The sequence below is a fragment of the Parasteatoda tepidariorum genome, chromosome 5, assembly GCF_982258835.1.
Source record: "Parasteatoda tepidariorum strain Cologne lab strain chromosome 5, Ptep-v5.0, whole genome shotgun sequence".
In the NCBI taxonomy this organism is placed as follows: domain Eukaryota; kingdom Metazoa; phylum Arthropoda; class Arachnida; order Araneae; family Theridiidae; genus Parasteatoda; species Parasteatoda tepidariorum.
In genome coordinates this window covers 20,648,528-20,720,616 of record NC_141759.1, presented here as the reverse complement: position 1 = coordinate 20,720,616, position 72,089 = coordinate 20,648,528, and the positions used below count along the sequence as shown (strand labels likewise).

The window sequence follows — 72,089 nt, the reverse complement described above, 5'->3', positions numbered from 1 at the left end:
AGGATGTCAGTGTGAAAACTGTGACACATTCAATTTTCAACAGGATCACCATGCGACAGATTCTTGTCTGAACAGGATCTTTGTGCGAGACGATATCCCCATCTCAAATATGTCACTGAGACTGTTGCATTTTTGTTGCAACCTAGTAACGGTGCTACCTGAGTATGAGCTATGAATAAAAATTTTGTAGTTGTGAAATATAATGTTTGCATTGATATGAGTTACAGTTTTTAAAATACGTCAACAAGTTCTAATTTCCCAAAGGAACCTCAAAATATTAAGATTCAAGACATAAAAAGTTGTAAATTTCTCTAAATTTGTTTTCATACTCTAACAACTTTAAAAAAATAATCTTACCTCTTCTGGTACCTTATCTAAGCATCCATCAAACTCATCAAGTGCGACTTGATCTGCAATTAAATTGTTTTCAGTTAAGGAAAGAAAATGTCATTTTTAAAAATGAGCCACTTTCCAGTGTTCAATATTATATGGAATAAAAAAAAGACTTACAAAAGATTAAGATATTCGTTGCTAAAATTGATATTTAAATAAGAGTTTGTTCCTTTGGTTAGGTTTATTAGAAAGAAATTCAGGTGATAACTAACTAAAGTTTAGCTAAAGTTCAGGTGACTTAGCTAAACTTTTGGCAGTTACAGAACTGCATTGGCTAAACTATTCATTCTTTTTTTATTTTTTTAACTTGTAATCGAAGAAATTATACAAGAATCAGAACAATCAGAATTGAAGTAGAATCAGAAAGAAGGTTTTCTTGAGGACGGTTGGTGAGTAAATAGAATATCACTTTTATTTTCATTAGAAGTGGACACGAGTAAATTTAAAAAAGTCCGTATACTGTAACTGTAGTTCATTACATTTTTAAATTCAGCAATATTACTTTCCCTCTTTTTGGGGAAAAGAGAAAAAATAACATTAATGTAAATGTCGAAATAATCTTTAGTTTTTAAACCTAATTATTTTTTTCCAAAAAGATTCAAACAAAAATAACTAGTCTTTTATAATTTAATAATTTTTTATTTCCTATGCATATAATAAAAAAAATCTAACTACATCAAAAGTTTAATTTGTGATTAAACGAAATTAGTGGATGCGCCCCAATTTGTTTTGGCGAAACTCTTTTCATGCACATGCAAACATAATCTACGCAGGAGAAAGTAAAACCGGGTAAGAAATATATATATTAATAGTAAAAAATATTTAAATATATATATATATATATATATATATATATATATATATATATATATATATATATATATATATATATATATATATATATATATATATATATATATATATATATATATATATATATATATATATATATATATATATATATATATATATATATATATATATAAGAGTTCAAAATATAGAGAAAACATGGGAAAAATTACAGAAGAATGAAAAAATAAAAGGGAAATTTTTTTTTTACAGAAATCCGGAAAATAAAAGATATAATTTTTTCATGAGCTCACACGATCATATCCGCGAAAAAGAGTGCTTTCTAATATTTTGTAAATATAATCAACGCGAAATATATCAATACAATAGTGTGAGGGGCACTCAAAAAATTTTACAAAAAAATTGCAACAAATAAAATAGAACACAATAAGTAAAAATATCACGTAAAAGCAGAAAATAAAATATAACGAAAAAATAAAATAAAACATGAAATGAACTCTATAAAGCGAGTAGCGAATTCAAATGAACTTACATGAACGGGAAATTTTTCAAGAAAGATTTAAAATATTGTCGTAACAAGATTGCCAGATTGCAAAAAATGAAAACAAAAGCGCAAATTGAGCTAAAAGCGTAACTAGAGGAGTTTTGTATTAAAGTGCGTTCTTACTGCAGAACAGAAGCGCGTTTGATTTGTTAGTTACCAAGGATGGGTCTGAAAATGGATGCGCACAGGTAATATTATGCAAGATAAATTAAAGAAGTTGACAGTTAATAATTTCAGAAAATTAATATTTATTTAGAAAAAAAATAAAATAGAAAAGAGAGAAAAATGAATTTCCTGTTTTGCTAATCTAAGTTTTTTTTTCTTTTTAAAAAAAAATATATATAATTTTATATCTTTTTTTTAAACATTTTTCATTAAAAGTACTGATAGTAACTCCTGCAGTAACTGTTACAAAACTTTTTTCTTTATTTGCGTGTATTGAAAAATTCTGAAGTGAAAATAAACGAGTTATACTTAGTTTTCTTTCGCATTTCATAAGTATTTTATTTTTAAAAACGTCATTTAAATGTGGGAACGAAAGTGCATCAAGATATATCTAACAATAATATGCCGGAAACAAATAAAAGCCATGATCTACTTAAAGCTCAAAATATCTCATTCATAAGATAATGAGGTATTTGAAGCAAATATAAGCACTAATAATGACACGGAAAGCATAAAAGTTTTGTATTGCTATAAAAGGATGAAAAAAAGTCTTATGTCAAATATGATATTGATTTATAGTGCTTTAGTTTAACATTAACTGAACATTACACAACATGTTCCTAAAACAAACTTAATGACACTTCAGATGAAATGCGAAATGTTTTTGCAAATTTAATAATGCAAATTTTTTTTAACATTTATTCACAAAATAATGTTGGTTAAATGGCTTTTTAATTAAAATTTATATTATTGTGAAGTTTTCTCCTTAAATTCATTTAAAAATTGTTTTTTTTTTTTCATACTGGATTACTTCTAGCTTATTATTTAACGCGTTTAAATTTTTACTTGTTACTTTTCAAAACAGCATTCCCATGCTTGTTGATATGTATAATCAAACATAGCATATTTTTTAAGCATAATATTACAAGCTATTATTCAAAAGTGAAATACTAATTAGCTAATAATTTTAAAATATATATTTTCATAGAAATTGATAAAATAAAGTAGTTTTTATTTTATTTTATAACCGTAGTTAAACAGCCGGCCCTATTTTGGGTTCACGACTACTTATGCTCCTTAGCGTTTTTTGGGTTCACGACTATTATTACTCCTTAGCGTTGTAATTTTGAACTCTATCCAGAAGACAAGAGAACTCCTGGATTAAGTAATGGGAAAAATTTGTCTTCATTTTGAACTTTTTGATGGAACTATCTCGCATTTGCGTAAAATGGAAAGGAAAAACAACGAAAGCCTTCCACGGTTAGTCTGACGGTAAGGGATCTCTAACCCATTATCTGTCTACCACTGAGAATATTTTACGACGGCCCTATGGTCGGTGCGAGTCGGGTGCGGAATTCGCATCGGTCAGCCATCGTTGAGACTTGAACCTGGTTCACCAAATTGAAAGATGAACGCTCTATCCCCTGAGCCTAATCTGTGTCTTTTTAAAGCAATCAATCTTTCCTAGGAAGACGAAGATGATGAAAGCAGTTGGCGAACCAATAAGGGAGCACTTTGGTGTTTACATCCAATTTGTGTCCACTAGCTTGAGAAGACATGACAAGAGAAGAACAGAAATGTGTTCCCGAATATAATCCTATTGCATTTTGATAATTAAGTTAGGAAATTTCAGAAAAAATTGAGAAACATTTAACTTGCTGAAAGTTATAAAGGAAGGAAATTTCATTAAATCTATTTATGTACTTCTTAATGAATAGTTACTTAGGAAAATAGAAAATCCTGAAATGAAAATCTGAAAATCCCTTATACTGAAAAGCTGAAATAATTACAGTTGTTAATTAAATACAGTTGTAATTAAAGGTACAATAATAATTGCGTTTAAGATTTAAACTCAAAAAGATTCTTACCCTGTCCACTGCATTTAATCCATCTATGACAAGGTGGGAAGTGTTCTGACTCATACATGTCGTCTGACCTTGCTCCATTTACAATACTCAAAACAACAACAGTTAATATTAAATTAATTTTCATCTTAACAACAATGATTATTTACTGCCTTATTTTAATATCGATACTCAGCTATTAATACTCAACTCAGATGAAGTAGCTTTAAATATGTATAAATTAGCTGTTTAAATAATAAAACGTGATCAGAATACATTTTGTGGGTTGAATAGGTAGGTTTTGTTAAAAACAATTGAAAATTCGTTGTATGCGGATCTCTATTTCCCTATTCTTTGTTTTGAACTTTGGATTTCAATGAAAAAATTGAAAAAGTAGCTATATTAGTACTGAGATATCTTTTTGATTACAACTGAAACAAAATCTATTATAATTTATTTTGATATTACAAGTTTCATTACATATAAAGATATATTTTTTTAATTTATTTCATTCTTTACAATTCATTACAATACAACACATACATTCATTTTCAAGCTTTTTTTTCACGGAAACAATATTGTTCTTTGTACATGCATTGCTAAGTATTTTTTCTATTGTGGTTTTTATCCTGTTTTCCTTTTTTTCTGTTTAAGGGACGAATAGATTGTTACGCTTTTGTTACGTTTATTTTTTTTTCGTATTGAAAATAAAAATAATTGTGGAAGGAAAAGAAAATTATAATGTAATGAAACTTGAATATATTTGCTGAGTTTCATTCGTTTTTATTAATTTGTGAAAAAAAAAACTAGTTGAGTTGACAAAAGTGGCAAGATCAAGTTTAAAAAAATTCGTCATACCTCATTTATAAAATTAATAAATTTTCGTATGAGTTTTCATAATAATTTACAGCGATCGAACAGCATTTCAAATTGTTGATGAAGCGGCAATATATATTGTAGTATACATACCAAAGTCAAACTTTTTGATGGTTTTCTATTGATGGACCAACATAAGTAACCATCACTCCAATGCAGGAATTCGTTCTGATTTATGATGGGCCAACATAAGAAAAAAATCAAATGGTTCTGATGGTATATTTCTACTAAATCAACAAGAATTTCTATTAAGCCATCATGGAAATGGACCAATGTACCATTATGGATCATCAAGAATTTCCATAGTATAGTAGTAATGAAATGCTGGAATGATCATGAACAACCATCATTCCAATGTAGGACTTTGGACTGATTCATGTTGGTGCAAATTCCTGAGCACCAGCAAGAATTCTCCTTAAACCACCATGGAAAAGTATAGTTGGCACCATCATGGACTATTACGGATCATCATGGATTGTTGGTTCATGAGAATCAAACTTCTCTTGGTGGTCAACCATCATAGCATTAAAGAAGCATTTTCCATGGGGAATAGAAATTAAGATGCTATTGAAAATTCATCCATACCCGTGTGGTTGCGATCCCCTTCGTAATAACAGGAGAGAAATACCTGATTGAGGTATATTAATCAAGTATTGAAGTAAAATGTTTTAATACAAAACCTTTCCAGTAAGAGGAAGAGCGTACATAGCTATACATACGACTATATATATAGTGATAAATCTACTATAACTATATTACTATTTGTTGTTTAGTGATAAACTGGAAGATGTCAAATAAAGCACTATTGCACTGAAACATCTTTCTTTAACGCGTTCACGCTGGGAAAAGTGAAAATACTGGTACGGGAAAAGAGAAAATACTGGTAGAAGAACTATTTCAATATTAGATAATATTCGGGAGGAGTTAATCTATTCTCAACAATAACAATTCACTGCAAAGAAATTGATCACTTACTTACTTACTTTATTTAAAAACAGCTGGGCACCTGGGCCGCGCAGCGGCCCCTATCCCATTCATCATGAAACTACAAAAATGAGTTAAAAACATTTTGAATATAAGCAGTCGTTGTGGTAGCTTTACAATAATATTACCATGATTAGAGAAAATACAAACTTGAACAGAGATATTCACAGTAATTGCCATGAAAAAATGTACAGAAAATATAACCTTGATTAGAAAACATTACAACTTGAACAGAGATATTTACATTAATTGCCATAAATATGAACAGAAAATTGAATATGAGCATGAATAAATGATGATTATATATATACAAAAGTCGTGATTCATAGGTGTGAAGGTTTTACATAAATTTTGTCAAGCCCTAGTGGCGCCATCTAGTATGATCAACTTTAATTTGAAAGGGCAGTATGCAGTATTTATTTTAATAATCTGTATGGAAAATTAGAGCTCTGAATAATAATAAGAGTTCAAATAGAAGTTCAAATCAAGTAAAAAAAGATGTTACTGTGCAAGAGTGGCTTCCCCCATAATCCTCTGAAGCAGTTGAAGCACTTCTTGATTTTTTAAAAGTTCTCGCAATTCTTTAATTATTGTAACCAATCTTTGAGCAAGTCCTGTTGTTGGTGGTGGTATGGCACGTGTTCCCCTCCTGCGGGGACGGGCTCTGCACCCCGTGTAGTTGGCTGTATGAGAGTCTCCGCAGTTACTGCACTTAGGTGGTGTATTTTCATCTTTTTGGCACTCGTATGATCGGTGTTTGGCGGCGCACTTAACACATCTTGATGGTGAATTACATGATCTTTGACTGTGCCCAAATTCTTGGCAGTTGTAACACTGGATTGGATTTTGTCCGCCTCGGAACCTTTCAATACTGACCGGGATACTTTGTATATTGGTGATAGAGAAAATTTGTCGATTAGCATCTGTTTCTGTGAGAATTGTGAGAAAAAGTGGGAGGAGCATGTAGGTCCCGCCCACTTTTCTCTTAAACTGAATTACCTTTTGCGTTATGATGTCTGACTTTGCCAGTTCCTGGGAGATATGATCAGTATAGAATCCAACTGGAAGACCACGAATAAGAACTTTTATATGCTTAATTGGTTGAACTTTTGCTCGAGATGTGGGTGGATCTACAGTTGAACTGGAATCCTCCTTGGGTGGAGCTAAGTCAGTATCAGATATAGATTCAGATGGTTGTAAGGAGGTGGCGGTATCTATCGGTGAAAAATGTTTACTATTTGTGGTCATGATTAGATTTGCTTCAGCTTTTTTGACATTATTTTTCTTTTTCTTCTTCTTCAAAGGGGGTTCTGTAATATTTTTGGTTGAGCTTTCTGAATCTCTGGTTGACTTATTCCCCGTCTGCTCCAAAAGTTGGCCGCCTTCATAAGTTTCCATATCAATGACATCAATTGGTGTTGTCGGTATTTCGGGCCTATTTGGCACAGGCATGAGAGACTGCTCCAAATGATTTAGTTTCTCAAGTAGATCTTTATTTTTCCTTTCATCTTCTTTAATTCTCCTTCCCATGTCTGCTAACTTTTCAGTCATTTTGGTTTCAAAATCCGAGCATTCCTCATCCGTCGTTGAACCATGTGCACGTCTTTCGGTCAGCCGCTTTCCGCCACGTCCGTGTTGGTGATACGTAGCCATTGTTGCGTGATTGCGAATATTAACTTCAGCAGTGATGTTAACGTAAATTGAAAGCTACTATATCGGGCAGAATCATTTAACTTAACTTGCATCTACTTATACTCTTAAGTTAATTCAGAATTAGAAAAACATACATGATTGCAAGAGTATGAAATAGGTATTACTCACTCAAAAGACACCAATGAAAATCCGAAAGTTCTACGACCTCCTCGCGTCTCCCAAATGTTCTACTAATTCTTTTTTCGTCAGAAATTGATCACGGCGAAGAAGCAATTCAATATAAAAATTGCATCCGTTAAAAACAATTGGTAGTTATGGATTTTCATTATTCCCGGAAAAAAATAAAAAATAAAATTTATTGTTACTAGTTTTTACTCCGGTACGCTGCCAAAATGAGATAAAAACATTTAAACATTCGTAATCGTAATTTAATCGTAAAAAACATTTTGAAAGTTGTTATTAAGACAATTAAAATCTTAAACCCTCGAATGCAAGCATATCTTCTTGAAGATGGGAGTCACCGGGGAAAACGAAGTATCGGGACGAAGACTCGGACGTTGCAACAACCTCGATGTTTGCTTGCTTTATTTAGAAAAACTGGGCATCTGGGCTGCGCAGTATATATATATATATATATATATATATATATATATATATATATATATATATATATATATATATATATATATATATATATATATATATATATATATATATATATATATATATATATATATATATATATATATATATATATATATACAGGAAAAGTTTTCGGTACACTACAAATGCTTGATTATCCTTTTTTTTTTGTTTGTCGAAAAGTAGTTGCCTCTATTGACTGTCCTTGCATTATGCTGACAATATTAAAATGATTCGAATTAGGCTTGATGGAATAGAAGTGGATGGAAGTTAAGATTCTGTGCAAAATTCTTCCTGTCACATACTGTTGCGACACCCCCCCCCCCCTCATAATAGCCGGAGAGAGGCATCTGGGTAGGGCATAGGGGCTACTCTAAGATTGTTTCGATTGCAAACCAAAAATCACTTATAAATTCTGCCATTACTATAATTGCAACTTGACAGTATATCGTGTAAAAATTGACCCTTCTTTTCTTATATGGATAGACAGCGCATGCTCGAGTACTCAAAACTGCGAAATGACAACAACAACAAAAAAAGAAAGAAAGAAACTTTCTTAATTTTAGTTATATCAATTTAAACAGTAGATATTGATGCTTATAGATGATCATTCAACAAACTAACAAATTCCAAACTTTTTCCTTTTTCACAAAAATATTCATTCCAAGCATATACATTCATTTCATTCTTTTCAAGAACTTTCACACAGTTATAAGTTAAATGTTTTATAACTAAACCTTTCTGAAAAAAGGAAGAGCTTAGATAGATCTTCCTTTCTCTAGATGTTTTATTGCTGATAAACAATTGGCATGATATCGGTGATAAATAACCTCAAAGTCAGTTAAATTTCAATTATTTCGAGATTTAAAATCATGTATTCAAAAAGCAAGAAATATATTTATAAACTCTTGTTGTAAAAGTGACACTGATTTTAATTTTTAACTCATACATGTTTGCATATTCAGGTTTTAGGTATTTTGGGGCATTGTTGAAAATTTTACAGAGATAAGTATCGAGGGGTATTTTTTTTAATCCTGAAATCATAATATGTTTAGAGCAACATATGCCAACATTGTAAATTTAAAAAAAAAATGCTTTTATAACTTATGTTTGTCTGCGTATTTGTTTCTATATCACACGCATTTACTAGAGAACATAAATTATAAGCTTAGTAAGCTTTAAGTTAGTATTGGATTTCCCCCATAATTTTGTCTGCCTCTTTTATCTGCTAAATTAAAAAAAAGAACAATTTGTTACGAAACTGTTTTGATGGCAACACACTTCGAAATAATGAGAGATAAAATTTTTTTTTCAATATTGCATGTGAATAATTTAACGTAGAGGAAGGAAATATGTTATAAAATGGTACAAAATTATTTGCCATCGGTAAGAAAAAATGAGAGATCGTGGGTTCGAACCCTGTCGGCCGAATACTCTCCGCTTAATAAATAGTGACTGATGCACGTTAAATCTGTCGAGTCGCAAAATCCTCCATGTTCCCATAACAAATCAATACCTCTGGGGGTTCTGGATTGGAGATTGATCGTTCTCTGATTCACTTCAAAATTACGATCTCTGCATGAATAAATGGTTGTATGAATGAGTCGGCATCATAAAGGGGTGTGACGTATGGTGTGGCAGAAGTTGAGTTCTTGGCCATAGATGGCGCCACTGAAAAAAAAGAACAATCCAATCGCACCCCTCAGCCTAAACAGGTTTACAAAAGCAAGCAAGTGCGAGTGGAATGCAGAAATGGATTAAAGCAATAGATTTTCGTCTTTTCAATAATACCAGAGAACTACTCGGCCTATTGCTAATACACGAACTATTAATAATTTCAAACTGCAGAAAAAAGCATTATAAATAGGGGTGTTTTCTTTCTGGAGTTTCCAAATAGCATTCTGACAAGCGGACAGATTTTTCACTTTTATATAAAAAGAAATCATTAATATCTTAAACTAAAGTAAGATTATAAAGCAAGATTTTATTTTATAACAAAGCTGACCCAATTGTGAGTTTACGACTATCAATGTTCAACTCCGTAGCCAAATTAAATAAAAATTATTATTATTTTTTGTTGTTGTTGTTAATTTTGAATTATGGTCAAAATGACCGCAATGGTGTTTCTAAGAAGGTTTTATTACATAATTTTTAATTAAAACTTTTATAAAATAACTAATATAATTAAAGGTTTATAATATAATTAAAGGTTAAATAAAGGTATAAAAGTAATACAATTAAAGGTTTTATTTCGGTTCTACCTCAATTGTTTTTAGACAATGCTTGCTTTAAAAATGAAAAAATTTTACGATTTTACTTGCATACTCTGAATTAAAAATGCTAAAAGATTTAACCAATTTTCAAAATGTAAATTACACGCAGTTGTATAGTTTTCAAAATCAAAATCTACACGTAATTTTAAGCACTATGTATTCCTCGTGTTTCATCAATGTAATTTAATGTACTTTCGCAAGACCAACTTGAAATTTTGATAAATTTATGAATTTGCATTTTTAAGAGCCAAAGGTAAGTTTTTTTTGTTAAGAAGTCTCTTTTAGTTAAGAAAACTAAGAGAGAAAACCCACAGAAAAAATGTATAGAAAGTTAAAATTGTTCAGCTTCACAATTGAAAAAAAAAACATAATACTATGATAAAAGAGTACTTTGCCAAGAAAAATAAGTATCTAAAAAGCATCATAAATACTCATTTTAACTTCAAAACAAATTATTTTACAATATTTAAAAAAAATTAAATTGCATGTTTTACGAGAGAAAGCTTGAAGTCAATTTCCCAAAAACCATCTTTTGAAAAGAATCTGCATAAATATATGCATGAAGTGAAACATATTTTCCTATCATTAATTCCTAGTTATAGATTACAAAGGATTAAAAAACATTTTCAAGTATTGTCTTGATTTATCACGCAGTTCCTAACAATGATAGCAGCTATTTAAACAGTGCGCCGTGCTTTTATTATAAAAGATTTAATACAATTGAAAAGAAGAAACATTATTATTTTTCCATTAAAAATTTTTTTTAGGAAACAAACATCACTGATATAACTTTTTAAATAGCTCAAAGGACAAAGCGTCTGCAATTGTAACCGTGCCTAATGCTAAATCTATTAGAAGAATTCATTTTTAAACGTCTGTACAAAATAGAATTAGATAAACGTTTTGAACAATTTTTGGGATTTGTGGCTAAAGTTGCCCTTTGCACCAACTGCTCAAATTTCAGAACTTTAACATTCTTGAGCTAGAAGAGAGGCACACAGACGCACACAAAAATTCTTTTTTTTATTTTTAATTAAGACATTTTTTTAGACAACTGCTTAAACAGTAGTGTTTGAAAAACTTTTCTCTTAGAACAAGGAGCACTTAACTTCAATAAGTTGATTGCAAATATTTTGAACTGAAAGTCATTTTTTCAATTAAATTTAAGAGTACTTAAATTAAATTTAAAAGTTTCATAAATTACGCCAGACCACTCTTCGCTAAATAAAAGTTTAGAATCAGAACAGGGTATGCCTCTTACACGTCCTACTAAGAAATCTATTTTTAAAAAAAATTTGATTTAACTATTCTCTGTATGAGTATTTACTCTAGTATACTCAAAATAGCAGTTTATCCAATATTTTTAAATTCATTTATATTTTTTACATCATAAATAATAAAGATTTATTTTAATATCAAATAAACTTTGCATTGTTCATTTTCGGACACTTACTTTTGCAATAATGAATTATTAAAAGTCAGAATAAAAACAATATTTTTATTCTGATATGATTTATTGATTCATCAAAGTGGCTTGGCACAGATATTACTTTAATTATGAGAAATTAATTATTTTTACAGAAAAGAAACCAGTTTGAATGGTAGAGGAGGAGACTGCATTTCAGATAAAAAAAGAAAAAAGAAAGGTTTTCGGTCTTCTTTGAAAAACCTTTTTTGTTCCTGTTGCGGAAGGAAATAGATTTGAATGAATCGAAATGTATGTAAAGTTGTTGCTGAAAGATGATAAAGATTATGAGATACTTGAATGACAAAGAAGAAAACTTTACGGCAGAAAAAAATAGTCCTGTAGTTAAAAAAAAATTATGTCAACGAAGGGATATTCATGATTAATGAATAAAAAAAATAAGTCAATTAATGAAAATGACTTAGATAAGAAAAGAAAAAGAAAGGGTTTTGCTCTTCTATGAAAAACCTATTTAGTTCATGTCACGGAAGGAAATATATTTGAAAGAATCGAAATGTATGCAAAGTTATTTTACTGAAAGGATTATAAAGATTGTGAGATACTTGAAATACAAAGAAGATAACTTTATTTCAGAAAAAAAAACAGTCCTGTAGTTAAAAAAAATTTTTTGTCAACGAAGGGATATTCATGATTAACGAATAAAAAAATTAAGTCAATTAATGCAAACATGCTTGGTACACATTTATTGACCCACTGAAGGGATGAAAGGCAGAATCAACCTTGCACGGTCCGAGGATCAAACCCAGTACCTGTGGCACCACTCAGCCACCGGGTGTCAGTTATAGCTCTATCATTAGAAAAAATTTCGTAAAAAAGTGCATGCTTTGGCAGATAAGAAGTATGATAGTCTGATCAACGAAATGTCAACTATCAACGAACAAGCATTTTTTTACTAAATTAATTATTTACTTGATCAAATAATTTTATGTATAATGATGTGTATATATAATGACCTCTGCATGCAATATGTATATATTGCTTTTTCTGCATGTGTATATATAATGATGCATGCAACCTCTGAAAAATTCGATAAACAATTTTAATATTTATAAAATTATAAGTTTTCATTAAAGAAAGATAGTTAAATTTCCAAGCTAAAAAAAAAAGAATGTTTGCGTGACAGATTTGATTTTCAAAAAACAGGAGGACAGCAACAAGATCCAAAATTCTGCATGTAATTGGAACGGATACAGGAAGAGGTGAAAAGATTTTGTCTTACAGATCAACAATTAAAATTCAGCTTTACTTGCTAATTTTAAAAAAGGGAAAAAAATCCTTCAGCTAGGTAAAATATGAAAGTTCACCCGGAACGAACTAATTTTAACAATTGAAGAAGAAGGGGCCGGGATAGCCTGGTTAGTAAGGCACTGGGACCATGATCTAAAGGGCGTGGGCTCGATCACCGTCCGCCGCAAACTTACCGTGTAGTAAATGGTGACTGATGTGCGTTAAATCTGTCAAGTCACAAAGTCCTCCATATTCCCCTTACAAATCATACGTCTGGGAATACAGATCGAAGAGTTTCCTTGTATTCTGGATTGCTTCAAAATTACAAGACTACGGAGTTGAACATTAGTAGTCGAAAATCCAAAATTGGGTCGGCTGTTCGACAACGATTATAAAATATAGCCGAAGAATGAAGAAGAAGAGAGTCACGATGGCTCAGGGGATAGAGCCAACCATTCAGGTGAACTGGGTTCGAATCCCAGTCGATTCGAATTCTGCATCCGGCTTGCACCGACCACAGTGCTGACTTGAAATATCCTCAGTGGTAGACGGATCATGGATTAGAGGCCCCTTACCGTCAGGCTAACCGTGGTAGGTTCTCGTGGTCTTCCTCTAAAAGTAACGCAAATGCAGGTTAGTTCCATCAAAAAGTCCGCCACGAAGACTTGATCGAGGAGTTCCCTTGTCTTCTAGATTGGGTTCAAAATTACAAGGCTACGTAGTTGAATATTAGTAGTCGTGAACCCAAAAAATGGGTGGGCTGTACAACAACGGTTATAAAATAATACAAAACTGAAGAAGAAGCAGAAGAAGATTCCCCTAAGTTATGAGATCCTCTTTCAGCCATATGACTTCAAGAGACTTCAGTTTTATCGAACCAGATCGCCATTTAATTTGATAACGTGAGGTATCCTAAAAAAAATAGCTCATATCTGAAACAGCAATGAGAAGGTAAAGTGCATTAGCTTTGTCCGAAGGGCAAAAAGATTTCAATACACAAAAGAAGATGATTACTGGAAAAAGATAGAAGATATCTAGTGCGAAAAAAATGCCCCAGCTGTTTTTACTATCTGTTTTCTTAGACTTCCTAAATTTCATTTAAAGAAATTAACTAAGTAACATTATGATATGAGTAAATAATAAGTAATATATAACAGAGTTTATGCGTTATTATTTATTTCTAATGGTATTTAATACAAATACATTACAAAACCTTAACAGGCTCAGAGCACGCCACCTGAGAGGGAAGAATATTCAAAGTACTACAAAGTACCTGTATTACAGAAACTGTGGCCCTGGCGCAAAACTCGCACCAGAACATCTTTTCTCCTTTCTGACCATTTTGGCCATCTTACATCAGTTCAGTGTCTGTCCATGAGAAGATCTTTATTCGGACATTTGCCTTGATATAGCTTAAGCAGTGTATAGGATTTTCGGTCCTTTACACTGAAGATTATTGATTAAGGTTATTGATTTATGTTATGGTTATTGATTTATGGTAAGGTTATTGATTTATTTTCCATGTCCATAACAAGACATCAACTAATTAACCAACAAAGAAAATCCTTCTTTTTTTTCAATTTTTTTAAGGCATTCTGCCTGTTCTTTGTTCCGTTATTATATATTTTAATTACAGATAGAGTTCTTATTAAAAGAAACTCTTTCGATTAATTTATTTCGAAATTGAAGATCCATCTTAACTGTCTTGAAAAGGAGAGTGTAGATGATTTTTAACATAGCATTTATAAGCAAATTTGGTAACTGTTTTCCTGAAATGGGACAAGCCTCCACATGGTTTTTTATAGGTAGTCCGATCAGACCCCTATGAAGGATATCCACTTTCCGAACGAGTCACTTAATACAAAATCTAGTTAAAATAAGAAAGTGGTAGCAAATATATCACTAAAAATTTGTTTTATTTATGAATATGATTGGTTTGCCTTATTCACCTGTCAACCACTACAGATTCAATTCACAAATATATATGATGAATTTCTCTCAATTCATAGCTGCCAACTTTTAATCGCTTCCATTATGATTTTTCCCAGTGGTATCGAAATGGAATTTAAATTTCAATTTTACGCAAAAGAATACGTTGTATTTGAAAAAGCTTAAACTGACAACTACGATAGTAACGCATATATAAATACATGCTTAATTTCTTTAAGAATAGTGGTGATCAAAATGCTTTAAATATTAAGTTTATAAAAGAAAAATAATATATATTTACTACCACTTTAAATATAAAAAAATTTTTTTACGCCAAATGCGTAAAAGTTGGCATGTATGCTCAATTACTTTTATAGAAGGTTTTGGGTTCATGCACCCAACAGGTTCACTTTTTAAATAGTCTGCGCGGACTACTTATAAAAGACCGTGTGGAAGCTTTTTGATGTAGGAGGTGATGGACAAGGTCCCATTGATTTTTCTTTACCACGTGTTAGTAGATACATTTACCTACAAGATAGTACAGCTAGTGTTTTTTTGAGCGACGATACCGTTTTGAGAAAATTAAATAAATATGGCTAGATTTTGGATATTTTGAATGGCTATATTTACTAAAAGTATTAATATCCCAGGAAAGTGATGGGGGTGACAGAGCTTGACCTAATAAGGACTTAATCTTTAGTAATGAAATTATTGGGGTACTCTTGTTTAACTAAGATTTTCATGGCAAAAAGAAAAAACTGACTTTTTTCAGAGAGCATAACTCTGAAAAGCAACAATGCCCCATTGAAACCAGTGCATGTCTATAACTAGGCAGCGATATACTAATAATATAGCGTAAGAAAACTTAGGGGTGCTGTTGTTTTCTTTAGATAAACACTCTAAAACATACTTATAATTTACTTTTGAAGAAATGGCCTTGAACTTTTTAATTTTTTGCAGAGAAAGGAAAATTCTTTTAGGAGCATAAACTTTCCCAGTATTCAAATTTTAACACATACTTTTATACAAAAGAAAAAATGAAGCTTATCAGTAAACATTACTATCACACATTGAAGCTGAAAATGATAGCTCTTAAAAACCTTGTGATTTCACTAAAACTATTTGTTTACCCTTTTGCACTCGAGAGGTGACTGCCAGTGACCAATGTCACTTGTAAATTACGCACCACTCTAGTTGAAAACTCTTTCAAAATGTTTGTAATTGCGTCCATTTATTTTTAACTGCTAAAAGGACTTCGAGTTCAAAGGGCTTATTTATTGCTTCATTATCATTTCCAACCAAGTCGACCTTTTATCTAAGCATACCCTCCAACTTATGAGGAGTTTGAAAATAACTCTTTCTAGTGGTAGCGAACCAAAGTAGAAATTTTTAAAGCAAATGGATCTTTCATAAAACTCTTATCAGAACTTAAGAATCTAGCCATATGGCCTGCACTTTTATAAGTAATAGTGGACAAGTTACGCTAAAATTAATTTTTTTTAAATATTAAGACATTAATTTTGCTACCGTCTGAAAAGAAGATTTCTGAAACTACGGAAATTCCGTAGCAGTTGGAGGGTATGTCTAAGTAACTGTTATTTGAAATGTTAGATGTTATGACTTAGAGCGAAATTTGATAATAATGATCATTTTAATTTTAAGAAATTACTGATAGTTATGTTTTTATGAAATAAATATTCCATGGTTCAAAGAATAACATGGGAACTAGATAGGGAAAAGTGGGAGGGGCCTAAAGGTTCCGCCCTCTTTCTTCTTGTACTGCACTTTTTTGAGATATCAATGTCCAATTTTCCTAAGTCTGAGGAAATATCTGTTTTGTAGTCTACGGAGAACTTTTAGATTCTTAACTAGAGGAGCTTTTTCAATTGTGGAAGGTTTCTCGTCTTTGCAGGAATTCTCGGCTGTGGTCTCAGGAAGGGTCGGGGGGGGGGGGGGGGTTAGTCTCTGGCTGTTTAAGTGATTTAGAAGAAGAGCAGTTTGTAGTCTGAATAGATAGGCTTTCAGTGTTTTTCTTGTCTTGAATTCGCTTTTTCTTCTTCTTTCTTCCCTTCTTAAGGGGAGGCTCTATGTTGTTCCTTTCTTAAGGGGAGGCTCTATGTTGTTGCTAGTCAGAGGCTCTGAATCAGGAGCAGAACTTTCGACACTCGGTTCCATATTCTGAGCAGTCTCTTCATTATGTTGAGAGTCGGATTTTTCTAGGTCTTTGTCTTTCAGTTCAGTGATAGGCTCCGGATCTTTTTTAGCATTATTCACGGGTGTATTTCTGCTGTTGGCAATCTGATGTAATTTCCTAAGAAAATCTGGATTTATTGTCATTCTGTATTTCCCAGGAGTCGAAAAATCTGATGATATGGATTCGTCGACGGGTGAAGTATCCTGAAAGCCGCCGAGAGCTGAAATATTTCCTCCGCGAGCTGATCGATGATAGGGCACGTTTCTCCTGTGATATACTTGAATCGTACATGATGATGATATGGAGCATCCTTTCCTTTATTTAATGAAACTGGGCACCTACCTGAATCAGAGATGCCAACTGCTCCAGACACGCCAAAATAATTTAAAGAACAGTAAATAACTACAAAGTAAATTTTTCAAATATTTGAGTATTTTTGCTTGCTTTTTAAAAGGCATAGCATGACATAAGCACTGCGGAAACTAATACTTGGTGCACCGGAGTACCTAGCCAAAAAGGCCACCTCCGTAAATTATATGATTACAAACTGAATCAAAGGCCATTGATATTAAAATTATTTGGGTTAGTAAACTTAATGTTAGGTAGCTAAATAATATTGCGGTAAAAAAAGATAGAACAGGGATAACACGCTCATGTAAAACATACACAAACAGATAAAGTCATAAGTTCTTTAAATTAACTATTATTAATTATTATTCATTTTAATTTATAATTATTGACAAATAAGCAGTTTAGTGATTAGCATTGTTAGTAGTTGTATTAGTAAATTGAATCAGAATGAGCCGCAGTAATTCCGCGAAGGATTTGGCTTACCCAAGAAGGTGGAAAAGGGTAATGATGATAGAGGAGATGAGGAGCCAGTCAGGGGGATAGAAAAATCAGCAATACGACTCAAACGATGTCTTGAAGATTTTTATAGTGATGGAGAATGGCCTTAGGCCTTCTCCTGCACTTAGGGTCATCTGGGTCGTAGTTAGAGGACGACCATATAAGGGGGTTGGAGTGTCCAGTGCTCTTAAGAAAATATTTAAGAGATCTATTTTTGTATAAGTCAAGAAGGCTAGGCGTACAGGTGTCATTATGGATATTTTTGTTCCTGGAATACCAGGGTGAATTTGTGATATTGCGGAGGGTTTTATTATAAGCACTCTGTAAGAGTTTAAGATTTGTTTTTGCAGCCCCCCGAAGGTAGGTGCTGCATATGTTAACAGGGGGGTGAGAAGCATTTTAAAAATTAGAATCCTGTTGTTAGTGCTGAGGGGAGAGTCCTTTTTTAGAATAGAATAAAGTGCACATTTTGCTGCAATGAGTTTACTCTTAATGTTTTTAAAATGATATTTGAATGTCAGGGTTTTATCCATAATGACAGCTAAGTACGTAGCCTTCGTTTCCCATTTGAAAGAGAAGTTGTTATCAATGATAACATCTTTCTTGTAGGTCCTTTTTCTGGTGAATAGCACCGCCTGAGTTTTGAGGCAAGTTGAGGGCAAGTTTCCAATTTTTGAAATAGTCAATGATGGTGAGGAGATGGTAAATAATATTCCTGTTGATATCGCTGATATACTTGCTTTGTGTGGCAATGGCTGTATCGTCAGCGTACAGTGCAGTCAGTATACCAGGATCTCTGGGGATATCATGAATAAAAATAGGAGGGTCCTAGTTTGCTCCCCTAGGGAACACCACTATTAATGGGTCTTAAGGTTGAGAAAAAGGTGTTGCAGTTGACCATGAACTTTCTGTGTGTTAGGTAGAATCGTATAATTAGAACAAGTGGTCTAGGGAAATTGTATTTAATTAATTTATAAATAAGTGCATCGATCCATATCTTGTCGAAGGCTTTAGCCAAGTCGAGACAATTTTGCTCAGTGAGTAGAGTAAACTGATTGTTCGATAGCTGTCTGGTTTTGTTGGGTATTTTCCTGGCAATGACGTAAGAACTGTAAAGTGGTGAATTATATAAGCCTATGAATTATTTAGAAATAGTGGTAGATAAGAATCTACTAAATTGAATTTATTAAACCAAGAATCACAATTGATAAACTACCACTTTAAAATATATATTTGCTGTCCGGAGCAAGTTGGCATCTCCTGAATGATATGAAAAATGCTTGATATGAGTGGTAGCTCGGTGTTTGGCGTGAAGCGCCACCTACCGATTCGTCGATACTAGTTTGCCATATGATTGTGATATGATAGCGTATGATTTACCATATGATTGCCATATGACTTTCAAATTAAGTGAATCAAAACTACGATCCAAATAGAATTATTCAAGTAAATGATTCTTATGAAGAGATTCAGATCACTGATTCCAATCATGTGATTCGGATAGCTATTAAATCAAGTGATTCTGTTCAATGATTCAAATCACTGATTTTAATCATGACACTCAGATCAGGGAATCTAATCGAGTGGTTCAGATCTTATTTCGAATCTAGTAATTTGGATCACTGATTTAAATAACATGACTTAAACGACTTAATGCTAATTACGAATCAAATGCTTGCCAGAGATGCCAACATGCTCCGGACAGCGAATAAATATTTTCAGGTGGTAGTTTATTAATTGTGATTCTTGGTTTAATAAATTCAATTTATTAGATTTTAATCTACAGTTATTTCTGAATAATTCGTAGTTTTATATAATTCACCACTTCATTATAGTTACATACCCTCCAACTTATGAGGATTTTGAAAATAATTCTTTCTAGTGGTAGCGAACCAAAGTAGAAATTTTTAAAGCAAATGGATCTCTCATAAAACTTTTATCAGAACTTAAGAATCTAGCCGTTTGGCCTGCACTTTTATAAGTAATAGTGGACAAGTTACGCTAAAATTAATTTTTTTTAAATATTAAGACATTAATTTTGCTACCGTCTGAAAAGAAGATTTCTGAAACTACGGAAATTCTGTAGCAGTTGGAGGGTATGTAGTTATATCATGCTAAACTTTTTAAAAAGCAAGCAAAATTAGTCAAATATTTGCAAAAGTTAGTTTGTAGTTATATACCGGTTTTTAAATTATTTTGGTTCGTCCGGAGCAGTTTGCATCTATGTGCTTCGCAAAAAATTGAAATTGCAAAAATTCGAAAAAAAGTTCACTTAACTACCACTATTTTTCTTTTAACTAATGTCGATTGAAAAAAAATTTATTATTCTTTCTCATTAATGAATTTTTTAAGTAAATAAATATACTTATTATAGCTTTCGTATAATTTTATTGTATAAGCTGCTAATATGCTATTAAGACTTTTAACTAGGGAAAATTTAAGAAACTACAAAATAAATATGCTAAATTTTGTTATTTATATTTTGATCTGAATCCATAGAATTCTTTCATTGGAAAATCTCTTGTCCTTAATAAATGGATGAGTAAGAATCTTTTAAGTTGTACAAGAAATTTTTAACTGTATATGATATAGCATCACTGTGAAACAAAACTAACTGAAATGTAAGAAGCAATTACATACCTGCCAACTTTTACGCATTTGGCGTAAAATTTTATTTTTATATTTAAAGTGGTAGTAAATATATATTATTTTTTCCTTTATAAACTTAATATTTAAAGCATTTTGATCACCACTATTCTTAAAAAAATTAAGCATGTATATTTATACGCGTTACTGCCGTAGTTGTCGGTTTAAGCTTTTCCAAATACAACGTTTTCTTTTGCGTAAAATTGAAATTTAAATTCCATTTTGATACCACTAGGAAAAATCATAATGGAAGCGATTAAAAGTTGGCAGATATGTAAAAGCTTTTTTAAATAAAGCAAAAATATTGCGGTTTAAAACCCTAAAAGGATAAAAAATTATTTTTTCAAGCTTTTTTTAAAAAGTATTGTCACTTAAGGTCCACAATGCCGTTATAGCTGACGTCACACTAGCGACAGGATCAAATTGCATTGTCCATTAAAATTTCATGACAAGGTGGATTTTATCTGAGCATACAAGACGTTGCGAAACGAAACCTTATAATTACCTACATTTAAGATTATTTTCACCTTGAAACTAGCTTTATGAAATGATTTTTTCACGCTTGAAAACCCTAAGTCAACCTCGATGTGAGGTTTTTTATACGTAGAATATGTTGTTGTTAATTTACGTCGCACTAGAGCTGCACAATGGGCTATTGGCGACGGTCTGGGAAGCATCCCGGAGGATGATCCGAAGACATGCCATCGCAATTTTGATCCTCTGCGGAGGGGATGGCACCCCCGTTTCGGTAGCCCGACGACCTGCGCGCGAAGTCGAGCACTTTACGGTAGCACAGTTTAACGAGGACCCATACCGCAGACACTCGGTCCCTACGCAGACTGATCCAAGTAGTCACCCACCCGCACACTGACCGCAGCCAGTGATGCTTGACTTCCGTGATCTGCTGGGAACCGTGTCTTAACGATCAGTCCACTGCGGGACATACGTAGAATAGAACAGATTGTCACAGATCTTGTTTTAAGGTTAGAAGGTTTACACGTAAACCACATTAAACCTTTTTAGGTTTACATTAAAAGGTTTCTGCCGAATGAAAATAAGCCTTTTTTTGCCATCTATGGAGTATCAATCCAATCCTACTTTACTCTTAAAAATGTTCATTAAAACTTAGTTATTTTATGAACACTGTGAATAAATAATTAACTCTTTTAAAATATAATAATCATAACAGTAATTTAAAATAATAAAATAAAAATAGAATCAAAGGTATGTCTAATTTCTTAAGCACATTCTCAGCAGCGTCCTCTTTTTCAAACATGAATTTTTAGTTATATCTAATTACATCGTTACTAGTTTGGACTTAAGTTATTTTTGCTGCGCATTTCTAGCAATATTTATTGTGTTAAATGTACATTTATACTTATATCTAAAACACAAACTTACTGACGATTGTTTATTTAATTCTCATGAGCATGTAAAAATCGGAAATATGATGAAAGTAACTCACAAGTCGAAAGATTAAATACCCTGCAAGTTCAGGAAATCATCTAGAATATTAATAAAAAAATAAAAATCAGAATATATTTCGTAAGAAATTCGAACCAAGTCAATAGTGCTTTTTAAATATAAATATTTTTTATTGCACGAAAAACAAACATTAAAAGGATCACAAAAATCGCTAAGCGTACGTAAATTTAAATGAAATAATTAAAAATGACACACATTCTTTAAACTCATACAACATAAAAAGCACAATTCTCCACCAAAACCTATAAATTGAGGAGATCCTAATTAGGTTTGCATTATATGCACGATGAACATATCAAGGTTAAAAGCAGTTGAAATTGTCATTATAATTGGTACAAAAGTACTGTTAGTTTTTTAAAACATCTAAACATAAAAAACATGCTGGACGTATTAACGGGATTCGTGAGTCCACAGCTGAAGTTGATACAGAATCTTGAGTTTACGAGTACTGATTTTGAGTTGAATCTTGAGTTAAGTTGATACGGAATAGAGTTCACAGCAAGTTGGTTCGGAAATTTGAATTCACAGCACAGTAAAGATGTATAGAATAGAGAATTCAAGGCATATTGGCACGGATTTAATCACTCTCAGGACAAGCTTCCACGGTCTGAGGTTTTTTGACATTATGAGTTTTCTCATGAATTTTAAGATGATGCAACAACTTAAAACGCTTTCTGCAAGTTTGACACGAGAAGGGCTTCGAATCGCTGTAGGTCATTCTATGCTTTGTTAACGAGTCTCTTTTAGTAAATTCCGTAGAACCAAACGGGAAATGGGGTGGTGATGAGTAAACCAGCATTTCAGGTACTACGTCGGCATCTGCCATGATCTCCAACGACTTTGAGTCTTAGCACTAAGATAGATTTCTATGAATGTAAAACGTTGTGTTTTCTTCAATGCAACACATCGAATGAAATTCGGATGTATAGCATATATTTTCTACTTATTGAATTAGTTTATTCAAATTGCATACATTTGCAAACTTGAGTGCTCAACTTAGGCTTATAAGCCTTTGTCAAATAGAATTACAGGTGCACCATACAGAGAAGGCCAGCACGAAGATACATCTAGGGTAACAGCGGGATTCGAACCCGCTACCTCCACAATTTGCACAGCGTTTGGCGGGTAATATCACTTGGCCAGGGAGGCCCTATTTACTACTTATTAATTTCTTTTTCTAAAATAAGCTTGCCCGCAGTGAACTTGATATGTCAGCCTATTTTTTAATCAGATAGACTGATCGTTAAGACACGGTTCCCAGCAGATCACAGAAGTCAAGCCTCACTGGCTGCGGTCAGAGTGAGGGTGGGTGACCACTGGGATCAGTCTGAGTAGGGACCAAGGGTGTGCGGTATTGGTCCTCGTTAAACTGTTCCACCGTAAAGTGCTCGACTTCGCGTGCAGGTCGTCGGGCTACCGAAGCGGGAGCGCCATTCCCTCTGCCGAGGATAAAAATTGTGATGGCATGTCTTCGGATCATCTTCAGGGATGTTTCCCAGACCGTTGCCAATAGCTCATTGTGTAGCTCTAGTGCGACATAAATGAACAACAACAATTAAGAGATGACGTAAAGAACGTATGTGTTTTTAATCTCATTCCGGTATGCAATTACATCTTTGTGATAATTTAATTTAAATAAAACACAATATTTAGTTTTTTTTTAAAAAAAATTTCGCTTTTTAAATTTAAATATGTAAATGTTCCTGGCAAAGATTGTTGGTTTTAGTACATAGTACCTCTAAATAATTATGTACTTGTTAAACATTTCTGATGTGCCCAAGTAAAATTATTTTTGCAATTTAAAAACATTCTTGACAGATTTTAAAATATTAAATGCTTTCATGTTTTTACCCTCTGAATATTTGAGTACGATTGTCTTTGGGTTTTGTTTCTGATGTTTTGATAAGTAAAATATCAAATTCTGGAAGAATAAAATTGCGTAATTATTTCTACATTTAATTTCAGTGAAAAATGAAGTAGAAATTTTATGGAAGCAAATAATTTGATTATTATCACAATTATTACAATTTAAAAATTCAAAGAATAATTTTACTTTGATCTTGAATAAATCTTTACATAAAGCTCAGTTTTATTCTATGGAAATGACTGAAATATATAGCAATATTCTACGATTGTCACGATTTTTTTAATTTTTTTGTAACGAAGTTAAAATTTTCACTTAATTCAAATGAAAATATAACTTTACTGCCATATAGTGCTTTTTTTATTGTAACAATTTCATAATGTATTACAACAGCATAATTACAAGTGACAAGAGAAAAATGACCAGTGTAACGACTTTTATAAAATATGTTTTATAAACTAACTAGTTCAATTGAGATTTTGATAAAAGTGACTCATCGTAAAAAGAACTCAAAAACTCTTTGCTTAAAGAGAGATCAAAATAGCTACAAAAACTGTAAGAGGAGTTGCCAAGAGATCCTATCAGCTGATCAAAAGCAGCGCCGGCCTGAGCCGATTTTCAAGTGTAAGTAAAAATGGAGCCCCCTACATTAAGGATAATAATAAATATGCACGGACTAAAATAAATGTATTTATCCCACAGTGGGCTGATCGTTAAGACACGCTTCCCAGCAGATCATCGAAGTCAAGCATCATTGGCTGCGGTCAGTGTGCGGGTGGATGACCACTTGGATCAGTCTGCGTAGGGGCCAAAGGTGTGCAGTATTGGTCCTCGTTAAACTGTTGTACCGTAAAGTGCTGGACTTCGTGTGCAGGTCGTCGAGCTACCGTAGCGGGGGTGCCATCCCCTCTGCAGAGGATCAAAATTGTGATAGCAAGTCTTAGGATAATCCTCAGGGATGTTTCCCAGACCGTCGCCAATAGCCCATTGTGAAAATCTAGTGCGACGTAAATGAACTACAACAAATATGTTACAGTTTGATAGTATATGGCATCGAACGCTCATCTTAAGCTACAATTGCCGTCCAACTCAACTGTAGTTGGATTTCAACGTGACGTTAACCACAGAAGCAATGGCGGACAACATCCAACAGCACATTGAAATCAGCCAAGATTTTGGTTTTGACATTAAACATAGCTTCTTCATTAAACATAGCACTCTTCATTTAGCTTAGCTATAATGTGTTTTTTCTTGGACAAAGTCATTATTTGTTCTCTAAAACTCTGGAAGACAATAACAAAATCAATACAAATTCAAAATAAATATTTGTTTACATTATTAACGCATGCGCAATGAGAGATAATGTCTGCGTTGGACCGTCACGGTTGGACCGACTGCTCCCGCTGAGGTAACAAAAAAGTATTTTTTGGCGTCAGCTTTACGTCAACTTTCCGCTGACGCCCAGATAAGGCGCGCTTGTCCTAAGAAACCAGACCTTTAGAGGAAAATATTATTTTATAAAGGAATCTGATTTCCTTGTTGATTTTATATACACCGAATAGCCATTACATTATGACCACCCTGCTAATAACATGTAGGACCACCTTTAGCCCTCAAAACTGCTAGCACCCGCCGTGGCATTGATTCCACAAGATGCTGATAGGTAGTCTGAGGTATCTGGTACCAAGAGCACACCAACTGGTCCTGCAATTCCCCCACATTAGCGTGGCAACACGAATTTGGTTTTCCAAGTAGGACCACAAATGCTCTATTGATTAAGGTCAGGTGAATTTTGAGGCCAAGACATGACTTGAAAGTCACTTGAATGTTCCTCGAACCAATCCACGACGATTCGACCCTTATGATATGGTGCATTATCCTGTTGGTAAGCACCATCCCCCGCAGGAAAAACTGTTGCCATGAATGGGTGAACCTGGTCTGCAACTATGTTCGAGTAGCTTACAGACGTCAGGGATTGTTCTATGAGTATTATGGGTCCTAATGTGCCCCATGAAAACATTGCTCCTGGGTGAGAAACCATGTAAACCTTGACGAGCCCATTGTTATAGATGGAGGTTGGTCATAATGTAATGGCTCTTCGGTGTATATTGTTGTTTAATGTTTAACGTTATGGATATTGTTGCTTGACAATTGGAATTTTTTGAAAAACTTCGTATACATTTCTCCAGTAGCCCTTTCATACGTACTGTGGTGAACAAATAATTTCCAGCAATTAAATAATAAAAAAATTATTTGCAATCCAATAGAAATCTACTAGAATTAAAAGATAGAATTTTTTGTTAATTTATTCTTTAATTACTCATGGTATTAATTCAAAGAAAAACTCATAATCATTCTCTTTGATTTTGATGGGAATTATGCATCAAAAATTAATAAAATAAGCATCTTAAAAGACAAATGTTTTCATAGTGGATATGAGAATTGAGCAAGGCAATTAAACTTCGATTTCAGTGTTATTCAATAAATTAGAGTGATATTACTTTGTGCGTTTTATACTGCACTAATATGTTTTTATCTGGTTTTATTCACTTACTATCACAGTAATATCAGTTATAATTGTCCTGCAATTAAAATTTTGAATGCAATTAGACTTTAAACTGTTTTACCGTATTGTTTGGAGCAGCCTGTCCTAATTTGGATCTTGCGCAACGAAACCTTACACTCAATCAATCAATATAGTATAACTAGACATTAAGTAAAAGAAGGTGAAACATTAAAATATGAGAAAAGAAAAAATGATCTTTATAATATTTTTACTTCAACTATATTTATTTTGTAATAAAGTTCAATCTTCTTGTAAGTAGTATTACATGTGTCTGGCCACTACCATATCAGAAGGTTCAAACCTACATCAAATATACACCGAAGAGCCATTACATTATGACCACCCTCCATCTATAACAATGGGCTCACCCAGGTTTTCATGGTTTCTCGCCCAGGAACAATGTTTTCACGGGGCACATTAGGACCCATAATCCTCATACAACAATCCCTGACGTCTGTAAGCTACTTGAACATAGTTGCTGACCAGGTTCACCCATTCATGGCAACAGTTTTTCCTGCGGGGGATGGTGTTTACCAACAGGATAATGCACCATGTCATAAGGGTCGAATCGTCATGGATTGCTTCGAGGAACATTCAAGTGACTTTCAAGTCATGTCTTGACTCCCAAATTCACCTGACCTTAATCCAATAGAGCATTTGTGGTCCTACTTGGAAAACCAAATTCGTGCTGCTGCGCTACCCCCTCGCAATGTGAGGGAATTGCAGGACCAGTTAGTGAGCGCTTGGTACCAGATACCTCATGCTACCTATCAGCACCTTGTGGAATCAATGCCACGGCGGGAGCTAGCAGTTTTGAGGGCTAAAGGTGGTGCTACATGTTATTAGCAGGGTGGTCATAATGTAATTGCCCTTCGGTGTATCTGACCATTTAAAGTTTACAGGTCCTGTGATTAAGTGAATTGTGTCATCATAGTATATCATTGAAAAAAAAAAGACGAATTCTACCTTTTTATGCACTGAATATTCCAAATTATGTCCGGGATTGCATCCTTAGTTGAAAAAAAAAAAAAAAACGCGAATTGCAATCTATGAAAATTTTAATGAAAGTTTGGGTTGCGATGAGTAGCATGTCAATTTATAATAACTACAAGCGTTCGTTCAAAAGCACCGTCACAGTACTTCTTTAAAATATATTAATCTTATTAATACATTTTGAGCAAGTACTGTTACGGTGCCAGTATAAATTTTGTTAAACAGACGCTTTTCCGCCGGGGAAAAACATTTCTTGGTGAATATTCTGCATGTTTATTCCGCATATTATTAATTTAAAATTTTAAAGAAATTAACGATACAAAGCGCTACCGTTTCATTGCACTTTAGGTACAACAGTAACTCCAGAAAATAGACGTTTCGTTCATTCATTCCTTTTTATAATTAATGAATGGTATATAATGAAGGTCCTGCAACCAATTAGGTGCAAAAGACCAAATAACACTTTTTTTTCCCGGCCTATATAAGTGACGAGTTATACCGTCGCTTCCGATAATGCCTCAAAACCAACGAAAACGGATCCTATTGTATTTTTCTTTTGCCATTAACGTTCCTAAAATGCCAGCTTACGGCATAAAATATCTTCTGTGGTAGATGGATCATAGGTTAGAATCAACTGGCCGTCTGGCTTACCGTAGGAAGTTTTCGTGGTATCCATCTCCATGTTACTGAAATATGGGTTAATTTCATCGAAAAAAGTCTCCCACGAAGTCTTCTGGGTTGCGTTTCTAATGCTTGATCCAGGAGTTTCCTTGTCTTCTGGGTTGCGCTCAAATTTACAAGGCTACAGATTGGAACATTGGTTGTCGTAAACTGTGAATTGGGTCGTCTGTTTTGCACCAGTAATGAAGTAAAGTTAAATAAAATAACATGAACCTGAATTTGCTTAGACTTATTACAATGAATCTGCATTTGTTTAGACTTATTTTAATTAGCCTGAATTCGGTTATGTTTATTATAAGGATCATTATTGTCTCATTATTACTGGCTTGAAATAAATTTGGCTTAGTAATAATATGGATAAATAAACATTACTACATATTCTTTTAATTCTATTCATTTGAATAAAAATAGTATTTAAACAGATGTTCTTAGAAACATTAGAGATCCAAGTAATTAATTTATTTATATTAAAATTAAAATCATTTCTTTTATCGTATAAATCAACGAAGCTGATATTTTCATCTTTTATAATTTTATATTGATATCGGAAAATTTTTGATTCATTTGACCATTTTTTATAAGGTACAAGTTTATTGCGATAAAAAAAAGAAATCTTAATTTTCTCATTACAAGAAGTTATGAATATTTGTAATCACCACGAGGAAAAAAAAACTGCAAATAAAAAATCTATGATTAGATTTAATAGTGACTATCATGATTACATTCATTATCATCATGTAACCACTATTGCATGTAATCGTATCATACGAGCACAAGTAATCATGATTACATCTAATAATAATTTAACAAGTCAACTAATTAACAAGTATAATATAATTATTATAATAAAATTATTATAATAAAAAATGAATAATTAAATAAAAATTAGTATTAAATAAATAATCCCTAGAGTCTGAAGCGATAAAATATTACCTTCTTGAAAACTTCATTTGCTTCAGAAATAAACAAATATGACATCACAGTCGACATGTTTCAAGCGCTTATAAGATAGGCACCCGTTTTCAAGACTTGCCAGACGTGAAAGTAAAGAAACAAAAATGATTTGAAATAAAAAAAAAAAAGCGTTAAGTCGGAAAAAACAAATACGAAATAACTGTCGACATGTCTTGAAAATGGGCGCCTATTTTTGAAGCTCTTGAATTATGTCAAATGTTATTTCATATTTGTTTATTTCTGAAGCGAATGAAGTTTTTAATGAAGATCGACGAGTAGTTTAATCGTTGTCTAATTATTAATCATGAATGCAAGTAATCATAATATTCTATTACATTAGGAACAAATGAAATCATAATTTCGAGTGATCTTGTTTATATTATAAATTCGGTTGTAAATGACTGATTACTTTTTATGACAGTACATAAATTTTATATCTGAATCAATTCTATTGCTTGGTTTATTAAATAAAATCTTTTAAACACTGTAAGTGAGATTATGAAATTATATACCGGTACTTTAAAAAATGAATACATTGAATATTGTATAAAATTTATGAAGTTATTAAGTTAACTTTGTAAAATTGTTAATACATTATAATTTCCATTTTTTACAATGTTCTTCGTTACTTTGACTTAGTTTGTTCTTCTTAAGCAAACATACTTTATAAGAGAATCTTAAATTTACAAAAAACTGAAGTATTTGTTGCTTAAATATATTGAGATTGTATTTTTTTTTCCCGAAAGTAAACAGTTGTAAAACATTTTAGTAATAGAAAGGTTGAAGGCCAAGGTTTACATAACTGAGCAACATCTTAGTTCGATGTTAGTATTTGAGACATCAACATTTTTTTTCAGCGTGAACTCTGTTTATTACATCTAAAAAACATCCCTAAAACAAAAAATAGCACACATGTGAAAAGTATCAAGGAAAAGTCATGTCAAATTTACTTCTTTTTAACAAAAATGATTTCATTTTCTTTTAATAAATTTTTGTATTTGTAATTATTTTTAGATGAAAATAACAAAGTGCATATTGCTCTTTGATATACGATGTAAAAAGGCCAAAGTAATTATTATTGTGAAATTTTATTCTCTACACATTATTAGCAATGGGCTGATCGTAATGACACGGTTCCTAGAAGAACACAGAAGTCAAGTATCACTGGCTGCGGTCAGTAAGCGAATGGCTGACCAATTTGATCAGGCTGCGTAGGGAGCGACGGTGAACGGTATCGGTCCTCGTTAAACTGTTCTACCGTAAAGTGCTCAACTTCGCAAGTTGGTCGTCGGGCTGCCAAAGCAGGAGAGCCATCCCTTCTGCAGAGGATCAAAATTGCGATGGCATGTCTTCGAATCATCCTCAGAGACGTTTCCAAGAGCGTCGCCAATTGCCCATTGTAAAGCAATAGTGCGAAGTAAGTAAAGTACCTACCTACTTTATAAAACTTAAAATTAATTAATAAAAAATAATATTACTCGACTTATCTTATTATACCACGTTCTTAGGGCATTTATTGTGGCAAGTTCAAATAGAAAATCCTTATATTAGTGTACCAGTAAAGCAGCTGTGTTTAAATGGTAAGGATAAATATTTTTGATTTAATTTGCAATTAAAAACACATAAGGTATAGATAATGTTCATATGAATTCCATGTATTAAGATGTAATAGTTACCTATTTTTAGTCAAATGTATGCATAAATACAACATTTCAATAAATATTTTATTTTATTTTAATTTCTTAGGTCTAAATTATCTAAATATAATTTTTCCATTTGAGATAAATGGTAGGGGAGAGGGGGGCACATGTGAACAGGGGGCACATGCAAACATGGTATGTTTCACCAATATGATCTGAAATAAAAAATCTCGAAAAATTTTCAATTGATGGCAGTACTAGTTCTTCCTCTCTGCAAAACTTTCAGAACAATGAGACATTTTGTTGTTTTATTCTGACAATTTCTTTGTATCAGCAGGTGTTGTATATATTATAATCACTCGCTTCTTCAAGTGAAAGCATAGTGTAAATCAACTAATAAACTAAAATTAACTATTTCAGACCATTATATGAACATTCAGGTAAGTTTATGACAGTTATTTTTTTTTTTACTCAATTAAAAATTCTTTATTTTTCAAGTTAGGTTTAAGAAGGATGATGGGGCACTTGTGAACAAAACATCTGGGGCAGATATGAACAATTCACATGTGCCCCTACATAGTATCAAGATTTTAAACCTCATAATATTATAAGTTTAAAAAATATGCATGTATTTAAAATTATTATTACTTAATTTTTCATAATTAATTTATAAATTTTTCTTTTAAAATATTTTTTTTAATTAAATGGTTGATCGCGCATCACGCTTATTAACTGATACACCTGAGAAAGATAGAATTGCTAAAGCTACAAATAAAAAGATAGAAAAAATGAAAAGAAATCATAACAGAGTATTAGAGAAGAAAGAAAAAGGTCCATTACAACTCCTGAGGAACATGAAGTTGCGAAAAACCCAACAGCGGAAAAATTATTGTACAGCTGAAAAATTATTTTCTTATTGACAGTACTGTTGTACAATTTAAATTCATATAGTAAGCTACAACCCCTTCAGTATAATGCGTATCTATATCTGTTATATTAAATATTTTTCCCTTTGAAATATGATGATTGCTTTGTGTTTTTAATCTTGTTCATATGTGCCCCAGGCATGTTCACATATGCCCCTAATAGGGACACATGTGAAAAATGAAGAAATAAAAAAATTTGTTCACATGTGCCCCCCTCTCCCCTACATTTTTATGATGTATTAAAGTTGCAAGTTCTGTAAATAAAATAAAATTAAAACAAATGTCATAAGAATGTAGTCATAAACTAAATGATTTTTTCATTGAATTAGTCCATGGTGTATATGGACAAAATTTTCTATTTCATATATAATTTTTTTTTCGATGAATGAAACAATTTTTCGTGTCTTAATGTATGTAATTCTAGCATATTTCAAAAGAAAATAATGCCACATTTTATCAAATTTCTAAGCTTAGCCTAAAATTGTCTAATGGTTCGAATGCTATAGGTCTTACCAGACTACGAATTTGAAGGAACAAAATTCGAGTAAGAAGAACTGTGAGTCAGAAATCTCAAGTTCGAAAGAATACCGGAAGCGGGAAAAAAGACGAAAATGATTCAGAAGGGAAATCTTAAAAAGTCTAAAGCTCGGGAAAAAATATTGTTTTTTTTCTGAACTGTTTATTTCTTTATTTTTTAGCTTGTTTCTGTTATTTAACTTACTTATCAATAATACCAAGGAATAAACTTACTTTTCAATTGTAAGTTTAATTTCTACGATCTTTTATCCTCAATACTCAAGTGTTTCTGATTGGATATTAAATATACAGTTGTGTATATAAAACAGATTAAGATAAGGTTTTTAAAAATGTGTATAGAGCGACTGTAGCTGTTTGATAATTTTTTTACCTCCTCTATAAACGGAATGGAACCAAACACTTTCTTAAGAACTTATAAGATAGGGAAATATTCGCTTAAGAAATTCTAACATTCGTATACGAGGGTTGCTATTTATATTTCTGGCCTAATAATGAAAAAACAAATAAGTAGGATCGAAATTGGTTTTATTGTTTTTCAAAATATTCTCCATGATGATCAATACACTTTTGCTTGCGTTTGAACCGATTTTCAAAGCACTTTTTCCAGTCCGATGGAGGTTACTCCAAAACATGCGTTTTGAATGCACCAACTGCTTCTTCGGGGGTCGAAAATCGTTGTCCACGTAATTTATTTTTGATGTGTGGGAATAAGAAGAAGTCATTGGGTGCCAAATCAGGGCTGTACGGCGGATGACCCATCAGTTCGATCTTTCGCTCCGTCAGAAATGCCTTTGTTTGAGTCGATGTGTGAGAGCTCGCATTGTCATGATGAAGAATGATTCGCCTGTTCTTCTGCTTTTTTCGAATTTCTCCGATGACTTCTGGCAAACAAATGGTCATGTACCATTCAGAATTGACCGTCCTGCGTTGCTCTATCGCCACTATTGCCACATGACCGATAATGCCGAAGAAACAGGCAATCATTTGTTTCGATGTGCTTCTTCCTCGAACAACTTTTGTTGGTTTTGCCTCGTCTTGGAAGACCCATACAGTTGATTGCTGTTTTGTTTCCGGCTCATATGCATAGATCCATGATTCGTTACCTGTGTAAATGTTATACACAGCCTTTGATGTACCTTGAACGTATTTTTCCAACATTTCCTTGCACCAATCGACACGAGCCATTTTTTGAGCGTTTGTCAGATTATGCGGGATCCAACGCGAACAAATTTTTTTATGCTCAAATGTTCATGCAATATTTTATTGATGCTAGTCATATTAGTGTCCTAAGACGTCTCTATCTCACGGTATGTCACATGACGATCTTGCTTTATCAGTTCACGCACAGCATCGATCTTTTCTGGAACAACAACGGATTTTGGTCGACCTGCACGGGATTCGTCCTGGATCGAACATCGACCACGATTAAATTCGTTATACCAATTTTTTTACAGTGCTGTAGGATGGCGCTTTATCGCTGAATAAAGAATTAAGTTCATCGAAGCACTTTTGTCTTGACAATCCACGTCGAAATTTATGAAAAATAATGGCACGAAAATGTTCACGATTAAATTCCATTTTTTGAAAGAGAAGAACTTTTCAATTTACTGTCAACAACACAAATGAAGTTATAATGGTAAATCGTCTGCTGAATTTATGTTTAAAAATATCAAACTTTCGATTAAAATCGTCAGCGGTCGACTAGCAACACTTACTGTTGCCAAGGCCAGAAATATAAATAGCAACCCTCGTAAAATAGATTAACATACTACAATTGAAGTTTGACCATAATTCCACTTGTGTAATAACACCATTCTTACAACGTTATTCATGAAACGAGCTTTCTGACTCTAGCGACCCTAGAACACGTGAATAGGATCTCAATATTGAATTACATCTCTTATTAGATTTTTACGTACGTTTTCTATAGTACGCTTAAACTCTTGAGTTTGCTGACCGGAGAAAGAGCTTTTTTCTTCTCTTAAAGATGTTAAGAATCATAGTTTATAAGTAGCTGCTCGTTAAACAAATACTAGATTTGTTAATAATTTTAAAAAATCACAACGTAAATATATTAAGTTATAAATAATAAGTCTATTAATAAATGCAACGCAAAAATATTAAATTATTTAAAATACCAGATTATACTTACACCATTGTCCGCCATTTTATTACAAGTAGCAACTTGGAAAGAATCAGCACAGGTCTCCTTAAAATGTATAATTGTCTTTAGTGAAAAAATATATTTCTTTAAAATATCATGAATACAAATAATTCATTAATATAAAAATATCAGAAAATACCACTTTCTTAATTTGTAATATTTTATGGAAAACCAAAAACTTACCGGAAGAGCATGATGCGGTTTAACTAATTAACTGTATATATATATATATATATATATATATATATATATATATATATATTGTATATATAATTTAAACTATAGTTGTTTCATCAGCCCTAATTAGTTGGTTAATTGGTTCCAATGTCATCAAAAATCTGCTCCTGATTTCAGTTTTATTATCATTTATCACCATTACTTAAATTGTGTGAACTTGTGTGGAGAGTGGCTATCGACACGATCAACCTTCACTTGTGAAAAGGTACCCCGACACAGAATCGAGTTAACACGTCTTATATGCTAGTGAATTGGAATTGTATTTTTGTAATGGTAGACACACTACAATTTCTTCAAAAGTACGATTTTCAATCTGACGGATTTACAATCCGTGTGTTTCTGTGCACACTATCATATATTTCGCTTTTTCTTTCTTCATTTTCATGCCTATATCCTCGGCAGCATTTCAAAGGGCAATAAACGTTTTCACAACAGCATGTTTTACTCGCCGCATACGCTAATAATGGTTCAGATTTTTATAGAGCCTTTAGGGCTAATTCCTGAATTTCTTACAGTTATTTTAAATAAAATGCTTGATAAGGAGTCTCCCTGTCAAAGACCTCTCTCTCTCTCTTTCTGCAATAGAAAGCCTCTGATTCATTGGACATGATTTTAACTCTACACTTAACACTATGTCATTCTGACAAGATTCATAAGTTTCAAAGAGATATCGAGTTCAAACTTCGCCTCAATAATTCTATTTCTGGAAATGTAATTCAAAGATATTTTGAAATATACAGAGAAAGAAAATGGTTCGCATCAACTCCATAATCCTTTATTTTTTTAGGAATCAACTGTATGATCCAATTAGGGGCCTTTCATTAAGCATTATTACATTTTTAAACAGAGCTACCATCTGGTTGTTTTCCTACCTCTCTTTATATGACTGTGAAAACTTTCTGAGTGGGGCTGGAAATAGGTATTTTAATGAATTATCCAACTTGTTTGGATTTTTTATTCATACCTTTTCCAAACGTATTTCAAAGTTGTGAAGTAAATCCTTCAAATAGATATAATTTAAAAGTTGCTGCTGTGACAGAAATACAAAAGTTGCATTATTTTTATATTCCTATAAATAAGTGCATTATTTATGCAAAATACAATCTTTATTGCACGAATTTTTTTTACCTAATGATAAAATTCAGAAATAAAGTGTAAGAGCTTGAAATGTAGCAGCTGCAACAATTCTTTGTAAAAAGAAATTCCTTTCTTTAGCAAACATGAATCAGGGAAAGAAAATAAATTGCATCTCTTTTTTTAAACAAATATTTCAATTGGTGTAGATCCTTTTACTACATTGGTTACATATCCAATAAAATCTGTTGCTTAAGATGAATATCTTGAAATCTAATGGTCATGTTTACTCTATGATTTTATAAAAACAAAATATCAAATGCCCTAATTTTGATTTCTACGTATTTCTTTTTTTTTTCGTACTTAACATAGACCTTCTCAAAATATAGTATTTAAACATACAAAATTAGTTATTACAAATACTCACTGAGTACTCGTCCATAAAGAGCTGCATAACTTCCACAAAATATTCATTCTTAAAAAGAGAAAAATATTTTAGATAAATTGTTGAAGAATAATATTATTTTCTAAAATGTATTCAACGATTAACATTCGCAATATGTTCAAGATAAACATTCCAAATATGTAATGAAAGTTCTATAATAAATGCACAATATTAAATGAATATATCTAGAAAGTGAAAAGATAAAGATATTTGATATCTTTTCACTTCAATCATATATATCTTTATATATATATATATTTCGTCTGTTCGTGTGTGTATGTCACTGAACTCCTCCTAAACGGATGGACCGATTTAAATGAAATTTTCTGTGTACCTTCAGAAGGATTCGAGAATGGTTTGTATCTAATTTTTTTTCATTTTTTGGACAGATTTAACGTATATTTTAAATATATCTTTATTTAATCGTATTCGGATCCAAACTAGACATAGAAACATACTAATTCAAAAATAATATTTAACGCACGTTGCAAAAAGTCATATTAAACTCTAATACTTATGCATGCCCTTAAAAGAAGAGCATCAAATATATTTGCAAGTATGTGAATAAAGGCAATGATATAGCAGTATTTCGAGTTGAAAATACCAATGTGGCTGCTCTTCCAGTGAATAACAACGACGAAATAACGCTGTACCAAATAGGCCGGTACATCAGCTCCAATGAAGCTGTTTGGCGTATCTTTGGTTTCCCAATTAATGAACGGGATCCAACCGTTATTCATTTAGCCGTCCATCTTAAAAACGGTCAGAGCGTATATTTCACGAACGAGACAGCGATTGACCGAGCTATAAATCCACCAAAAACTACACTCGCCAAATTTTTTGAATTGGGTAATCGTACGGATGCTTTTGGCGTCTTTGCACGGACATTACTCTACTCAGAAGTACCACCCTATTTCACATGGGTTCAAAAAAATGGACACCCCACAAGCAAGGCACACCGGTTGATGCATGTCCCGGTTTATTCAAATCAAAAGCCTTGGGGAGAATATTTACAGTCAATCCAAAGACTGAGTGCTTTTATTTTCGACTGTTGTTGGTTAATTACACCGGCTCATTGTCATTTCAAGATATATGTAAAGTCGATGGAAATCAGCATCCAACGTATAAAGATGCATGCTTTACACTCGGCTTGCTGGAAGAAGACAACCAGTGGGAATGTATGCTTGCTGAAGCAGCATTGAACTGTACTGCAAAGCAAAATCGTCTACTATTTGCTATAGTATTAGCCACATGTTTCCCGGCCCGTACAGAAACGTTATGAGAATATCACAAAGATTCGATGACTGATGATACACGGTATCAATATCGCACACGTTGCAACGATCTAACGATAGCATTCAGCGATGATATGTACAATGAAGCACTGATTGTTATTGAGGATCTTTGCATTATTATTGCCAAATTGCCACTCAGTCATTTCGGTATGCTTTCGCCAAATCGAAGTGCATCTGATTTATTAAACACTGACATGAATCGTGAACTTCAATACAATACGATAAAAATGGCAGAATGAGAAACAAAGGAGCATTTATGACCGCATTATGCTCGCAGTTTCAGCAGGACAGTGCGGATTTTTTTCCTGATGCACCAGGTGGAACTGGCAGAACATTAATTACTTCGCTAATTCTCGATGAAATACGATCAAATAATGACATCGCGTTGGCCGTTGCATCATCTGGCATTGCGGCAATTTTATTGGACGGAGGCAGAACAGCTCATTCAGTATTTAAGCTGCCACTAAATATTCAAAACAACCCAGATGCAGTGTGCAAGATAAAAAATATTTCTTCTATGGCCACAGTGTTAAAACACAGTAAAATTATCATCTGGGATGATTGCACTATGGAACACAAAAATCGCTTGAGGCACTGAACAGGACATTGAAAGATATAAAAAAATAATGACAAATTATTTGGTGGCACTCTATTACTCCTTTCAGGTGATTTCAGACAAATACATTTCACGTCATTCCGCGTTTAATGTACGCTGATGAGATCAATGCTTTCTTGAGATCATCTCCACTTTGGCGTAATGTTGAAAAAGTTCTACTAAAAGTAAATATGCGCGTCCAAATGCTTCAAGATCCATCTGCTGAAGCATTCTCAAAACAATTGTTAGATATCGGTGATGGAAAGGTTGCAAAGGATGAGACTGGATGCTTAAATTACCGGACGATTTCTGCACAATCATTGATTCACAAGATGCTCTCATTAGCCTAATATTTCCCGATGTACACACGCAATGCATTCATCATGAGTGGCTGGCAGAAAAGGTGATTTTAGCAGTAAAAAATGTGGACGTCAACGAATTGAATCTGTAGATGCAACAGTTATTGCCAGGTAACTTGGTGACATGCAAATCCGTTGATGCAGTTTGCGATCCCATTGAAGCTGCAAATTTTCCAACAGAGTTTTTAAACTCATTGGATTTACCTGGCATATCACCGCATAATTTCGTACTCAAAGTTGGATCTCCGGTTATTTTGCTTCGTAATTTGAACCCACCTTGGATGTGCAACGGCACGCGATTAGTCATTAAAAAATTAATGAACAACGTCATCGAAGTCATTACTTCAAATTACAAATTCCGGGATGAAAGTATATTACTTCCACGAATCCCTATTATGTGCCAATCCCTATTATGCCCCCTATTATGCCTATTATGCCCCCACAGATGTGCCAATTCAATTTAAACGCATTCAGTTCCACATTAGATTGGCATTCGCAATGATAAGGCCAAACAATGTCTGTTTGCGTCTTAGATTTGAACACACCATGTTTTTCGCGCAGATACGTGGCATACTCTCGAGTGGGCAAACCATCCAGTTTATTTGTGTTAGCTAAAGATGGAATGACAAAAAATATTGTACACTCCATTGCACTAAGAGATTAATATTGTTGACTAATATTTTCAGAATTCGTTGTATATATAATTTATAAGAAAAAGTTGCAATAAATTAAAAAAAAATATTAATTGGTGTGTTGTTACTTTCATATTCCGTCATCGTTCACAGCGCTCCATGCCTCTTCCACTAATATACCACATACGCACACATTTACAATAAATAAGATATATTTTCATACTCTAGATTTAATTCATAAAGCAAAACATCGTTTGCCGGGTCAGCTAGTATATATATATATTTCGTCTGTTCGTGTGTTTGTCACTGAACTCCTCCTAAACGGATGGACCGATTTAAATGAAATTTTCTGTGTACCTTCAGAAGGATTCGAGAATGGTTTGTATCTAATTTTTTTTCATTTTTTGGACAGATTTAACGAATATTTTAAATATATCTTTATTTAATCGTATTCGGATCCAAACTAGACATAGAAACATAATAAATCAAAAATAATATTCACGCACGTTGCAACAAGTCATATTAAACTCTAATACTTATGCATGCCCTTAAAAGAAGAGCATCAAATATATTTGCAAGTATGTGAATAAAGGCAATGATATAGCACTATTTCGAGTTGAAAATACCAATGTGACTGCTCCTTTAGCCGTCCATCTTAAAAGCGGTCAGAGCGTATATTTCACGAACGAGACAGCGATTGACCGAGCTATAAATCCACCAAAAACTACACTCGCCAAATTTTTTGATTTGGCTAATCGTACGGATGCTTTTGGCGTCTTTGCACGGACATTACTCTACTCAGTACCACCCTATTTCACATGGGTTCAAAAAAATGGACACCCCACAAGCAAGGCACACCGGTTGATGCATGTCCCGGTTTATTCAAATCAAACGCCTTGGGGGGAATATTTACAGTCAATCCAAGGCAGACTGAGTGCTTTTATTTTCGACTGTTGTTGGTTAATTACACCGGCTCATTGCCATTTCAAGACATACGTAAAGTCGATGGAAATCAGCATCCAACGTATAAAGATGCATGCTTTGCACTCGGCTTGCAGGAAGACGACAACCAGTGGGAATGCATGCTTGCTGAAGCAGCATTGAACTGTACTGCAAAGCAAAATCGTCTACTATTTGCTATAGTATTAGCTACATGCTTCCCGGCCCGTACAGAAACGTTATGAGAATATCACAAAGATTCGATGACTGATGATATACGGTATCAATATCGCACACGTTGCAACGATCTAACGATAGTATTCAGCGATGCTATGTACAATGAAGCACTGATTGCTATTGAGGATCTTTGCATTATTATTGCCAAATTGCCACTCAGTCATTTCGGTATGTTTTCGCCAAATCGAAGTGCATCTGATTTATTAAACACTGACATGAATCGTGAACTTTAATACAATACGATAGAAATGGCAGCGATTGTTACTCGCAATGTTCCACTAATGAATGAGAAACTAAGGTACATTTATGACCGCATTATGCTCGCAGTTTCAGCAGGACAGTGTGGATTTTTTTCCTGATGCACCAGGTGGAACTGGCAAAACATTAATTACTTCACTTATTCTCGGTGAAATACGATCAAATAATGGCATCGCGTTGGCCGTTGCATCATCTGGCATTGCGGCAATTTTATTGGATGGAGGCAGAACAGCTCATTCAGTATTTAAGCTGCCACTAAATATTCAAAACAACCCAGATGCAGTGTGCAACATAAAAAATATTTCTTCTATGGCCACAGTGTTAAAACACAGTAAAATTATCATATGGGATGATTGCACTATGGCACACAAAAATCGCTTGAGGCGTTGAACAGGACATTGAGAGATTTAAAAAAATAATGACAAATTATTTTGCGGCACTCTGTTACTCCTTTCAGGTGATTTCAGGATATTATGCCCCCACAGATGTGCGAATTCAATTTAAACGCATTCAGTTCCACATTAGATTGGCATTCGCAATGATAAGGCCAAACAATGTCTGTTTGCGTCTTAGATTTGAGCACACCATGTTTTTCACACAGATACGTGGCATGCTCTCGAGTGGGCAAACCATCCAGCTTATTTGTGTTAGCTAAAGATGGAATGACAAAAAATATTGTACACTCCATTGCACTAAGAGCTTAATATTGTTGACTAATATTTTCAGAATTCGCTGTATATATAATTTATAAAAAAAAGTTGCAATAAATTAAAAAAAATTATTATTTGGTGTCTTGTTACTTTCACATTCCGTCATCGTTCACAGCGCTCCATGCCTCTTCCACTCATATACCACATACGCACACATTTACAATAAATAAGATATATTTTCATACTCTAGAAATAATTCATATGGCAAAACATCGTTTGCCGGGTCAGCTAGTATATATATATATATATATATATATATATATATATATATATATATATATATATATATATATATATATATATATATATATATATATGTGGGGACGGCATGAGTGGTCGTCTTTGAAAATAAGAGGCACTGTACTTTAACAAAACATATATTAAACGCTAAATTTACATAAAGATGGACGATAAACAAACACAGGAACAACACAAAATAAATGAGTTCGTCATCGTGAAGTTAAAAGAAAATCGTCATTGCTGCCCCTTTCTGGAATTCATCAGCGTCTCCTTTTTTGTTAGTTCCATTACGCGCTCCCGTGTCTCTCGTGTCTTTGGGAAATTCCCACGGGGTCTAACTTGCAGCTTACATAATCTGTCATAATCTGGTTAGATCTCTAGCTAGATCAGCTTACAGCACAGGAACTGGTACTATAGATTGGAACTGGCACTACAGATAGGAACTGGCACTACAGAATCGGCCGTCCTGCATTTCGGCTGGTCCTCCAGCGACTCTAAAAAGAATAAAAAAGAAAAAACAGAGCAGACTGAAAAATATAATTGATATCTGAAAATTAAATGTTTTAGGTTAGTGTCTTTCATGAAAAAAAAATCTTTCAGGTAAGAGTGTATCAGTTCAGGCACGTTCACTCTTCCATCTTTGCACGTCTTTTCTCTTCTTCAAAGGCTTCGTCTTCTTTTCTTTTCAACGTCTTTGGTCTTTTTTCCTTAGCGTCTTTCGTCTTTTTTTTTAACGTCTTTCGTCTTGAACTTCTTCGTCTTTAAATTCTTTTGTCTTCTTTCACGTCTTTCGTCTTCTTTTACGTCTTTCGTCTTTAAATTCTTTCATCTTCTTTTACGTCTTTAAATTCTTTCGTCTTCTTTTACGTCTTTAAATTCTTTCGTCCTCTTTTACGTCTTTCGTCTTTAAATTCTTTCGTCTTCTTTCAAGTCTTTCGTCTTTAAATTCTTTCGTCTTCTTTTACGTCTTTAAATTCTTTCGTCATCTATTACGTCTTTCGTCTTTAAATTCTTTCGTCTTTCTTTACGTCTTCTTCAAAAATCAAATTCTTTAGCAACTAATTTTTCATCTTCAAAAATTACAGTCTTTATTTTTTTTGTCTTGGCAAGTACTAAAATTCTTCTTGGCAACCGCTAAAATTCTTCTTGGCAACCGCTCCATGATTTAAGATACTCCGCACACGTTGTCGAGCAGTTGGGTCCTTCGTGATTCCCTTCTTTTACTACATCATAGGTATTTCCTCCTTTTACTCTTGTTATTTTGTAAGGGCCAAGGTACTTAGGTTTTAGCTTCAAATGAGGTCCAAACTGGGTTCTTTTGATGGCGACCAAATTTCCAATTTCGTAGGATTTTGGCTCCTTTCTTCTTAAATTATAGGTCTTTTTATTTTCTTGTTGAATTTTAAAAATTTGTTGCTTTGCGTTTTTTCTTAGTTCCTCTCTTTGGGTGTCAAACTGAGACTGAAATTCAATTTCGATCATTTCCTTTAGTTTTCCCAGTCCATTAGTGTTCATTTTTGTCCCAAAAAGCAATTCAAATGGAGTAGTGTCTATGCTTCTTTGATAGGTTGAATTTATCGCTTGTTGAACTTTATTTGTATGCTTGTACCATTCAGCTGGATTTTCTATGGATAATTTTGAAAGAATCGATATGATGGTTTGATTAATACGCTCTACTTGTCCACTTCTGATTATGTGGGGACGGCATGAGTGGTCGTCTTTGAAAATAAGAGGCACTGTACTTTAACAAAACATATATTAAACGCTAAATTTACATAAAGATGGACGATAAACAAACACAGGAACAACACAAAATAAATGAGTTCGTCATCGTGAAGTTAAAAGAAAATCGTCATTGCTGCCCCTTTCTGGAATTCATCAGCGTCTCCTTTTTTGTTAGTTCCATTACGCGCTCCCGTGTCTCTCGTGTCTTTGGGAAATTCCCACGGGGTCTAACTTGCAGCTTACATAATCTGTCATAATCTGGTTAGATCTCTAGCTAGATCAGCTTACAGCACAGGAACTGGTACTATAGATTGGAACTGGCACTACAGATAGGAACTGGCACTACATATATATATATATATATATATATATATATATATATATATATATATATATATATATATATATATATATATATATATATATATATATATATATATACACACACACATAAGGATCAAACCAGGTCCCTAGTTCGATCCTCGGGCCGGGGAAGGTTGACTCAGCCTTTCATCCCTTCAGTGAGTCGATAAATGAGGTACCAAGCATGCTTGGGAACTAAACACTGTGGGTTCCGCGTTCGGCTGACTAACTGACCGGAACATCTGCTCCTGCACCTCAGAGCCCAAGGTCAAGAAAACTGAACTGAGATGGGCACAGTAGGCCTTGGACCTCTATGCGCTTTCGCGCCACTGAGTTTAGTTTAGTTTAGTTTAGTAGTATATATATATACACACAGAGAGAAATACTCGGGTCAAAAAATATTTAGAGGAGCAATCATTAAAAAAATTTAAGCCAAATTTTGCTGAAATCTTCTTATCACTTATTTTAGATGGAAGGAGTATAGAATCGCCCAAACTGGATTTCAATTTTAATGCCTTTCAGAATTTTTACATATATTTTTCTATTAAAATTCATTTATGAAAATAAAAAGAACCATTTTAATTATTAGTTTCTAACTAAACAAGTTATTTCATTTCAGATTGAAATAACTAATCAACTCTTAAATTACTATCCACTTGGATTTCTTAGGACAATGTTGAACTTCCAATAAATTTCCTATGTTCTTTTCAATTAATTTGATGGAGGAAGTTATTTCTAGACTTGTTCCGGGACTGAAAGATTTTGTATACATATGTATCAATTCAAACCAAATGATGTTTATGTCTATTTTGACTAACCTTCTTTCCAAACAGCATTTGTGCTGCAGCAGCTGCCGGTTAACTTTGTTGAAGAAAGTATATAAAAGCCTGGGTATAATAAACTGTACAGTGTATCAGAATTTTGTTTTGAATATGTTTAGGTAAAAATGGATTCTAAGTTAGAAAAGTACCGGCACTCTGAGTCATCGTAATTTTTACCTTAATTTGATTCGGATTCTTTTTTTCAGTAAGTTCTTAAATTGACATGACACTTTTCAAATTGTTACGCTCTCGTTATAATGAAAATGTTAGATAAATGAGTATGACTGCTAAAGGAGAAGATAGCGAAGCAGAAATGTGGTATGGAATTGAACTCTGAATGAAAGCTCTGTCTATGATGTTATCAAAACTTTCAGCAAACTCCGGTAACTAATGCAATGCCAATACAATCGTTTTATTACCGACACTCTTAAAAATTCCTGATCAAAAAACGGTAAAAAGTACCGGCACTCAGACTGCCGGTATTTTTGACCCTAAAAAGTAAAAATTGATTATTACCGGAACATGTTACGGATCAAAAAATCTGATATAACGTAATTTTTACTGTGATAATTTCAGTAAAATCATTAAATCACTCTAATTAAATATATATTACAATATAATATTTTACGGCAAAAGTGGATTTTTCGGTAAAATGGATTTTACGGATGATGCTCTTAAACTGCAGGTTCTATTTACAGTAATTTTATTAGGTATTTTTTTACAGTGTAGGTGTTTTGGTTATCATAAAATTTATGAATTGTTGTAAATATGACACTTTTTTACCATACCTGTCGTACTTCATCCCAGACACAGTATTCATTATATGCTTCATCTAAGTCTGACCATTCTTCTTTGGCGAAATCTGCCATCATCTTTAGAAACTTTTTCATTTTCTTTAAAAAAAATATGGTTAAGCTCTAAATTATTACTTAGTAGTACAGTGAACCGGAAGATAAAAGATAATCACCCTTATTAATTTACATGTTAGTAGTTTTTTTCATTCTAAAAACTAGTAGTAACTTTGAGATAGATTATACATGTAGTAAGATTGTTTTATTGGTAGTCGATTAGTCTTAATTAAATTACGAAATTAGATAAAAAAAATTCTTTTTATTAATAAACATTATTTTCTTTTCCAATGTATTAAGATCTGGAAAACATGGTCCCATTAGTTTGATTTGTAAAGTGCGTATAAATGTTGTGAACACGTAATTCTCCTTATCTCGGAAACTTAAGTGAATCAAAACATATTTGTTCACAATAATAAGAATCCTTCTCCAAATGAAATAACTAATACTTTTTTTCCCCTTAAAAAAACTTTTATTAATTTTTCACTGTTTTATTACTTTTCATTAGAATAGCGGGGTTTCCAAAAACTGGGAAATGGGGTGAATACCGTTTAGTCAGGAAAATGGCCAAAGTTTTGACCCCTCAATTTAAATTTTAATATTTGTGTATTTCCACATATCTCGAGAATGTTTTAAGCGAAACAGAAAAATTTGAACAGAATTATGGAATTTATTTCTTTCAATTCAAAAAGCAATTTTTAATAATTATATATATTTATTATTCTATATAATAATCGTTGAAACAGATTTGAATTCATAAAATTTTTTAAATCAATTTAAAGAATGTAATTTTTTATGTCAAAATCCCAAAATTTGACAGGAATCGGTCGAATAGTTGTTGAGAAATCCAATATTAAAAAATTCGGTTTCTCAGAAACTATTCAAATGATTTCGTTCACATTTTCCATTTTGTAACATAAAACTACTTTTTTCATCTAAAAATTTGTATACCTTACAATTCAAAAATTTTTGAGCATTATTAAATATAATATTAAAAAAATAATAAATATTTACTAAAATTTTTACTTTGCACTGAATTATCTTTAAATAAACAAACTTTATCATCTTTTGTAGCAATTTTTTGAGCCTCTTAAGAAATCAAGGATATATGGCGAAAGTATAAGAATAAATTAATTAAATATAAGAATTAAAAGAAACGTAAATAAAGCATAAACGAAAGTACATAAATTGACATGGAATAGCTTCAGTTCAGTAAATAAGGATCTTCCTCATTGTGTAATGTCTTTCGCAGTGTTTAGACTCTGAGGAAGTTTCTTGTTTATACAACTGAAACTATTATATGTCAGTTTATGTATTTTCCTTTGTGCTTCCACGTTGTTTTTTGCATTAGTCTACATAGCCCAAAGCATCACCCTTCCCTTTGTCCCGATCATTAGAACAAAAGTTATTCAGGGTGTTTTTTTTTTCTTTTCTTTTCCCCGTCTCCTTTGTATAGTTTCAACGATGCCAAACATCTATACCAAGATCTTAAACGTATATAAATCAAGGCTTGAAGTCTAAAAAAAAGTTACTTTATCCTTTTTTGTTGATGTCGCATTCTAACATCACCTAGATGTCAACATGAGACCTTTAATTGTCGCAGGTATTTCATCCTGCGATCAAAACGGGACATACTCACGTCAACAGGATGTCAGGGTGAAAACTGTGACATATTCAAGTCACAACAAGATGTCAGTGGAAAACTGTGACATATTCACGTCTCAACAGGATGTCAGAGTGAAAACTGTGCCATATTCATGTCTCAACAGGATGTCAGTGTGAAAACTGTGACACATTCAATTTTCAACAGGATCACCATGCGACAGATTCTTGTCTGAACAGGATCTTTGTGCGAGACGATATCCCCATCTCAAATATGTCACTGAGACTGTTGCATTTTTGTTGCAACCTAGTAACGGTGCTACCTGAGTATGAGCTATGAATAAAAATTTTGTAGTTGTGAAATATAATGTTTGCATTGATATGAGTTACAGTTTTTAAAATACGTCAACAAGTTCTAATTTCCCAAAGGAACCTCAAAATATTAAGATTCAAGACATAAAAAGTTGTAAATTTCTCTAAATTTGTTTTCATACTCTAACAACTTTAAAAAAATAATCTTACCTCTTCTGGTACCTTATCTAAGCATCCATCAAACTCATCAAGTGCGGCTTGATCTGCAATTAAATTGTTTTCAGTTAAGGAAAAAAAATGTCATTTTTAAAAATGAGCCACTTTCCAGTGTTCAATATTATATGGAATAAAAAAAAAGACTTACAAAAGTTTAAGATATTCGTTGCTTAACTTGATATTTAAGTAAGAGTTTGTTCCTTTGGTTAGGTTTATTAGAAAGAAATTCAGGTGATAACTAACTAAAGTTTAGCTAAAGTTCAGGTGACTTAGCTAAACTTTTGGCAGTTACAGAACTGCATTGGCTAAACTATTCATTCTTTTTTTATTTTTTTAACTTGTAACCGAAGAAATTATACAAGAATCAGAACAATCAGAATTGAAGTAGAATCAGAAAGAAGGTTTTCTTGAGGACGGTTGGTGAGTAAATAGAATATCACTTTTATTTTCATTAGAAGTGGACACGAGTAAATTTAAAAAAGTCCGTATACTGTAACTGTAGTTCATTACATTTTTAAATTCAGCAATATTACTTTCCCTCTTTTTGGGGAAAAGAGAAAAAATAACATTAATGTAAATGTCGAAATAATCTTTAGTTTTTAAACCTAATTATTTTTTTCCAAAAAGATTCAAACAAAAATAACTAGTCTTTTATAATTTAATAATTTTTTATTTCCTATGCATATAATAAAAAAAATCTAACTACATCAAAAGTTTAATTTGTGATTAAACGAAATTAGTGGATGCGCCCCAATTTGTTTTGGCAAAACTCTTTTCATGCACATGCAAACATAATCTACGCAGGAGAAAGTAAAACCGGGTAAGAAATATATATATTAATAGTAAAAAATATTTAAATATATATATATATATATATATATATATATATATATATATATATATATATATATATATATATATATATATATATATATATATATATATATATATATATATATATATATATATATATATATATATATATATATATATATATATATATATATATATATATAAGAGTTCAAAAGATAGAGAAAACATGGGAAAAATTACAGAAGAATGAAAAAATAAAAGGGAAATTTTTTTTTACAGAAATCCGGAAAATAAAAGATATAATTTTTTCATGAGCTCACACGATCATATCCGCGAAAAAGAGTGCTTTCTAATATTTTGTAAATATAATCAACGCGAAATATATCAATACAATAGTGTGAGGGGCACTCAAAAAATTTTACAAAAAAATTGCAACAAATAAAATAGAACACAATAAGTAAAAATATCACGTAAAAGCAGAAAATAAAATATAACGAAAAAATAAAATAAAACATGAAATGAACTCTATAAAGCGAGTAGCGAATTCAAATGAACTTACATGAACGGGAAATTTTTCAAGAAAGATTTAAAATATTGTCGTAACAAGATTGCCAGATTGCAAAAAATGAAAACAAAAGCGCAAATTGAGCTAAAAGCGTAACTAGAGGAGTTTTGTATTAAAGTGCGTTCTTACTGCAGAACAGAAGCGCGTTTGATTTGTTAGTTACCAAGGATGGGTCTGAAAATGGATGCGCACAGGTAATATTATGCAAGATAAATTAAAGAAGTTGACAGTTAATAATTTCAGAAAATTAATATTTATTTAGAAAAAAAATAAAATAGAAAAGAGAGAAAAATGAATTTCCTGTTTTGCTAATCTAAGTTTTTTTTTCTTTTTAAAAAAAAATATATATAATTTTATATCTTTTTTTTAAACATTTTTCATTAAAAGTACTGATAGTAACTCCTGCAGTAACTGTTACAAAACTTTTTTCTTTATTTGCGTGTATTGAAAAATTCTGAAGTGAAAATAAACGAGTTATACTTAGTTTTCTTTCGCATTTCATAAGTATTTTATTTTTAAAAACGTCATTTAAATGTGGGAACGAAAGTGCATCAAGATATATCTAACAATAATATGCCGGAAACAAATAAAAGCCATGATCTACTTAAAGCTCAAAATATCTCATTCATAAGATAATGAGGTATTTGAAGCAAATATAAGCACTAATAATGACACGGAAAGCATAAAAGTTTTGTATTGCTATAAAAGGATGAAAAAAAGTCTTATGTCAAATATGATATTGATTTATAGTGCTTTAATTTAACATTAACTGAACATTACACAACATGTTCCTAAAACAAACTTAATGACACTTCAGATGAAATGCGAAATGTTTTTGCAAATTTAATAATGCAAATTTTTTTTAACATTTATTCACAAAATAATGTTGGTTAAATGGCTTTTTAATTAAAATTTATATTATTGTGAAGTTTTCTCCTTAAATTCATTTAAAAATTGTTTTTTTTTTTCATACTGGATTACTTCTAGCTTATTATTTAACGCGTTTAAATTTTTACTTGTTACTTTTCAAAACAGGATTCCCATGCTTGTTGATATGTATAATCAAACATAGCATATTTTTTAAGCATAATATTACAAGCTATTATTCAAAAGTGAAATACTAATTAGCTAATAATTTTAAAATATATATTTTCATAGAAATTGATAAAATAAAGTAGTTTTTATTTTATTTTATAACCGTAGTTAAACAGCCGGCCCTATTTTGGGTTCACGACTACTTATGCTCCTTAGCGTTTTTTGGGTTCACGACTATTATTACTCCTTAGCGTTGTAATTTTGAACTCTATCCAGAAGACAAGGGAACTCCTGGATCAAGTAATGAGAAAAATTTGTCTTCATTTTGAACTTTTTGATGGAACTATCCCGCATTTGCGTAAAATGGAGAGGAAAAACAACGAAAGCCTTCCACGGTTAGTCTGACGGTAAGGGATCTCTAACCCATTATCTGTCTACCACTGAGAATATTTTACGACGGCCCTATGGTCGGTGCGAGTCGGGTGCGGAATTCGCATCGGTCAGCCATCGTTGGGACTTGAACCTGGTTCACCTCATTGAAAGGCGAACGCTCTATCCCCTGAGCCTAATCTGTGTCTTTTTAAAGCAATCAATCTTTCCTAGGAAGACGAAGATGATGAAAGCAGTTGGCGAACCAATAAGGGAGCACTTAGGTGTTTACATCCAATTTGTGTCCACTAGCTTGAGAAGACATGACAAGAGAAGAACAGAAATGTGTTCCCGAATATAATCCTATTGCATTTTGATAATTAAGTTAGGAAATTTCAGAAAAAATTGAGAAACATTTAACTTGCTGAAAGTTATAAAGGAAGGAAATTTCATTAAATCTATTTATGTACTTCTTAATGAATAGTTACTTAGGAAAATAGTACTTTTTTCTGAAAATCCCTTATACTGAAAAGCTGAAATAATTACAGTTGTTAATTAAATACAGTTGTAATTAAAGGTACAATAATAATTGCGTTTAAGATTTAAACTCAAAAAGATTCTTACCCTGTCCACTGCATTTAATCCATCTATGACAAGGTGGGAAGTGTTCTGACTCATACATGTCGTCTGACCTTGCTCCATTTACAATACTCAAAACAACAACAGTTAATATTAAATTAATTTTCATCTTAACAACAATGATTATTTACTGCCTTATTTTAATATCGATACTCAGCTATTAATACTCAACTCAGATGAAGTAGCTTTAAATATGTATAAATTAGCTGTTTAAATAATAAAACGTGATCAGAATACATTTTGTGGGTTGAATAGGTAGGTTTTTTAAAAACAATTGAAAATTCGTTGTATGCGGATCTCTATTTCCCTATTCTTTGTTTTGAACTTTGGATTTCAATGAAAAAATTGAAAAAGTAGCTATATTAGTACTGAGATATCTTTTTGATTACAACTGAAACAAAATCTATTATAATTTATTTTGATATTACAAGTTTCATTACATATAAAGATATATTTTTTTAATTTATTTCATTCTTTACAATTCATTACAATACAACACATACATTCATTTTCAAGCTTTTTTTTCACGGAAACAATATTGTTCTTTGTACATGCATTGCTAAGTATTTTTTCTATTGTGGTTTTTATCCTGTTTTCCTTTTTTTCTGTTTAAGGGACGAATAGATTGTTACGCTTTTGTTACGTTTATTTTTTTTTCGTATTGAAAATAAAAATAATTGTGGAAGGAAAAGAAAATTATAATGTAATGAAACTTGAATATATTTGCTGAGTTTCATTCGTTTTTATTAATTTGTGAAAAAAAAACTAGTTGAGTTGACAAAAGTGGCAAGATCAAGTTGAAAAAAATTCGTCATACCTCATTTATAAAATTAATAAATTTTCCTATGAGTTTTCATAATAATTTACAGCGATCGAACAGCATTTCAAATTGTTGATGAAGTGGCAATATATATTGTAGTATACATACCAAAGTCAAACTTTTTGATGGTTTTCTATTGATGGACCAACATAAGTAACCATCACTCCAATGCAGGAATTCGTTCTGATTTATGATGGGCCAACATAAGAAAAAAATCAAATGGTTCTGATGGTATATTTCTACTAAATCAACAAGAATTTCTATCAAGCCATCATGGAAATGGACCAATGTACCATTATGGATCATCAAGAATTTCCATAGTATAATAGTAATGAAATGCTGGAATGATCATGAACAACCATCATTCCAATGTAGGACTTTGGACTGATTCATGTTGGTGCAAATTCCTGAGCACCAGCAAGAATTCTCCTTAAACCACCATGGAAAAGTATAGTTGGAACCATCATGGACTATTACGGAACATCATGGATTGTTGGTTCATGAGAATCAAACTTCTCTTGGTGGTCAACCATCATAGCATTAAAGAAGCATTTTCCATGGGGAATAGAAATTAAGATGCTATTGAAAATTCATCCATACCCGTGTGGTTGCGATCCCCTTCGTAATAACAGGAGAGAAATACCTGATTGAGGTATATTAATCAAGTATTGAAGTAAAATGTTTTAATACAAAACCTTTCCAGTAAGAGGAAGAGCGTACATAGCTATACATACGACTATATATATAGTGATAAATCTACTATAACTATATTACTATTTGTTGTTTAGTGATAAACTGGAAGATGTCAAATAAAGCACTATTGCACTGAAACATCTTTCTTTAACGCGTTCACGCTGGGAAAAGTGAAAATACTGGTACGGGAAAAAAGAAAATACTGGTAGAAGAACTATTTCAATATTAGATAATATTCGGGAGGAGTTAATCTATTCTCAACAATAACAATTCACTGCAAGGAAATTGATCACTTACTTACTTACTTTATTTAAAAACAGCTGGGCACCTGGGCCTCGCAGCGGCTCCTATCCCATTCATCATGAAACTACAAAAATGAGGTAAAAACATTTTGAATATAAGCAGTCGTTGTGGTAGCTTTACAATAATATTACCATGATTAGAGAAAATACAAACTTGAACAGAGATATTCACAGTAATTGCCATGAAAAAATGTACAGGAAATATAACCTTGATTAGAAAACATTACAACTTGAACAGAGATATTTACATTAATTGCCATAAATATGAACAGAAAATTGAATATGAGCATGAATAAATGATGATTATATATATACAAAAGTCGTGATTCATAGGTGTGAAGGTTTTACATAAATTTTGTCAAGCCCTAGTGGCGCCATCTAGTATGATCAACTTTAATTTGAAAGGGCAGTATGCAGTATTTATTTTAATAATCTGTATGGAAAATTAGAGCTCTGAACAATAATAAGAGTTCAAATAGAAGTTCAAATCAAGTCAAAAAAGATGTTACTGTGCAAGAGTGGCTTCCCCAATAATCCTCTGAAGCAGTTGAAGCACTTCTTGATTTTTTAAAAGTTCTCGCAATTCTTTAATTATTGTAACCAATCTTTGAGCAAGTCCTGTTGTTGGTGGTGGTATGGCACGTGTTCCCCTCCTGCGGGGACGGGCTCTGCACCCCTTGTAGTTGGCTGTATGAGAGTCTCCGCAGTTACTGCACTTAGGTGGTGTATTTTCATCTTTTTGGCACTCGTATGATCGGTGTTTGGCGGCGCACTTAACACATCTTCATGGTGAATTACATGATCTTTGACTGTGTCCAAATTCTTGGCAGTTGTAACACTGGATTGGATTTTGCCCGGCTCGGAACCTTTCAATACTGACCGGGATACTTTGTATATTGGTGATAGAGAAAATTTGAAGATTAACATCTGTTTCTGTGAGAATTGTGAGAAAAAGTGGGAGGAGCCTGTAGGTCCCGCCCACTTTTCTCTTAAACTGAATTACCTTTTGCGTTATGATGTCTGACTTTGCCAGTTCCTGGGAGATATGATCAGTATAGAATCCAACTGGAAGACCACGAATAAGAACTTTTATATGCTTAATTGGTTGAACTTTTGCTCGAGTTGTGGGTGGATCTACAGTTGAACTGGAATCCTCCTTGGGTGGAGCTAAGTCAGTATCAGATATAGATTCAGATGGTTGTAAGGAGGTGGCGGTATCCATCGGTGAAAAATGTTTACTATTTGTGGTTGTGATTAGATTTGCTTCAGCTTTTTTGACATTATTTTTCTTTTTCTTCTTCTTCAAAGGGGGTTCTGCAATATTTTTGGTTGAGCTTTCTGAATCTCTGGTTGACTCATTCCCCGTCTGCTCCAAAAGTTGGCCGCCTTCATAAGTTTCCATATCAATGACATCAATTGGTGTTGTCGGTATTTCGGGCCTATTTGGCACAGGCATGAGAGACTGCTCCAAATGATTTAGTTTCTCAAGTAGATCTTTACTTTTCCTTTCATCTTCTTTAATTCTCCTTCCCATGTCTGCTAACTTTTCAGTCATTTTGGTTTCAAAATCGGAGCATTCCTCTTCCGTCGTTGAACCACGTGCACGTCTTTCGGTCAGCCGCTTTCCGCCACGTCCGTGTTGGTGATACGTAGCCATTGTTGCGTGATTGCGAATATTAACTTCAGCAGTGATGTTAACGTAAATTGAAAGCTACTATATCGGGCAGAATCATTTAACTTAACTTGCATCTACTTATACTCTTAAGTTAATTCAGAATTAGAAAAACATACATGATTGCAAGAGTATGAAATAGGTATTACTCACTCAAAAGACACCAATGAAAATCCGAAAGTTCTACGACCTCCTCGCGTCTCCCAAATGTTCTACTAATTCTTTTTTCGTCAATATATAATATCATATATAAACAATATATATATATAAACAAACAATATATAATCAATATAAAAATTGCATCCGTTAAAAACAATTGGTAGTTATGGATTTTCATTATTCCCGGAAAAAAATAAAAAATAAAATTTATTGTTACTAGTTTTTACTCCGGTACGCTGCCAAAATGAGATAATCTAGCGTGACCCACCGGTGGGTCACCCCGGCGTGAATGTGAAAATAGAAAAGGTTAACAATCCATCAATAAACAAACTCCAGAGAAAGGTTATTCGTAAAAAACATTTTAAAAGTTGTTATTAAGACAATTAAAATCTTAAACCCTCGAATGCAAGCATATCTTCTTGAAGATGGGAGTCACCGGGGAAAACGAAGTATCGGGACGAAGACTCGGACGTTGCAACAACCTCGATGTTTGCTTGCTTTATTTAGAAAAACTGGGCATCTGGGCTGCGCAGTATATATATATATATATATATATATATATATATATATATATATATATATATATATATATATATATATATATATATATATATATATATATATATATATATATATATATACAGGAAAAGTTTTCGGTACACTACAAATGCTTGATTATCCTTTTTTTTTTGTTTGTCGAAAAGTAGTTGCCTCTATTGACTGTCCTTGCATTATGCTGACAATATTAAAATGATTCGAATTAGGCTTGATGGAATAGAAGTGGATGGAAGTTAAGATTCTGTGCAAAATTCTTCCTGTCACATACTGTTGCGACACCCCCCCTCATAATAGCTGGAGAGAGGCACCTGGGTAGGGCATAGGGGCTACTCTAAGATTGTTTCGATTGCAAGCCAAAAATCACTTATAAATTCTGCCATTACTATAATTGCAACTTGACAGTATATCGTGTAAAAATTGACCCTTCTTTTCTTATATGGATAGACAGCGCATGCTCGAGTACTCAAAACTGCGAAATGACAACAACAACAAAAAAAGAAAGAAAGAAACTTTCTTAATTTTAGTTATATCAATTTAAACAGTAGATATTGATGCTTATAGATGATCATTCAACAAACTAACAAATTCCAAACTTTTTCCTTTTTCACAAAAATATTCATTCCAAGCATATACATTCATTTCATTCTTTTCAAGAACTTTCACACAGTTATAAGTTAAATGTTTTATAACTAAACCTTTCTGAAAAAAGGAAGAGCTTAGATAGATCTTCCTTTCTCTAGATGTTTTATTGCTGATAAACAATTGGCATGATATCGGTGATAAATAACCTCAAAGTCAGTTAAATTTCAATTATTTCGAGATTTAAAATCATGTATTCAAAAAGCAAGAAATATATTTATAAACTCTTGTTGTAAAAGTGACACTGATTTTAATTTTTAACTCATACATGTTTGCATATTCAGGTTTTAGGTATTTTGGGGCATTGTTGAAAATTTTACAGAGATAAGTATCGAGGGGTATTTTTTTAATCCTGAAATCATAATATGTTTAGAGCAACATATGCCAACATTGTAAATTTAAAAAAAAAAATGCTTTTATAACTTATGTTTGTCTGCGTATTTGTTTCTATATCACACGCATTTACTAGAGAACATAAATTATAAGCTTAGTAAGCTTTAAGTTAGTATTGGATTTCCCCCATAATTTTGTCTGCCTCTTTTATCTGCTAAATTAAAAAAAAGAACAATTTGTTACGAAACTGTTTTGATGGCAACACACTTCGAAATAATGAGAGATAAATTTTTTTTTTCAATATTGCATGTGAATAATTTAACGTAGAGGAAGGAAATATGTTATAAAATGGTACAAAATTATTTGCCATCGGTAAGAAAAAATGAGAGATCGTGGGTTCGAACCCTGTCGGCCGAATACTCTCCGCTTAATAAATAGTGACTGATGCACGTTAAATCTGTCGAGTCGCAAAATCCTCCATGTTCCCATAACAAATCAATACCTCTGGGGGTTCTGGATTGGAGATTGATCGTTCTCTGATTCACTTCAAAATTACGATCTCTGCATGAATAAATGGTTGTATGAATGAGTCGGCATCATAAAGGGGTGTGACGTATGGTGTGGCAGAAGTTGAGTTCTTGGCCATAGATGGCGCCACTGAAAAAAAAGAACAATCCAATCGCACCCCTCAGCCTAAACAGGTTTACAAAAGCAAGCAAGTGCGAGTGGAATGCAGAAATGGATTAAAGCAATAGATTTTCGTCTTTTCAATAATACCAGAGAACTACTCGGCCTATTGCTAATACACGAACTATTAATAATTTCAAACTGCAGAAAAAAGCATTATAAATAGGGGTGTTTTCTTTCTGGAGTTTCCAAATAGCATTCTGACAAGCGGACAGATTTTTCACTTTTATATAAAAAGAAATCATTAATATCTTAAACTAAAGTAAGATTATAAAGCAAGATTTTATTTTATAACAAAGCTGACCCAATTGTGAGTTTACGACTATCAATGTTCAACTCCGTAGCCAAATTAAATAAAAATTATTATTATTTTTTGTTGTTGTTGTTAATTTTGAATTATGGTCAAAATGACCGCAATGGTGTTTCTAAGAAGGTTTTATTACATAATTTTTAATTAAAACTTTTATAAAATAACTAATATAATTAAAGGTTTATAATATAATTAAAGGTTAAATAAAGGTATAAAAGTAATACAATTAAAGGTTTTATTTCGGTTCTACCTCAATTGTTTTTAGACAATGCTTGCTTTAAAAATGAAAAAATTTTACGATTTTACTTGCATACTCTGAATTAAAAATGCTAAAAGATTTAACCAATTTTCAAAATGTAAATTACACGCAGTTGTATAGTTTTCAAAATCAAAATCTACACGTAATTTTAAGCACTATGTATTCCTCGTGTTTCATCAATGTAATTTAATGTACTTTCGCAAGACCAACTTGAAATTTTGATAAATTTATGAATTTGCATTTTTAAGAGCCAAAGGTAAGTTTTTTTTGTTAAGAAGTCTCTTTTAGTTAAGAAAACTAAGAGAGAAAACCCACAGAAAAAATGTATAGAAAGTTAAAATTGTTCAGCTTCACAATTGAAAAAAAAAAACATAATACTATGATAAAAGAGTACTTTGCCAAGAAAAATAAGTATCTAAAAAGCATCATAAATACTCATTTTAACTTCAAAACAAATTATTTTACAATATTTAAAAAAAATTAAATTGCATGTTTTACGAGAGAAAGCTTGAAGTCAATTTCCCAAAAACCATCTTTTGAAAAGAATCTGCATAAATATATGCATGAAGTGAAACATATTTTCCTATCATTAATTCCTAGTTATAGATTACAAAGGATTAAAAAACATTTTCAAGTATTGTCTTGATTTATCACGCAGTTCCTAACAATGATAGCAGCTATTTAAACAGTGCGCCGTGCTTTTATTATAAAAGATTTAATACAATTGAAAAGAAGAAACATTATTATTTTTCCATTAAAAATTTTTTTTAGGAAACAAACATCACTGATATAACTTTTTAAATAGCTCAAAGGACAAAGCGTCTGCAATTGTAACCGTGCCTAATGCTAAATCTATTAGAAGAATTCATTTTTAAACGTCTGTACAAAATAGAATTAGATAAACGTTTTGAACAATTTTTGGGATTTGTGGCTAAAGTTGCCCTTTGCACCAACTGCTCAAATTTCAGAACTTTAACATTCTTGAGCTAGAAGAGAGGCACACAGACGCACACAAAAATTCTTTTTTTTATTTTTAATTAAGACATTTTTTTAGACAACTGCTTAAACAGTAGTGTTTGAAAAACTTTCCTCTTAGAACAAGGAGCACTTAACTTCAATAAGTTGATTGCAAATATTTTGAACTGAAAGTCATTTTTTCAATTAAATTTAAGAGTACTTAAATTAAATTTAAAAGTTTCATAAATTACGCCAGACCACTCTTCGCTAAATAAAAGTTTAGAATCAGAACAGGGTATGCCTCTTACACGTCCTACTAAGAAATCTATTTTTAAAAAAAATTTGATTTAACTATTCTCTGTATGAGTATTTACTCTAGTATACTCAAAATAGCAGTTTATCCAATATTTTTAAATTCATTTATATTTTTTACATCATAAATAATAAAGATTTATTTTAATATCAAATAAACTTTGCATTGTTCATTTTCGGACACTTACTTTTGCAATAATGAATTATTAAAAGTCAGAATAAAAACAATATTTTTATTCTGATATGATTTATTGATTCATCAAAGTGGCTTGGCACAGATATTACTTTAATTATGAGAAATTAATTATTTTTACAGAAAAGAAACCAGTTTGAATGGTAGAGGAGGAGACTGCATTTCAGATAAAAAAAGAAAAAAGAAAGGTTTTCGGTCTTCTTTGAAAAACCTTTTTTGTTCCTGTTGCGGAAGGAAATAGATTTGAATGAATCGAAATGTATGTAAAGTTGTTGCTGAAAGATGATAAAGATTATGAGATACTTGAATGACAAAGAAGAAAACTTTACGGCAGAAAAAAATAGTCCTGTAGTTAAAAAAAAATTATGTCAACGAAGGGATATTCATGATTAATGAATAAAAAAAATAAGTCAATTAATGAAAATGACTTAGATAAGAAAAGAAAAAGAAAGGGTTTTGCTCTTCTATGAAAAACCTATTTAGTTCATGTCACGGAAGGAAATATATTTGAAAGAATCGAAATGTATGCAAAGTTATTTTACTGAAAGGATTATAAAGATTGTGAGATACTTGAAATACAAAGAAGATAACTTTATTTCAGAAAAAAAAACAGTCCTGTAGTTAAAAAAATTTTTTTGTCAACGAAGGGATATTCATGATTAACGAATAAAAAAATTAAGTCAATTAATGCAAACATGCTTGGTACACATTTATTGACCCACTGAAGGGATGAAAGGCAGAATCAACCTTGCACGGTCCGAGGATCAAACCCAGTACCTGTGGCACCACTCAGCCACCGGGTGTCAGTTATAGCTCTATCATTAGAAAAAATTTCGTAAAAAAGTGCATGCTTTGGCAGATAAGAAGTATGATAGTCTGATCAACGAAATGTCAACTATCAACGAACAAGCATTTTTTTACTAAATTAATTATTTACTTGATCAAATAATTTTATGTATAAAGATGTGTATATATAATGACCTCTGCATGCAATATGTATATATTGCTTTTTCTGCATGTGTATATATAATGATGCATGCAACCTCTGAAAAATTCGATAAACAATTTTAATATTTATAAAATTATAAGTTTTCATTAAAGAAAGATAGTTAAATTTCCAAGCTAAAAAAAAAAAGAATGTTTGCGTGACAGATTTGATTTTCAAAAAACAGGAGGACAGCAACAAGATCCAAAATTCTGCATGTAATTGGAACGGATACAGGAAGAGGTGAAAAGATTTTGTCTTACAGATCAACAATTAAAATTCAGCTTTACTTGCTAATTTTAAAAAAGGGAAAAAAATCCTTCAGCTAGGTAAAATATGAAAGTTCACCCGGAACGAACTAATTTTAACAATTGAAGAAGAAGGGGCCGGGATAGCCTGGTTAGTAAGGCACTGGGACCATGATCTAAAGGGCGTGGGCTCGATCACCGTCCGCCGCAAACTTACCGTGTAGTAAATGGTGACTGATGTGCGTTAAATCTGTCAAGTCACAAAGTCCTCCATATTCCCCTTACAAATCATACATCTGGGAATACAGATCGAAGAGTTTCCTTGTATTCTGGATTGCTTCAAAATTACAAGACTACGGAGTTGAACATTAGTAGTCGAAAATCCAAAATTGGGTCGGCTGTTCGACAACGATTATAAAATATAGCCGAAGAATGAAGAAGAAGAGAGTCACGATGGCTCAGGGGATAGAGCCAACCATTCAGGTGAACTGGGTTCGAATCCCAGTCGATTCGAATTCTGCATCCGGCTTGCACCGACCACAGTGCTGACTTGAAATATCCTCAGTGGTAGACGGATCATGGATTAGAGGCCCCTTACCGTCAGGCTAACCGTGGTAGGTTCTCGTGGTCTTCCTCTAAAAGTAACGCAAATGCAGGTTAGTTCCATCAAAAAGTCCGCCACGAAGACTTGATCGAGGAGTTCCCTTGTCTTCTAGATTGGGTTCAAAATTACAAGGCTACGTAGTTGAATATTAGTAGTCGTGAACCCAAAAAATGGGTGGGCTGTACAACAACGGTTATAAAATAATACAAAACTGAAGAAGAAGCAGAAGAAGATTCCCCTAAGTTATGAGATCCTCTTTCAGCCATATGACTTCAAGAGACTTCAGTTTTATCGAACCAGATCGCCATTTAATTTGATAACGTGAGGTATCCTAAAAAAAATAGCTCATATCTGAAACAGCAATGAGAAGGTAAAGTGCATTAGCTTTGTCCGAAGGGCAAAAAGATTTCAATACACAAAAGAAGATGATTACTGGAAAAAGATAGAAGATATCTAGTGCGAAAAAAATGCCCCAGCTGTTTTTACTATCTGTTTTCTTAGACTTCCTAAATTTCATTTAAAGAAATTAACTAAGTAACATTATGATATGAGTAAATAATAAGTAATATATAACAGAGTTTATGCGTTATTATTTATTTCTAATGGTATTTAATACAAATACATTACAAAACCTTAACAGGCTCAGAGCACGCCACCTGAGAGGGAAGAATATTCAAAGTACTACAAAGTACCTGTATTACAGAAACTGTGGCCCTGGCGCAAAACTCGCACCAGAACATCTTTTCTCCTTTCTGACCATTTTGGCCATCTTACATCAGTTCAGTGTCTGTCCATGAGAAGATCTTTATTCGGACATTTGCCTTGATATAGCTTAAGCAGTGTATAGGATTTTCGGTCCTTTACACTGAAGATTATTGATTAAGGTTATTGATTTATGTTATGGTTATTGATTTATGGTAAGGTTATTGATTTATTTTCCATGTCCATAACAAGACATCAACTAATTAACCAACAAAGAAAATCCTTCTTTTTTTTCAATTTTTTTAAGGCATTCTGCCTGTTCTTTGTTCCGTTATTATATATTTTAATTACAGATAGAGTTCTTATTAAAAGAAACTCTTTCGATTAATTTATTTCGAAATTGAAGATCCATCTTAACTGTCTTGAAAAGGAGAGTGTAGATGATTTTTAACATAGCATTTATAAGCAAATTTGGTAACTGTTTTCCTGAAATGGGACAAGCCTCCACATGGTTTTTTATAGGTAGTCCGATCAGACCCCTATGAAGGATATCCACTTTCCGAACGAGTCACTTAATACAAAATCTAGTTAAAATAAGAAAGTGGTAGCAAATATATCACTAAAAATTTGTTTTATTTATGAATATGATTGGTTTGCCTTATTCACCTGTCAACCACTACAGATTCAATTCACAAATATATATGATGAATTTCTCTCAATTCATAGCTGCCAACTTTTAATCGCTTCCATTATGATTTTTCCCAGTGGTATCGAAATGGAATTTAAATTTCAATTTTACGCAAAAGAATACGTTGTATTTGAAAAAGCTTAAACTGACAACTACGATAGTAACGCATATATAAATACATGCTTAATTTCTTTAAGAATAGTGGTGATCAAAATGCTTTAAATATTAAGTTTATAAAAGAAAAATAATATATATTTACTACCACTTTAAATATAAAAAAAATTTTTTACGCCAAATGCGTAAAAGTTGGCATGTATGCTCAATTACTTTTATAGAAGGTTTTGGGTTCATGCGCACAACTGGTTCACTTTTTAAATAGTCTGCGCGGACTACTTATAAAAGACCGTGTGGAAGCTTTTTGATGTAGGAGGTGATGGACAAGGTCCCATTGATTTTTCTTTACCACGTGTTAGTAGATACATTTACCTACAAGATAGTACAGCTAGTGTTTTTTTGAGCGACGATACCGTTTTGAGAAAATTAAATAAATATGGCTAGATTTTGGATATTTTGAATGGCTATATTTACTAAAAGTATTAATATCCCAGGAAAGTGATGGGGGTGACAGAGCTTGACCTAATAAGGACTTAATCTTTAGTAATGAAATTATTGGGGTACTCTTGTTTAACTAAGATTTTCATGGCAAAAAGAAAAAACTGACTTTTTTCAGAGAGCATAACTCTGAAAAGCAACAATGCCCCATTGAAACCAGTGCATGTCTATAACTAGGCAGCGATATACTAATAATATAGCGTAAGAAAACTTAGGGGTGCTGTTGTTTTCTTTAGATAAACACTCTAAAACATACTTATAATTTACTTTTGAAGAAATGGCCTTGAACTTTTTAATTTTTTGCAGAGAAAGGAAAATTCTTTTAGGAGCACAAACTTTCCCAGTATTCAAATTTTAACACATACTTTTATACAAAAGAAAAAATGAAGCTTATCAGTAAACATTACTATCACACATTGAAGCTGAAAATGATAGCTCTTAAAAACCTTGTGATTTCACTAAAACTATTTGTTTACCCTTTTGCACTCGAGAGGTGACTGCCAGTGACCAATGTCACTTGTAAATTACGCACCACTCTAGTTGAAAACTCTTTCAAAATGTTTGTAATTGCGTCCATTTATTTTTAACTGCTAAAGGGACTTCGAGTTCAAAGGGCTTATTTATTGCTTCATTATCATTTCCAACCAAGTCGACCTTTTATCTAAGTAACTGTTATTTGATATGTTAGATGTTATGACTTAGAGCGAAATTTGATAATAATGATCATTTTAATTTTAAGAAATTACTGATAGTTATGTTTTTATGAAATAAATATTCCATGGTTCAAAGAATAACATGGGAACTAGATAGGGAAAAGTGGGAGGGGCCTAAAGGTTCCGCCCTCTTTCTTCTTGTACTGCACTTTTTTGAGATATCAATGTCCAATTTTCCTAAGTCTGAGGAAATATCTGTTTTGTAGTCTACGGAGAACTTTTAGATTCTTAACTAGAGGAGCTTTTTCAATTGTGGAAGGTTTCTCGTCTTTGCAGGAATTCTCGGCTGTGGTCTCAGGAAGGGTCGGGGGGGGGGGTTAGTCTCTGGCTGTTTAAGTGATTTAGAAGAAGAGCAGTTTGTAGTCTGAATAGATAGGCTTTCAGTGTTTTTCTTGTCTTGAATTCGCTTTTTCTTCTTCTTTCTTCCCTTCTTAAGGGGAGGCTCTATGTTGTTGCTAGTCAGAGGCTCTGTATCAGGAGCAGAACTTTCGACACTCGGTTCCATATTCTGAGCAGTCTCTTCATTATGTTGAGAGTCGGATTTTTCTAGGTCTTTGTCTTTCAGTTCAGTGATAGGCTCCGGATCTTTTTTAGCATTATTCACGGGTGTATTTCTGCTGTTGGCAATCTGATGTAATTTCCTAAGAAAATCTGGATTTATTGTCATTCTGTATTTCCCAGGAGTCGAAAAATCTGATGATATGGATTCGTCGACGGGAGAAGTATCCTGAAAGCCGCCGAGAGCTGAAACATTTCCTCCGCGAGCTGATCGATGATAGGGCACGTTTCTCCTGTGATATACTTGAATCGTACATGATGATAATATGGAGCATCCTTTCCTTTATTTAATGAAACTGGGCACCTACCTGAATCAGAGATGCCAACTGCTCCAGACACGCCAAAATAATTTAAAGAACAGTAAATAACTACAAAGTAAATTTTTCAAATATTTGAGTATTTTTGCTTGCTTTTTAAAAGGCATAGCATGACATAAGCACTGCGGAAACTAATACTTGGTGCACCGGAGTACCTAGCCAAAAAGGCCACCTCCGTAAATTATATGATTACAAACTGAATCAAAGGCCATTGATATTAAAATTATTTGGGTTAGTAAACTTAATGTTAGGTAGCTAAATAATATTGCGGTAAAAAAAGATAGAACAGGGATAACACGCTCATGTAAAACATACACAAACAGATAAAGTCATAAGTTCTTTAAATTAACTATTATTAATTATTATTCATTTTAATTTATAATTATTGACAAATAAGCAGTTTAGTGATTAGCATTGTTAGTAGTTGTATTAGTAAATTGAATCAGAATGAGCCGCAGTAATTCCGCGAAGGATTTGGCTTACCCAAGAAGGTGGAAAAGGGTAATGATGATAGAGGAGATGAGGAGCCAGTCAGGGGGATAGAAAAATCAGCAATACGACTCAAACGATGTCTTGAAGATTTTTATAGTGATGGAGAATGGCCTTAGGCCTTCTCCTGCACTTAGGGTCATCTGGGTCGTAGTTAGAGGACGACCATATAAGGGGGTTGGAGTGTCCAGTGCTCTTAAGAAAATATATAAGAGATCTATTTTTGTATAAGTCAAGAAGGCTAGGCGTACAGGTGTCATTATGGATATTTTTGTTCCTGGAATACCAGGGTGAATTTGTGATATTGCGGAGGGTTTTATTATAAGCACTCTGTAAGAGTTTAAGATTTGTTTTTGCAGCCCCCCGAAGGTAGGTGCTGCATATGTTAACAGGGGGGTGAGAAGCATTTTAAAAATTAGAATCCTGTTGTTAGTGCTGAGGGGAGAGTCCTTTTTTAGAATAGAATAAAGTGCACATTTTGCTGCAATGAGTTTACTCTTAATGTTTTTAAAATGATATTTGAATGTCAGGGTTTTATCCATAATGACAGCTAAGTACGTAGCCTTCGTTTCCCATTTGAAAGAGAAGTTGTTATCAATGATAACATCCTTCTTGTAGGTCCTTTTTCTGGTGAATAGCACCGCCTGAGTTTTGAGGCAAGTTGAGGGCAAGTTTCCAATTTTTGAAATAGTCAATGCTGGTGAGGAGATGGTAAATAATATTCCTGTTGATATCGCTGATATACTTGCTTTGTGTGGCAATGGCTGTATCGTCAGCGTACAGTGCAGTCAGTATACCAGGATCTCTGGGGATATCATGAATAAAAATAGGAGGGTCCTAGTTTGCTCCCGTAGGGAACACCACTATTAATGGGTCTTAAGGTTGAGAAAAAGGTGTTGCAGTTGACCATGAACTTTCTGTGTGTTAGGTAGAATCGTATAATTAGAACAAGTGGTCTAGGGAAATTGTATTTAATTAATTTATAAATAAGTGCATCGATCCATATCTTGTCGAAGGCTTTAGCCAAGTCGAGACAATTTTGCTCAGTGAGTAGAGTAAACTGATTGTTCGATAGCTGTCTGGTTTTGTTGGGTATTTTCCTGGCAATGACGTAAGAACTGTAAAGTGGTGAATTATATAAGCCTATGAATTATTTAGAAATAGTGGTAGATAAGAATCTACTAAATTGAATTTATTATACCAAGAATCACAATTGATAAACTACCACTTTAAAATATATATTTGCTGTCCGGAGCAAGTTGGCATCTCCTGAATGATATGAAAAATGCTTGATATGAGTGGTAGCTCGGTGTTTGGCGTGAAGCGCCACCTATCGATTCGTACATACTAGTTTGCCATATGATTGTGATATGATAGCGTATGATTTACCATATGATTGCCATATGACTTTCAAATTAAGTGAATCAAAACTACGATCCAAATAGAATTATTCAAGTAAATGATTCTTATGAAGAGATTCAGATCACTGATTCCAATCATGTGATTCGGATAGCTATTAAATCAAGTGATTCTGTTCAATGATTCAAATCACTGATTTTAATCATGACACTCAGATCAGGGAATCTAATCGAGTGGTTCAGATCTTATTTCGAATCTAGTAATTTGGATCACTGATTTAAATAACATGACTTAAACGACTTAATGCTAATTACGAATCAAATGCTTGCCAGAGATGCCAACATGCTCCGGACAGCGAATAAATATTTTCAGGTGGTAGTTTATTAATTGTGATTCTTGGTTTAATAAATTCAATTTATTAGATTTTAATCTACAGTTATTTCTGAATAATTCGTAGTTTTATATAATTCACCACTTCATTATAGTTACATACCCTCCAACTTATGAGGATTTTGAAAATAATTCTTTCTAGTGGTAGCGAACCAAAGTAGAAATTTTTAAAGCAAATGGATCTCTCATAAAACTTTTATCAGAACTTAAGAATCTAGCCGTTTGGCCTGCACTTTTATAAGTAATAGTGGACAAGTTACGCTAAAATTAATTTTTTTTAAATATTAAGACATTAATTTTGCTACCGTCTGAAAAGAAGATTTCTGAAACTACGGAAATTCCGTAGCAGTTGGAGGGTATGTAGTTATATCATGCTAAACTTTTTAAAAAGCAAGCAAAATTAGTCAAATATTTGCAAAAGTTAGTTTGTAGTTATATACCGGTTTTTAAATTATTTTGGTTCGTCCGGAGCAGTTTGCATCTATGTGCTTCGCAAAAAATTGAAATTGCAAAAATTCGAAAAAAAGTTCACTTAACTACCACTATTTTTCTTTTAACTAATGTCGATTGAAAAAAAATTTATTATTCTTTCTCATTAATGAATTTTTTAAGTAAATAAATATACTTATTATAGCTTTCGTATAATTTTATTGTATAAGCTGCTAATATGCTATTAAGACTTTTAACTAGGGAAAATTTAAGAAACTACAAAATAAATATGCTAAATTTTGTTATTTATATTTTGATCTGAATCCATAGAATTCTTTCATTGGAAAATCTCTTGTCCTTAATAAATGGATGAGTAAGAATCTTTTAAGTTGTACAAGAAATTTTTAACTGTATATGATATAGCATCACTGTGAAACAAAACTAACTGAAATGTAAGAAGCAATTACATAAATGCCAACTTTTACGCATTTGGCGTAAAATTTTATTTTTATATTTAAAGTGGTAGTAAATATATATTATTTTTTCCTTTATAAACTTAATATTTAAAGCATTTTGATCACCACTATTCTTAAAAAAATTAAGCATGTATATTTATACGCGTTACTGCCGTAGTTGTCGGTTTAAGCTTTTCCAAATACAACGTTTTCTTTTGCGTAAAATTGAAATTTAAATTCCATTTTGATACCACTAGGAAAAATCATAATGGAAGCGATTAAAAGTTGGCAGATATGTAAAAGCTTTTTTAAATAAAGCAAAAATATTGCGGTTTAAAACCCTAAAAGGATAAAAAATTATTTTTTCAAGCTTTTTTTAAAAAGTATTGTCACTTAAGGTCCACAATGCCGTTATAGCTGACGTCACACTAGCGACAGGATCAAATTGCATTGTCCATTAAAATTTCATGACAAGGTGGATTTTATCTGAGCATACAAGACGTTGCGAAACGAAACCTTATAATTACCTACATTTAAGATTATTTTCACCTTGAAACTAGCTTTATGAAATGATTTTTTCACGCTTGAAAACCCTAAGTCAACCTCGATGTGAGGTTTTTTATACGTAGAATATGTTGTTGTTAATTTACGTCGCACTAGAGCTGCACAATGGGCTATTGGCGACGGTCTGGGAAGCATCCCGGAGGATGATCCGAAGACATGCCATCGCAATTTAGATCCTCTGCGGAGGGGATGGCACCCCCGTTTCGGTAGCCCGACGACCTGCGCGCGAAGTCGAGCACTTTACGGTAGCACAGTTTAACGAGGACCCATACCGCAGACACTCGGTCCCTACGCAGACTGATCCAAGTAGTCACCCACCCGCACACTGACCGCAGCCAGTGATGCTTGACTTCCGTGATCTGCTGGTAACCGTGTCTTAACGATCAGTCCACTGCGGGACATACGTAGAATAGAACAGATTGTCACAGATCTTGTTTTAAGGTTAGAAGGTTTACACGTAAACCACATTAAACCTTTTTAGGTTTACATTAAAAGGTTTCTGCCGAATGAAAATAAGCCTTTTTTTGCCATCTATGGAGTATCAATCCAATCCTACTTTACTCTTAAAAATGTTCATTAAAACTTAATTATTTATTCACAGTGTTCATAAAATAACTAACTCTTTTAAAATATAATAATCATAACAGTAATTTAAAATAATAAAATAAAAATAGAATCAAAGGTATGTCTAATTTCTTAAGCACATTCTCAGCAGCGTCCTCTTTTTCAAACATGAATTTTTAGTTATATCTAATTACATCGTTACTAGTTTGGACTTAAGTTATTTTTGCTGCGCATTTCTAGCAATATTTATTGTGTTAAATGTACATTTATACTTATATCTAAAACACAAACTTACTGACAATTGTTTATTTAATTCTCATGAGCATGTAAAAATCGGAAATATGATGAAAGTAACTCACAAGTCGAAAGATTAAATACCGTGCAAGTTCAGGAAATCATCTAGAATATTAATAAAAAAATAAAAATCAGAATATATTTCGTAAGTAATTCGAACCAAGTCAATAGTGCTTTTTAAATATAAATATTTTTTATTGCACGAAAAACAAACATTAAAAGGATCACAAAAATCGCTAAGCGTACGTAAATTTAAATGAAATAATTAAAAATGACACACATTCTTTAAACTCATACAACATAAAAAGCACAATTCTCCACCAAAACCTATAAATTGAGGAGATCCTAATTAGGTTTGCATTATATGCACGATGAACATATCAAGGTTAAAAGCAGTTGAAATTGTCATTATAATTGGTACAAAAGTACTGTTAGTTTTTTAAAACATCTAAACATAAAAAACATGCTGGACGTATTAACGGGATTCGTGAGTCCACAGCTGAAGTTGATACAGAAACTTGAGTTTACGAGTACTGATTTTGAGTTGAATCTTGAGTTAAGTTGATACGGAATAGAGTTCACAGCAAGTTGGTTCGGAAATTTGAATTCACAGCACAGTAAAGATGTATAGAATAGAGAATTCAAGGCATATTGGCACGGATTTAATCACTCTCAGGACAAGCTTCCACGGTCTGAGGTTTTTTGACATTATGAGTTTTCTCATGAATTTTAAGATGATGCAACAACTTAAAACGCTTTCTGCAAGTTTGACACGAGAAGGGCTTCGAATCGCTGTAGGTCATTCTATGCTTTGTTAACGAGTCTCTTTTAGTAAATTCCGTAGAACCAAACGGGAAATGGGGTGGTGATGAGTAAACCAGCATTTCAGGTACTACGTCGGCATCTGCCATGATCTCCAACGACTTTGAGTCTTAGCACTAAGATAGATTTCTATGAATGTAAAACGTTGTGTTTTCTTCAATGCAACACATCGAATGAAATTCGGATGTATAGCATATATTTTCTACTTATTGAATTAGTTTATTCAAATTGCATACATTTGCAAACTTGAGTGCTCAACTTAGGCTTATAAGCCTTTGTCAAATAGAATTACAGGTGCACCATACAGAGAAGGCCAGCACGAAGATACATCTAGGGTAACAGCGGGATTCGAACCCGCTACCTCCACAATTTGCACAGCGTTTGGCGGGTAATATCACTTGGCCAGGGAGGCCCTATTTACTACTTATTAATTTCTTTTTCTAAAATAAGCTTGCCCGCAGTGAACTTGATATGTCAGCCTATTTTTTAATCAGATAGACTGATCGTTAAGACACGGTTCCCAGCAGATCACAGAAGTCAAGCCTCACTGGCTGCGGTCAGAGTGAGGGTGGGTGACCACTGGGATCAGTCTGAGTAGGGACCAAGGGTGTGCGGTATTGGTCCTCGTTAAACTGTTCCACCGTAAAGTGCTCGACTTCGCGTGCAGGTCGTCGGGCTACCGAAGCGGGAGCGCCATTCCCTCTGCCGAGGATAAAAATTGTGATTGGCATGTCTTCGGATCATCCTCAGGGATGTTTCCCAGACCGTCGCCAATAGCTCATTGTGTAGCTCTAGTGCGACGTAAATGAACAACAACAATTAAGAGATCACGTAAAGAACATATGCGTTTTTAATCTCATTCCGGTATGCAATTACATCTTTGTGATAATTTAATTTAAATAAAACACAATATTTAGTTTTTTTTTTTTTAAAAATTTCGCTTTTTAAATTTAAATATGTAAATGTTCCTGGCAAAGATTGTTGGTTTTAGTACATAGTACCTCTAAATAATTATGTACTTGTTAAACATTTCTGATGTGCCCAAGTAAAATTATTTTTGCAATTTAAAAACATTCTTGACAGATTTTAAAATATTAAATGCTTTCCTGTTTTTACCCTCTGAATATTTGAGTACGATTGTCCTTGGGTTTTGTTTCTGATGTTTTGATAAGTAAAATATCAAATTCTGGAAGAATAAAATTACGTAATTATTTCTACATTTAATTTCAGTGAAAAATGAAGTAGAAATTTTATGGAAGCAAATAATTTTATTATTATCACAATTATTACAAGAAATTACAATTTAAAAATTCAAAGAATAATTTTACTTTGATCTTGAATAAATCTTTACATAAAGCTCAGTTTTGTTCTATGGAAATGAATGAAATATATAGCAATATTCTACGATTGCTTTTTTATTGTAACAATTTCATAATGTATTACAACAGCAAAATTACAAGTGACAAGAGAAAAATAACCAGTGTAACGACTTTTATACAATATGTTTTATAAACTAACTAGTTCAATTGAGATTTTGATAAACGTGACTCATCGTAAAAAGTACTCAAAAACTCTTTGCTTAGAGAGAGATCAAAAGAGCTACAAAAACTGTAAGAGGAGTTGCCAAGAGATCCTATCAGCTGATCAAAAGCAGCGCCGGCCTGAGCCGATTTTCAAGTGTAAGTAAAAATGGAGCCCCCTAAATTAAGGATAACAATAAATATGCACGGACTAAAATAAATGAATTTATCCCACAGTGGGCTGATCGTTAAAACACGCTTCCCAGCAGATCATCGAAGTCAAGCATCATTGGCTGCGCTCAGTGTGCGGGTGGATGACCACTTGGATCAGTCTGCGTAGGGGCCAAAGGTGTGCAGTATTGGTCCTCGTTAAACTGTTCTACCGTAAAGTGCTGGACTTCGCGTGCAGGTCGTCAGGCTACCGTAGCGGGGGTGCCATCCCCTCTGCAGAGGATCAAAATTGTGATGGCAAGTCTTAGGATAATCCTCAGGGATGTTTCCCAGACCGTCGCCAATAGCCCATTGCGAAAATCTAGTGCGACGTAAATGTACTTATAATTTTAAAAATAAATTAGTCAACAAGTTTTATTTTTTTTTTATAAAAATGCGATACAAACTACTTATATAATGTACTTTATTTTAACATAATTACTCCTTTTCCACTTGTTTGGGTTGGCCCCCACCTCGCCGATTTACTGCGGCCCACACCTTCAACATCTAACTTCCTACTAACAATTTACCAACTTAATTAATCTTATTATTAAATTTGTAAGCAAATTATTAAAACAAAAAATATTATTAATTCCCTAACCCACTACTGTACCAATGGTTTGTTTTTCTTATTACATGTTTGTGCTGTCCCCTATTTATGTTGTCCTTTCTCTCTTTTCTGTTATCATCAATCTAATTAATTACTAACAACTAATTTAACTAATTTTAAATAACACAGGTCTTTGATTCAGTATTTCATCTATAATTTACGGAGGTGGCCTTATAGGCCAGGTACTCCACCGCACCACTTCTAAGTTTCCGCAGGTTTCCACTTATATAATGTACTTTTATTTAAATTCGATAGACCGGGGGGGATGTCCTACCCTAAGCAGCTTCAGAAGAGGAATCAAAATATTAGATATCTTACATTTTTATCTACTAATCATTTATGCCTGGTATTCAATGAAAAGAATGTATTCTTTGCATAGAATTATAAATCTTACCTTTTTATATTTTG

General features: G+C 32.7%; 2 protein-coding genes across 2 annotated transcripts in view; both read right to left on the bottom strand.

The window, feature by feature from the left end:
• Window positions 1-3,972, bottom strand: part of LOC147808656 (uncharacterized) — a 19,432-nt gene extending 15,460 nt beyond the window's left edge. Inside the window, exons 1-2 of the mRNA XM_087163506.1 lie at window positions 3,781-3,972; window positions 358-410 (exon numbers count right to left, since the gene is read on the bottom strand). Of these exons, the coding sequence (XP_087019632.1) occupies window positions 358-410; window positions 3,781-3,904 (177 nt within the window). The 5' untranslated portion in view covers window positions 3,905-3,972. The remainder of the gene's footprint in view (window positions 1-357; window positions 411-3,780) is intronic.
• Window positions 3,973-29,635: 25,663 nt separating this feature from the next.
• On the bottom strand, window positions 29,636-50,848 carry LOC147808655 (uncharacterized). Its single transcript, XM_087163505.1, has 6 exons — window positions 50,640-50,848; window positions 47,228-47,280; window positions 45,044-45,148; window positions 36,064-36,111; window positions 34,314-34,370; window positions 29,636-29,949 (listed from the first exon to the last, which is right to left on the bottom strand). Exons 1-6 carry the CDS (start codon window positions 50,761-50,763, stop codon window positions 29,899-29,901), a joined length of 438 nt encoding a protein of 145 aa, XP_087019631.1. The 5' UTR covers window positions 50,764-50,848; the 3' UTR covers window positions 29,636-29,898.
• Between the last annotated feature and the right edge of the window lie 21,241 nt (window positions 50,849-72,089).

Bases quoted from the DNA above. Each gene is read 5' to 3' on its own strand.
- LOC147808655 (XM_087163505.1), bottom strand. From the start codon at position 50,763: ATGAAAATTAATTTAATATTAACTGTTGTTGTTTTGAGTATTGTAAAT. The intron at 47,281-50,639 runs GTAAGAATCTTT...ATTTAATTGCAG, and splicing joins GATTAAATGCAGTGGACAGG to ATCAAGCCGCACTTGATGAG. The intron at 45,149-47,227 runs GTAAGATTATTT...TTTTTTTTAAAG, and splicing joins TAGATAAGGTACCAGAAGAG to AAAATGAAAAAGTTTCTAAA.